Below are 69,813 nucleotides of genomic sequence, written 5' to 3'. Positions count from 1 at the left end.
ATTGCTTTGAGTTTCTTGATTTTGTTTTTTCTTCAGTTTCTTGAAAAGTGGACAGGTGCTGGATGTTCTAGCTTTTCTGGTTTGGTGGGGGTTTTTTGTTTGTTTTTTCTGTAGGCTGTTTCTGAGCTCCTGTTGTCAGTGCACGCGCTAAAGGTAACACCAGGTGTTCTTGCTTTAAAACTTTGCGGGCGTATGTGTGAGATCAGTAAAGGCAAACGGTCTCCTTGTACCGATTTCCCGAGTGGATGATGCTTTAGCTCAGCAGATGTGTTTATTTTAAATTGGTTCTGCTGGTGGGTAGAGCATGTCTATTTGTTCAACCCTGAAATCACTTTACTTCTGGTGGGAATCTTCTTTTGCCACTGGAACCTAAATCTAAGTAGTGTGTCGTGCACATGCTTCCCTGGAGTGCCGGCATAGCCAGAACTGCTGAAGTATCTAGTCTGGCCCCATTTTATGTCTTTTGTCAGAAACTGTAATCTGTAGCGGGTAAGCCCGGGATCAGAGAACTCTGAGGAGCCTGAATGATTTTAGTAGGTACCACGTCCTCAATTACAAGCAGAGATAAGCAGTAATGCTGGTGGGTGGGTGAGGAGGGGTAACGCATCGGGCCTTGTGATGTGGTTTTGTTGACTGTATCTCTTAGTTACAGGATATTCTAGCTGAGGCTGCATTTGTACCTCTTAAAGGAGAATCTACTGCTTTGCTGCAAAAGCACGTTCCCAGTGGTGGGACAGTTTCTAAAGCTGTGCGAGATGGATTAGTACGCTTGATTTCTGGGAATATGCACGCTATTTTAACAGCTCATCTGTTATACACAGGATACACTGCAGAAACCTTCGCTATGCAAATCCTCTGCAGGAAATTAAAATAAAAATGGAAATTCTTGTCTGTTGTAATTTGTAGTGTGCTTTTAAAACGTCAGTTGCTTTCCTCGTAATTACTCATTTTTATTGTAGCCACTGATGCAGTTTAAAATTGTAGAGGGGAAAAAAAGATTGTAGAAGATACAGGAAGGGAGTGTGTGTGAGAAAGATGAGAGAGAGAGAGTGATATTGAGATTCATTTTCTTGGCACCGTCCTTGTGAATCTGTTTTGCATATAGCTAAGGAAATCAGCTTATCACTTCAGGTAAGATTAGCTTCCAAAATAGTGTAATACTAAGCTTCTGTTGCCTCACAAGGAGAGACTTTGACTGCTGAACTGGAAATAGCGCCTGGGTTAAAAGAAGCATCTCGGTCTGTGAGCAGCTGCCCTGGGGACGCGCTGGTCAGTCAGCTAAAGGGCTGCCTGGGCCCAGCTGAGTTTCATCCCGAATCCCTTGGACAGGTGCAGAAGTTGAGTCTTCTCTGCCAAGTGCAGTTGGCCTCTGTTTTTAATTTACCAATGCTCAGCTTCTGTTTTATTGTTCCAGGTGTTGCCTCCAGTGTGATTCTGCAACCTCAGGCTTATGTAACTTCCCAAGTAAATAAATAAATAAACAAATCTAATAAGAAGTACAGTTTTCAAAAATAATAAACTGAATTTATTCTTCTAGGACACTGATTCTTAAGCGACCAGAAACATACACTCAAGTAAGGAGTAACATTGTACTTTTACTATAGCACTGTGAATAGTTTTACCTGGAACACAGAGCCTTAAACTTTGGAGCTTAAGCCTGAGTCATATAAGAACTTCCCAAGTGAGATGCATCTTAGTGAAAATCCTTCTTGCATATGTGTCAGCAGCATCAGCCTTCTTAACGTCTCTTTCTCCATACAGTAAACATACTTGTTTGAGACTATTACAGTCTCAGAGGCTGAACGTTTTTGTTCCCTTTATTGAGCCCTGCAAACACCTGAATGTCAGGTGAAGGTCAGATTAAATGCTTATTAGACAAAATTCTATTACTGCAGGATAATGGAACAACAAATGTATAAATCGTTTGTCTCTATTCAGGGCTTAATTTTGAAAATAACTTATGGTGCTTAATATGTGAAGGGCACAAATTCTGTGTACAAAACCCCCTCTCTTTTTCCCCATCACTTTTATGGCATAATAGTGCAAAGTGTGCAGAAATCACATCTGTCTCATCAAAGGTATCTTTTTCCCCTGTCTAAAAAAGATCAGATTTTAAGTCAGATGTGATCTATGGTGCTCTCCACCTGTTGCCATCCTATAAAATACGTGATTTGAATGAGAACTTAAGATCTTGCATCCTCTACTGGAGAGACCTTGACTTGTTTTTTTTATATATATATATATATATATAAATAAAAATATATCTATTGTGTAAAGGTGACCTACTCCTTTTGTAGTTCTGGTTTGAGTTTCAGTCATCAGAGCCATCAGGACTGTAAGTTTAATTGCTTGGAAACCTTATCTCCCAGACACATTCTCTGTTGACTTTCTGTTGGTTTTGCCCTACCAAAATTGTAGTATTTCTTTCAAGGCTTGACAACACTAGGGTTTTTTTTTTATTATTATTTTTTATGAATGGCTCTCTAAAATGTCCCTAGAGAATGGGGAGACTTCACTTCTGTTCCTAAATTTGTCACTACACAGCATATATGTTACTTCCCTATCTCTGATAGTAAAAAGCTGTATTTAAAAATTGTTTCACAGAGCTTTACTTTAAAAAAAAACAAACAAAAAAAAACCCCAAAACAAACAAAAAAAAACTCCACCACAACAAAACCCCACAGTTTTAGCTGCAGGTGTATCCAATGGGTGTAGTGGAGGGTGAATGGCCAAGAGAAGCTGCCAAATAAATGGAAATAATGCAAAAAGGACAATTTCACGAGGTATGAAGCATTATTTTATGTCAGGTGAGATGTATTACAGTATGTTATGCACACTAAATTAAACCAATTTTAACTATCTGCATTAAATCTATGGAATTTTGTTTTGCTTATGATGTCTTGTAGATAACATTTTATGAGTGTCCTACTTCTTTTGAGCTAAAGGGACTGGAAGAAGTTTTGTTATGCATAAGCTACCGGTGGAATACAGTTCATATTTATTTGTGTTTTGCTAACCAAACCTATCTGAAGTTTGTGGTGTCAAAACAGATTTGATGGAAGACTGCATATACCACGGCAGTGGTTGTGTGCTTCCCTCATCTTGGCTTGTGCAGTGACTTTTTCCATCTGTTCTTCATCCTGTGAAAAGTGAGGGGACGCTTGCTGTGTGCAAGCTGCTTATCGCGTTAGGACAGAAGTTAAAGCTAGCGGTCATGTGAGTGGGGTAGATTAGGGTCTGCTTAATGACAGTGGTAAAACTACTTCTAAACTATAAAGGAGTGAGTTAAGTCTGTTGCGTAGCTTAAAGGGTTATTGTTGGGTTAAAAAAAACCATTGTTTGAAAATTAATCCAGCATTATGTTGGTAACTTTATTTCTTTTTCACTTAAAAAGGAAAAAAAAAATGCAACTTTAGCATACGAGACAGTACGCAGCAAAGAGATCAAAGTGGTCACGTGGTGTGGAAACTAGTTTTCATGGGACTGGAGATAAGGGGTGGGGAGAACAGAAAAGCTGTTGAGGAGGCTTTCAAGAGACAATTGAGTATTGAAGAAGTCAGAGGAATAACCTGAAGCTTTTTTTCATGGAGGCATGAGATGTCACAGGAAAGGTTGCATTGTCCTGGAGAGAATGAGGTTATGAGGTGTCTGGGGAGTGCCAGGAAACTGATAGGAAGGAAGATGAGGTGCTATTAAGTCTTAAGTAAACATACCTGGGAAATGACTGCTAATAAAGTGGCTTTCAGTGGAATAGCAAAGGGGAAAATTAGACTGGAGATGAAGGGAGGAAATGAAGCATGGCTTTTGTATGAAGTAATAATACGTAGCCTTGGACCACAGGCAACAGTACTGATCACATATTGTGCTTCTGACAAAATCATATTTTGCTCCTCTCTTGGCCTCAGTTAGAAATATTTTGCTCTTGTCCAAATTAGAGAATGCAAAGAATTAAGTAAGTAATAATGGAGAGCAACCTCAGCAATTCTTTACCTGCAAGCCAAGCTTTGGGATTACTGATGAGGTTCTGTAGGTTTTTGGCAACAGGTTTAGAAAGAGGAGAGAAGGGGGTGGGGGGGAACACTAACAGGAAAGCAAAAAGCCAGTAAGAATATTTCTCCCTAAGCAGGCAAAAGGGATGCGGGAGCATGATTTGTGGAGGGGGAGGAAAGGGAAGGCAGAGATGCAATAGTGGGTGATTAAATTAAAGGAGATGGAGCTGGCTTGAATTTAGAGGATGGCACACGTTTTTGAGCATGTGGGTCAAGGAGGATGAAAAGTAGAATGGGAGTGGCCAGCAAAATAAACTTGGGGGGTGAGAAGAGGAATCTAGTGGAACACGATGAGTTCAGTGAGGAGTACTGTGCTGAGCTTTGGAAGGTGAAAGTGAAAAAAGGAGAGGAAAAAAAATTTTAATATCAGGGGTTAGAGGTAGAAGGAGTGATAAATATAGGTCAGTTTTATAGTTCCTGGCAGGTAGTAAACATAAGCTGGAGTGAAAGATGGCTGCAAAGGATGGAATATTTTTGGAAAAGATGAGGAAAGAGAAAAAGCAATATGGACACCCAAGAGCATAGGAGAGCAATGAAGGCAGCTGAGAAGACAGAAGAACTAAAGTACCCAATTGACCTGCAAGACGGGAAGAAAAGTGAAAGAAGTGAGAGTTTGTGAGGAACAGGAGATTGCCCAGTTGGGTCCTATTAAAATAAAGCATTTGAATAAAGAACCATATGGAATCATTTTAAAACTTGAGTTTTAAAAATTTCAGAGCCATTTTTTTGTAGCTTGGAGTAAACTCTGATGACTTTTTATGTGAAATATCTCATTTTCAGTGATCCTTTTGCTGCACACCATGAATATATGCGGCAGATGATGAGAAGCTTTTCTGATCCTTTTGGACGAGATCCATTTCTCAGTATAACAGATGGTGGGGAGAGAACAGTAGATCGAAGAGGACGCCAGGACTCTCAGGTTGCTGTAAGAGGAAATCGCAGAGTAAGTAGTTTCTTAATCTCTAAGGATTGCTACATGGAATTTACATTTACTGGTAATATAGATGGCTTCACATTTCCATTTCTGTTAAATTTGGCCCATTGGAAACGGGGGCCTGGCTCAACTATTGCAACCTTGGTCAGATTGTTTCATCACTGAATAAAATGTGAATACTTTCTCTCTTAGTTCCTTAATAGCCTGCTACTTAACACTGACAAGCTTCTGTTAGGACTAATAACAAGCCTGTATTTTATTGAACATTGAATATACAATATTTAATGAAACAAATTTATCGAAAGCTTAGTTTAATAAATATTATGTATGAAACGTTTCTATTATAGAGGCATTAAAAATGTCCAAAGACAGAGCCTTCTCTGAACACTTATTTCCTTTTTATGCTATCTTTACTGAGAAAGATACCTTGATATGTTTATGCCTTCACTCTGCACTTCTGTGTCTAGTGATTTATGTTAGTTTGATTTAACACAAACCTGTTTCAAACACCTAAATAGTATCTACACAGTATATTAAACTCTGTTTCAACTTTGCAACTGTGAATAAAGGCTTCACATTCTGTATTTGGTCTGATTCTTAATATTTTCTCTAGATAGAAGACTGTAAGAATTAAAGATCAGGGAAACTGATAGGAAACCTAGTATTTCTGTAAATTACCACCTGAAACTGAGAAGTTGACAATGACCTATGTTTTACATGAAGTATCTTTCCAGCTCTTAGGGCATGCAGGACAATTATATCTTATGCTTCTTTATCTATCTTATTTAGAAAGGATATATGTTTGAAGTTGGTTCTTTTCCCTCCGCCAGGCTAAATATTTTGCAGCTGGGTGATCTCTTACTATAACAAATCACACTTGATTTTTAAAAAACAGTTGGAGACAAAACAGATTACAAGGGCTTGTGGAACTCAGCCAGCTTTGGTGGTGGTTGTTCAAGCCTAGATAGTTAGAGCTTAATAAACATAGCTGAAACACAGACTGTCACCTACAAGTCAAAAGGGTAACTGTCAGATTCTTTCCTCCCTGCTCATACGTTGCTGGTTAGTTTCAAATATAGATGTTGCTGTGTCTAATTAGGGCATGATCTTCCCTCTACTGAAGCAGATTCTTAGTCTTGGTTCAGTAGATGCATAAAACCAGATCTGACTTCTTTTTCCTTTAGAAAAAGAATATGTTAAACCTTACCCTAATATCTTGGGGGGGGTTGTATCCCTTGCTCTTGGCCGTAAGGGGCAAATGTGAGGCATAGAAGACTTTTATATGTGGTTACAGGGAGGAGTTAAAGGTGCAAGAGTGCTGTGTTATTCTGATAAGCACAAAAGAATTCCACACCTGCTAAAATCGTTCCAGTATCTTTTAATCTTCCTCATGTTTCACTTAAGAGTTGTCAGATGTCACAGAAGACTCATTATTTGAGAAGACTGATTCTTTGAGCACAGAAGACTGATTATTTGAGCCTTGTCAAACTACTTTTACGGGTTTCCCTCCAGACGTTATTGAAACGCTTAATTAGATTTTTATGTAGGAAAAGATGGATATCTTTACTACCATGCAAAATACACTGTTAAAATTACCCATACTGATTACTGATACTGTAATTTTTTGCTTAAGTAAACTATAGCATGACTAAAACTGCTTTACAAGGAACAGAATTTGTTGCAACACCTCAGTGTGCATCAATATAACATTCAAATTTGAAAACGCTTTTCCTTTCTCAAACAGGTTTGCAGTGTCAGATTTTAGCCTTTTGGAGGGAGGGAAGGAGGAGGAAAGGATATGAGGAGGAGGATGAGGAATGGGGTAAAACAAGAGATACTGTCATTCGGTTTTGTTTGGATATCTGATCATCATGTGTCTTAGGCAACTATTATAAACTCTATTTTAGAATACATACTCAGAGCTGTTAAAACTTTTTATGACCAACAATTTTATTCTTTCTGATGATATCCTTTTGCACTTGGTGTATTCTTTTCTGCCACTACATATTAGACAGAACTGCAATCAGAGTTCATACAGGTATTCAAGAATTGGCTAATTCCTTCCTTTCGTACTTAGAATTATTGTAAAGTGTTTGGTACTTCTGTCTAACCAATGTTTCTTTAGGAAGGCTTTTATATATCTCTCTCCAGTCTTAGTTTCCTGGAAACATCAATGTGTTTTCCAGCATCTCATAGCCCTGTCATATAGGGATATTCAATATCAGTTGGTCAAACAGGAACTGTATTTGCTGGTGTTTATAGCTACATCTATTTATACAACTGCAGAAGAATACGATTTGCTCATGGGGGATTTGTCTTCATGTGGTTCTGTATATGATGATAGATTTACCTAGAATTACTTTGCAATGACCTTTAAAACTGCTGACAAGTTAGACTTCATTTTGTTTATCACAAGGGATGTATGGATATTTTACAGAAATAATTATTTTTACATTAATCTCTTGTAATACAGAAAGAGTTTGTGAACAGGTCAGCTGCATCACTTAATTTTTTTAAACTCTAAAATTGTATGCTGGCCTTCTGAAATTTAATTACAGAAATTCACATTAAAGGGACTATTGATTTGTTGATTTTAATCAGCTTTCAGTGATGGGGTTCTGTTGCATAAGTAGAATGAAGTGTTTTCAGAGAAGTGGGTGATGTCTGAAGCACCATGACATGTTTTAAATAATTTTGGTACAAAGGTTTCTATGGTATACAAATGTTTTTCAACTTCAGCTTTAAGTGCTTCTAGTACATACATATGAGTATGACTTATTAAGTGTGGTGACAGCTATCGCTTTCCAGTATCATTAGTATAAATATATTACTTCTGTGTACCCAGAGACTACTTCATATTATATTGTTGTAGCACGCTATAAATTACCAAGGTCCAGTTGAGTGACTGTCTTTATTTGATTGGAAATGTTTAATATATCCTGCTGTATATGAAAGTGCACTATGAAAGTGCTGTACATGAAAGTTACTTCTGTGTTTGATAACAAGTGAAATAACTAAAAGGCGCTGGTCCTTTTTCTTCCAGGCAACGAGCTGCTCCCTCATGCCCTTTGCAGGCTTTGGTAGAGTGGTTAGTATCCCAGGAGCAATAATCCTTGTAGCTCTTGCTAGTACGTGTATACTGTCTGCATAACTAAAGCATGGACAAAGGCTAGTCTCGGTGTGCTTGCAAACTGCTCTTGTTGGTGTTTAGATATATGGAACGATATAATTCAAGAAAGAGTTCTTTTTTTAATTTTTTTTTTTCTCCTTATAAATAAAAATGCTGGGGTAAACTAAATATGTTGATATCAAAATTCAAGAAGTTATTACTTACCAGCTGGCTTTTCTACTCGGCGATGTATCTGTTGGTGCTTGATTTCTGATGGATATGCATGAAATAATCTCTGCAGAGAGACTCCAAACTTTAAGTACTGTCTGTACACAGATGCTAATGGCTTGGAGTGGGTTTGTGTCTGTGTTCCTGTAAGACCCATAGCACTGGTCACAGCTAAGGCAGGCCAGCTTCTGGAGACAGAATTTCCATTGGAACTGGGCTTGGAATGGTTTTCAGCTGTGGTTTGTTGTGGGGTCTGGAATATCCATAAAAAGTACGGGAGGAAAAGCAAGTTTATTGTTATGACCCTCATGGAACTTTTTCCTTCCTTTGGAAGGCTTTAAAGAGTCCTCAGATTGAAAACTGGTAGCTTATATTGTGGAGCAGGTGAAAATAAATATGGGTCTTTGAATTTGCAGATCTAAAAGTATTACTTGTTCAGTTATGTCTTCCAGAGGCACAAACTGGCAACTTGCTGTGTGCAAAAAGTGTATTAGCTAATGAAAGGGGGTTTTGCTATTAGCTGCACAGGCTATGGTTTTATTCCCCTCACCCCAGTTTATGGCATGTAATTCCATAGTTACAGCTGATTACTATGTAATGTCATTGGTCAGCATTGAGATTCCTAACTGTAGAAGGCAGTTTTCTGGAGTTACTGACACTTGCAATGATTTGATGCCCTAAATCATCTACAGTTACTGCCCAGAGGTTTTGATAGCCCTTAAGGATTCAGTTTTCTTGCTACTCAAGAAAAAAATTGAAGATTTTTCTGTACCTGAATTTTACTTAGTTTTGTGCTTAAACTGCAAATTTTATTTTTTAACTTCTAAATACATAGCTATTTAAATTTATTTAAATTTAATTCTATATATAAATTCAGTAGTTGGAGGAATGTAGGGTGTTTGCTGTTGTAATTGGCATCCTGGTATTTCGTGACACCTCAGCAGTGCAAAGGGCTGCTGTGTGCAGCCCGGCAGCCTGCCTTTTCCCAAAGCTGCTGGGTTTTGCAGAGCCCTCAGGAGCTGTTTTCCTCGCTCTTCTCACAGCCTCCTATCTGTCTGTGGACCAGAGCGTGGTGGTGGTGGTGGCACAGCGGCTCTCCTGGGAATACATGTGTCTAGAAACTCACCAGCCAACATGTGGTGTTTGCTCTTAACTAGCGCACTCCAACCAGAGCTGCTCCTGTCAGAAACCAGGCAGCCCAGTAAGGAGTTTGAACAGGTCCTGAGGAGAAGTTCATAGTAGGAGATGAAAGGCATGGTGAAAATCATCTTTATCATCACCACCTGCTGTGCTGGAGATGAGCCCAGAGGACGATGCTCATTTGGGACAGCATTGCTGTCTTCCAGATGGTCACTTAAAGTTCACCCTTTTCCTACTTTGTCTCCCTGTCTCTATATTCTTTTCAATATTTTTTTTTCTTGCAAAGGAAGCTTTCATCAGTATATGCCATCAGCTACAGATTTTGTTAATAAAATTGTGTGCATGTCAACCTGTCTTAGTATCCGTCTTTTGTGCAACAGTGGATCTTCTGCTTTCATGTAAAAATAACGAATGTTTTGTTGAATACATTTATAGCATGAAGAAATTAAGTTGCCATTAAAATACCAAGTTATGGTTCTTCGATTTTTCCACACAGCCCTTTTATGAGTAATGTAAGCTATTTCTGCAAAAGGACCGCTGTGTCTGCTGGGATGCCTTTTCAGTGTGATTCCGTATGCATTAAGGGATTTGTGTAATAGAGATAATTTTATGTTCAATAGATCATAAACTATGAAGGATCGTATAGTACTTCTTATAGCATAAGATAGTTAGGTTAGAAGGTATATGAAAATAGTTCTTGTAAATTGGCCACAATATGAGCTTATTTTGATATTTTAGCGTCAAATCTTTCACTTCTTTCTTTCCAGTATCTCCAACTTAACGATCAAGGTCCCCATGTTAGCTTTCCATTTTTCATTTGAAAAGATGCATTTTGGCTTGTCTATGTCTGTGAATTGCAGTCTGTGGAAAACCTTTTTTGATGGTCTGATTTGCATTAAAAATGCATGTAATAAAAACAGCCTCAGAACTTGGAAGAGTCAAGACTTCATTTTAATTTTCATGTCTTTTCTTTTAGCAGGATGTGGATTTTGGGGAACCCTTTTTCGCAATGGACAGGATGATGTCAAATATGAGAAACAGTATGCTGGAAATGCAAAGAAAATTTGTAAGTTTTTAAAAACGCGTTCTAAAATTAATTGTACTGGAGAATGACAGTTGTTTAAAATATTACTTAGTCTTGCCAGGAAGACTAAGGTGGCTACTAGTCTCAAGCAGATAGTAAGATTTTTGTTATTTTTTTTTTCCCCAGACTATATCATGGTTATAATTCTCTATGCTGTCACTGATTATTTCCTAACAACAGTACTTTAAATGTATTCTTGATTCTCTAGGAGTTAGAAGTGCTGTAAGTTATCTGATCTCTGGCTGACACCTGAAGTGAAGGAGTAGTTTCAAGTGTTACTGTGTGCTGAAAACTAACAAAAACCCACGAACACCTAAATGTCACCCTGCGTATAGAGACTCCTCTGATTTTATTTTCAGTGCTGCTTCTTTCTTCACAGTCTTTGAAGATATCTATTAAGTGTTGCTGAGTGTATTTACTGGGTTTTATTGGCCTTGTAAAACAGCTTGTAGCCATTGTTGCTCAAGTCCTATTTCACCTGAACTCTTTACACACCTTATTATATACTCTATGTGGCAAGACTGATATTATAGGTTGTATCTTCGTTACTAAACTAAACTGTGCCAGGGCAAACGTTCGAGCGGTTGCTTATTGCTGCCCATGCTTTTTATCTGTTGCCATGCTTCCTGGCATGGGGAGACCTGTGGCCAGACAAGGCGAGGGCAAGAGCGAGGGCATATCAAATGCCAAAGTGTGTTCCCAACAGGCCATATCTACAGTGCCAGGACAGAGGGTTAATTTTTCAGAGGGATATTCTCTTTCATAATAAGATAGTTTCAGAATGTAAGTACCTATTATCCACAAGTTTTAACTTTTCTTAATAAGAAGCCTACATTGCTTGTAGGATGACCTGTCCATCCATCCAGATACACACACGTTCAGCTCCTCCTCTGTGATGACCTACTCCAAAGTAGGGGATGAACCACCGAAAGTTTTCCAAGCTTCAGCTCAGACACGCACCGCTCCAGGAGGTGTAAGTAGTGCTGAGATGCAGCAAAAAGGTGGTATATAATTACTGGAATGCAAGTTCATCTATACTAAACCAGAGTTTCCTTCAGGTTTTTTTTTTTACTGGAGAAAGTTACTCTTATAATTTAGAAAAATACATGTCTGTTTAAATATTGCTCTATATTAAAGGCTTCTTAAGCTCAAGAGCTGTTTTCTTCCTTGTAATTTGTATACTTCTAAGTATACATCTAAATAAATTGTATGCCTATCAAAGACTGGAAAAAATTGAGTGCCAGAACAGCTGATTGATTCTTCATGGTGGTCTTGATGTCTTTCTCTGCTGTAATTAATCCTCTTCTCCTACATTTAAAATTCTGTCTAAAATATAAGAGAGCAAGAGGCAGTCTATTTATGCAAAACGTGGCTTCAAATCATCCCCTTTACTCAGGCACTTTTAAATGCTTACGTAACGCTTCAGATGGAGATGCCCTTTCATTGACTTCCTTGCAGCTGTTGCATCTAATTCTGCTAAGAAATTTGAATTTGAATTTGAACCCTGAAGCGAGGTTCGTGAAAGACTATATGCGAGCAGTAAAGGCCGTTGAGCGTGATTGGCTGTGGGTTATGTTCAAGCTCAAGCAGACACTCAGTTATCAAAAAGGTTCTAATAATAATACCTATGAACACAGTGATAAGTGGTTGCCTGGGTTTCAAGCCAGTCAACACGACAAGCTAGTAATTAGTTGTCCCTTCATGCTGAGAATACTGGCATTGGCTGTTACTCATTCTGTTGTCAAGGAGAATGTTGAAGACTTGTCTGCATGTAGTATATTTAGACTAGGCTTATTTTTCCCCAACAATTAATATCCAGTTATGTATGTTACTTAAGGAGCTTTAGGTGTTTAATCTTCCTGTCTGTTGGCAGAAAGAAAATAGACTTGATCTGTACTTTATTGGTAATTTTCAGACAACGCAGTAAATGAGACAAACTTTTTCAAAAGAAAGATTTAAAACCTTTGGGGAAGAAAATTGGATATTTTTTTTTTTAAACTTCTTTTTTTGGTTGGAAGGACACTTAACTTCCCTTTTTTGTACAGGTTAAGGAGACAAGAAAAGCACTCAGGGATTCTGAAAGTGGACTGGAAAAAATGGCTATTGGTCATCATATTCATGATCGTGCTCATGTCATTAAAAAATCAAAGAACAGCAAGACTGGTGATGAAGAAATGAACCAAGAATTCATCAACCTGGATGAAAGTATGTCTTTTTATGCATTTCTCTTATGGGTTTTTGCACTGTTGTTTCTCGTACTAATTTTGAAGTTCCAGCTTGAGACATCTTAAAAGGGACTGTTTTCCAGACAGTCTGGAAGTCTGCAAATCAAGTTTCCGTAGCTGAGATAAATTTGGACAACCTAAGTTAAAGTAACCAGTTAGACTTGAACATGTTGTGTTATAATGCATTTGGTACTGTTTGTTTGTACAATAGCTGCTCGTATTTGAAAGTACTTTTAATGATATTTTATGGTTTCAAACAAACTTTTTATAGAATTTCACCACTTGCTGTGTGTGTGTTTGTGGCTAACATAAAATACATATTTAAGAAATGTGTGGTTAAAATGGGTAAATACTTCTACAGCACAGTGACTTTCAGGTTGGGTTTTTTTTTATTTTTATCTTCTGAACATAAGCCTACTGGCAGTGAGCTTTTAGTTGTTTTTTACAGATGCCCTAGAAATAGTTTGTGGGTCATGGGGAGAGTCATAGACCAGAAGTTTAAAAAATGCTGGTCAAAAAAACTACTTTTGATTTCATGTTTTCTCCTATCTTGCTTGCATTTATGAAAAATAAAACAAAACTTAAACTGTTTTTCAGCTGAGGCCCAGACCTTTGATGAAGAGTGGCAGAAAGAGATTATGAAGTTCAAGCCATCTAGAACTAGAGGCAATTTAGAAGCTCCAAAGTACAGAAGTATTCACCATGTACCCAAGGAAAACGGATCAAAAAGGTAAAAATAGTTACGGAATAAGGATATACTAGTAACAGAATGAAAATTCAATTCCGAAGCAATCTGTTTATGAATAAACAATGCTAACTGGCAATCTGAGGAGAAACAGAATCACAGAATGGTTTGGGTTGGAAGGAACCTTTTAAAGACCATCAGGTTCCAACCCCCCGCCATGGGCAGGGACACCTCCCACTACACCAGGTTGCCCAAAGCCCCATCCAGCCTGGCCTTGAACACCTCCAGGGATGGGGCATCCACAGCTTCTCTGGGCAGCCTGGGCCAGTGTCTCACCACCCTCACAGTCAAGAATTTCTTCCTGAAATGGCACGTTTTATTCTTCTTTTTCTCATGATGCCACAATAAACAGTGTAAGACAGTATTTTGTTAACTAAATTTTGAAGAAATTCAAGGTTTTGACTTTGAAAATTACTTAATGAATTGATAGGCTTAAAATGGTGTTTTTTCTAGTGAAATATGCTAGTGCTCTTAACTCAGCTATGTACAAGTGGTGTACAAATACCATACAGTGGTTGTGATTTTTGTTGTTATTTGTTTCAGAGAGAAACCACTTGCACTTGTGGGTTCCAGGGAGCCCAGAGCTGCTTTGGAGAATCTCAGTGTGAAAGGAACACACGTACCCATCAAAAGCAGCAAAAAATAAATTGCTTCCACTCTCCATTTGAATGGAGTTTCTTCAGAGGAGATAATGGTGCTGCATTGCTTATGTTCGTATAAGTATACACGTATATATGACCAATCTCTGTTTTTTGTTCTAGTTAAGTATTAGTGTGCCTTGCTACTCTGATCTTTTGACAACTGAATGTGCTTTAAAACTTCAGATCCTTGGTTAAACCATCTAGTTTCAGTAAATTAAAAAACTGATGACTTTCCACTTAAAAGCACTTTAATGGATTATCACTAATTCTGTGGTGTTGTTTTGTTTTTTTCTAAATGAAAAAAAGCTTTGATTTGCAAGATTTTTCTACTACAACTGCACCAGTCTCAGACTTTTTATTAAGCCTGGTAATGAAACTACTTTTTCGCACACTCTAACTTGCACAGACAGTAAGTTCTCTTTTTATTTTGTGTGGCTGAAGTAATTATTAATTTTCTAGGCTTTACAGCAATTAATAGCAATTTGAATACACTATAGCCCCTACATATATATATCTCTCTTTAAAATCATATGGTAAATTGCTATAGAATTCACAGATTCGCCTTGTTTTAATATGAAGAAAAGTGAGGGATACTAAAATGAGAAATACTTCAAGTAAGTTTTTGTTTATCGGCATTCTTATGTTTGTAAGCTGTGCTTGCATCTCTTACTTTCTGTGCCGGGACTGTCAGTTGGTATGTTTCCTTTGGAGATGGCCCATTATTTTTCATTCTTGAAGATTCTCTGTGGTAGCTTTTTAATTATTCTGTAATAATACCACTGTACCCGAAGAAACTCAGCTGTAACTATTAGTTATTAGTCAGAAAAATGTGGGAAAAATTGGTTGAGCGGACAGTAGTTTAACTGGATAAGGAATGATTACGCCATTTCTCCTGCTCTAAAAAGCTGAAAGAGCCCTCCATACAGGAAACGGTTTCCCCCCTCAGCTGAGATGTGTTTGTAAATCTGACGCTTGATCTCCCTTGACCTTGTTGTTGTTATTGTTTGGGTAAAGACTCTGCTGTTCTAGGGGAAAGCCAACTGTGTTGACTGAGAACAGAAAATGTCTTTGTTTTCCAAGTGTTAAGTTTGTGTGTGCTGTTTTGTAATGCAGAATTGATGCCCATGTTGTCGCATAAATAACTTCTGTAGACTTTAAGATTATAGCATTAGCACCGTAGCATATATTTCAAGGCTAAAACCTTCTAGCGTAGCCTTAAAGGCACTATTTATATGATAAAAGAAAATAGGTTTAGTAAGTTAAGATTAATATTAATTTGGTCAAAAAGGAAATGGCCTTTAAATCCTATCTTTCTGCAGATTCCACAGATTATTTAATGCTGTGTTTATTAATGTGCAAAAATAATCAAAAGTACTTTTGTTGAAGTCTGACAAGGGAAAGACAATTGTTTATTTGCTTGTTTAATGCAATGGTCTATTCCCATTACTGGAGCAAATCCTAGTGGCAGTAAGTTAATGTTGTTAATGTTAATGCTGAACCATCCATGGGCAGTTGAGGAGTGGGTGGTAAGGGGGTAGCAACCTCTGACAGAAGGACAGGCTGAAATGGGGGGATGTCACAGTCCAGCTTGCCAGAACCCTGCACCTAAAGGATGATTTTAGTCCTTAAAAAGTAAAGAGTACAGCTCCAGGGCCTGATCTTCCATACACTGAAGACAACATGGATTTTGCAATAAACGTCATTGAGAATATAAGGCTGTGGAGGCCTTTTCCAGGAATGTCACTTGAACTTCCCTGTAATAAACAGCAGAAAAGTTTTTCATTTGGCAACTTCAAAAGAAATTTTTGATTTGAGAGACACTGTTATTTAACAGAAAATAGTATTCATCTGACAACCGACACTTTTGTCTATGCTTTACTAAGATTAAAAAACATGATGCATATAGGTAATCAATAAAACAAGTACATAGAGGAAAGAGGCTAATATTCATTAGAGATTACTCTGTTATGCAAAACAAAGTTCTAAAATGTAATGCAAAAGAAATTGTTCTATGTAGAAGCATCTGAAACTGTAATTCTTTAATAAAGTTATTTATTATTTATGGCTATTGTTTGGCTTACTCTGTACCACAGAAGGACTTGTGTGTTACTTATTTTGGGCTGCTTTGAAACGTTCCTAAATGGGACGCCAATAGCAACACAGTAAGGGAAAGTAAGGCCCCTCAGTTTCCAAAAAGAAAACATGCATCTACCCCCCCCACACACAAAAAAAAAACGTTTGCTAGAAGGAAGTGGATAGGGCTGGGACTTAGGGCTGGGACTTGGGTCTGGCGATGGCCTGGCTGTTTCTCTGCTTCAGAACTGCTCTTGGAGTCTTCTCTGGTACGAAAACCCACCTGTTCTGGTGTAATTTGAACAGTGGGGGATTTTATTTTTTTTTTTTTCTCTATTTGAGAATGTAGGTTGACATTGTAGCTTCCTTGAGCTATGGCATGAACCTTAGCCTGCCAGCTCTTCAACAGCTATTGTGCGCATGCTCTTGATAACAAATGCAAGAATTTCTTCTTTCATCGTGGCGTCTACTAGAGGGAAGTCACCCACAGTAACTGCATCACAGAGCTGGGTTATTCTGTTTGCATATCTGTAATGCTGACTTTAATGAAACTTCCTTGCTATATTCACACAATGTTCAAAGCGTTATAATTTGCTCCACACAGCATCATCCTACATACCATGAGATTGCGTTTTTCCTTTTCCATGCAGTGCTGCCATAGGGCTGTTCTTTTGACAGGGAACCCAGCTCTGGATTTGATCCCTCAGACTGCCTCCGAGTCACTTTTTTGGTACAATCGGCTCATCTTGCTCTGCAATTACAGCTCTGCTCTGATGATTCAACCCCCGGTATGGATACGGGTGGGGGGATGAAGGGATGAGGGTGTTCTTTACCCTCAAGTGAAGCTGGACGCGAGCCAGCGATGTGCGCTCACATCCGGGGCTGCGTGGCCAGCAGGGCGAGGGAGGGGATTCTGCCCCTCTGCCCTGCTCTGGTGAGACCCCCACCTGCAGTGCTGCATCCAGCTCTGGGGTCCACAACATCAGAAGGACATGGGCCTGTTGGAGTGGGTTCAGAGGAGATGATTCAAGGGCTGGAGCACCTCTGCTGTGAGGACAGGCTGAGAGAGTTGGGGTTGTTCAGCCTGGAGAAGAGAAGGCTCCGGGGAGACCTTAGAGCCCCTTCCAGTCCCTAAAGGGGCTACAGGAGAGATGGGGAGGGACTCTTGATCAGGGAGTGGAGTGATAGGATGAGGGGTAATGGTTTCAAACTGGAAGAGGGGAGATTGAGATTAGATATTAGGAAGAAACTCTGGACTGTGAGGGCGGTGAGACACTGGCCCAGGTTGCCCAGAGAAGCTGTGGCTGCCCCATCCCTGGAGACGTTCAAGGCCAGGCTGGATGGGGCTTTGGGCAACCTGGTCTGGTGGGAGGTATCCCTGCCCATGGCAGGGAGTTGGAAATAGGTGGACTTTAAAGGTTCCTTCCAACCCAAACCATTCTGTGATTCTATGTCTTCAAATGTTGTCACCGGTGAGCTTCAGCAGCATAAACCCTAATCACTTTGTCAAGGTCACTAATTAAAACACTAATGACCTCGCTCCCAAGAAATCCTTAGGCCCCAGTCTAGTAGGAACCTTCCCCCTCTCCTCTATCGCGATCCCATATCGGTGTTTCCCAGCTCTCCCCGCTCCCTCTCGGTTCTCCCTCCTGCCCCGGACCTGGTACGGGCACCGCCCGCCGGCCGGGCCCCGCTCCGCATGCGCGGTGCCCCGGAAGCGGCGGCGGGGCTGACCGGTGCGGCGGCGGGCGGGCGGGAGCCAGCCATGCTGCGAGTGCTACGGGCCGGCCTGGTGCGGCCGCGGCTGCGGCAGCAGCGACACCAGCAGCAGGTACCGGCCGCCGCCATTTCGCGAGGGGCGGCCGCGGGGCGGGGCAGCGCTGGGGCCCTGGGGAGGAGACCGCGGGGGACGCGGCCCTGAGGGGCCCGGCGAAGCCTGTGAGGGCCGAGCTCATCCCGGCCGTGGGGCCGAGGTGACCGCGGGGACGCCGGACGTAAGATGTCGGGCTCCCCCGTCCCCGGTGCGGCGGGAGGGAGGTGAAGAGCCGGGAGGAGGGGACGGTGGCAGGGAGGGGACAGAACCCTCCGAAAGCACCGCGGGAAAACGTGCGGCCGCTCGGTGGAATGAACTGGAGGCAAAACGGGGAATACTGGGAACATACAGCGGGATTGGAAGGTGGGACTTGGCGTGGAAGGGTTGCTTCGTGAGGGGCAGGGCTTTGAGGTGACCCTGTGGGAGCTTTAATTTTTAAGGTTTCCATTTGCTTTAAATGACCGATTTGCCATAGATTGACTGGAAGGTTATTTGTCGGCACAGCGTGCTAGGTTTGATCTGCTCCCAGCTAAAACAGCGGTTTTCTCCTGCCTTTCAGTTTCTCCTGAACTCCTGCAGGCACTGCTCCTCGGGAGTCCTTCCCAATGAGAGGATCCGCAACATCGGCATCTCGGCCCACATCGATTCGGGGAAAACGACGTTAACGGAGCGAATCCTCTTCTATACGGGCAGGATAGCCCAAATGCACGAGGTGGGTTTTTTGGAGGAGTCCAGAGCAGAGCTGCTCTTCATGGGCTGAGCATGCTGAGAGCCATCACGATGCTGCTGTGACTCCTTTGAATGCAGGGTGTAGTGTGTGGGGTGAGGGAGCCATGCTTGGCACCCAGTGAGGCTTTTCTGGCCAGGCTGGAGAAGGAATCCTAAAAATCTGGTGGTTTCCCCCATAACCCTTTAAAAATAGGTGAATGGCAAGGGAATAGAAGGTAATCCCTCCTATACTGCAGCGTTCTTCCTATTTCAGAGCACCTCAAATCTTCTTTCAAGACTTACTTCTCCCTTGCTGTCTCCATGGTAAATATACAATGGAAGATAGATGTTTCCTTTGAGGTAGTCAAAGATGACTCTCAGAAACAGTGAACACAGGGATGCAATTTTTAGCTACAAGTATGTTAGCTTGTTAAATTCACAGTGAAGCATAATTTGCCTCAGAATTCTGATAACCTTTTTCAGGAATGATCCCCGGGAGAGGAAAATACATTAAAGTTGCAGCTGCAAAAAAAAATCAAATTTGTTTGTAGTTCAAGAATTACAAGCGATTCTGCCATGTCGGCTTTTCTTCACTGCATGAAGGATAATGCGCAGTATATAAAGCATCACTCTTGCACATGCAAAATTCGTAGTAAACTCCCTTGGGCTAATTTTTTTTCTTTTTATTTTCTTTTTTCCTAAGGTGAAAGGTAAGGATGGAGTTGGAGCCGTCATGGATTCAATGGAGCTCGAGCGACAGCGTGGAATCACAATTCAGTCTGCAGCAACATACACCATGTGGAAAGACACCAACATCAACATCATAGATACGCCAGGTAACAACAATTCTGAACATGTTAAGATTGCTGTTCCTTCATGCATACAAAGAGCACGGTGCTGTCTTTGTCTTCGTTAGTCACTCAAGCTGAGCTAATAGGATTCTGTAGCCAAAGACTGGTTCTTGTGGCTGTTTCTCATTTCTACATTAATGAAGCTCATTACCTTTTATCACCTATGAATAACGGGGGGTTTTTATGTTACTCAGGACACGTGGACTTCACAATTGAAGTGGAGAGGTCTTTGAGAGTGCTCGATGGAGCTATTCTGGTTCTCTGTGCTGTTGGAGGAGTTCAGTGCCAGACAATAACTGTGAACAGGCAAATGAAACGTTATGGTGTGCCGTTTTTAACATTCATCAATAAACTGGACAGATTGGGCTCTAGTCCAACCAGAGCTGTACAGCAATTGAGGTATTTATCACTTAAAATTATTTGTAAAATCATTCTGAACTATTCACATAGCAGATTAATACTAAGAATATTGAAAAGCATTCTCTTGTGGGGTCTGTAGTCGCAGTTTTGGAGGATAATACCTGACTTGAGGGTAAATCTTAATCTGGTCTATAACAAGTCTCCATTTTCTCAGGCAAAACAAGCGTTAGTGTCAGCCCAGGCTTGCTGTGACTGAGAGTTGTGGGTTTGATATTTATTTTGTTGATGGAACTATATTTGTAGCCACTTTGAAAACAGCCTTTTCATTTCCCCTAGGTCCTGGTAGGAAATGTGCTGTAGCCCACAGCAGGGAGATGACAAAGGGCTGGACGGTTTCTAGTTTGGATACCAGCAGTCCTGCTTGCTCCACACCTGCAGTCTTTCTGTGGCTAATTTAATCTGTGAGATAAATGCATTAAGGGAGAAGCAGCTCCCATAATCAAATAATTAATCTGAAACCAGTTTGCACTGCCTTCTTTCCCATGAAAGTTCGCTGTGTCTGTTGGGATACAGAGGGCTGGCAGTCGCTCAGGTTAAAATCCAGCTAGGCATTTTTCGTTGGCATTGGTAGATTTTTGGCAGTGTCTAAAGAACAAAAGATAGTGATATTGTCGGAATGGTGTGTTGTTCAAAGACCATCTGGAGCACATATATAGAAATGACTTTCCTCTTGAACTAATTTTTTATTTGCTCACTTTTTCAGATCCAAGTTAAAACACAATGCGGCTTTTGTTCAGATTCCAATGGGACTGGAGGGAAACTTTAAAGGAGTTATAGATCTTATTGAAGAAAGAGCTATATATTTTGATGGTGCACTTGGGTAAGTTTTGAAACTTAAATATTTCTTACCTGGAGCTACTCTTTGTATGAGTGATGCTGCCTGTAGTTTCTCTTCAGAGGTGAAAAACCCTGCTTTTTGGGAAGTTAGGGATGTGGCTTGTGCTAGGGCTGAGGTACCACCCTTCAGCTTTCCAGGTTACAGCAAAATGATTCTGCGGGGTCAGGCTTAGTGATGGGTAGCTGCAGCATGAATTATTGGCTGCCTGCAGTGGTGCGAAGGGGTGGTAGCCATGCTTGCCACCCTGAGAAATAGGAGACTTGCTTCATAACAGGAACTGATAGTGTATTATTTTTGGTGTGAGCTTACCGGGATGAAGATAAGATGTGAGTGAGGTTGCTGAGCAGGTTATCCTGCATCCTTTCAAACTCCTGCCATGAGTGGGAAGAAACCCTCCTGCTAAAGCACCAAAGATAATACATTGATACTCTTAGGTGATTTTTCTTTCGATATCCATGTCAACAGTGAATTCTTCCTGGTCAGGCTGGTCATGACAATGGTTAGTGATTGAAAGGTTGATTCGTGTGGTATTTCTTCAGAGTGGTAATGTTATTTATGTGTGTGTAGCCAGACCCTTCGGTATGATGAAATTCCAGCTGAGTTCAGAGCTGAGGCTGCAGAGAGACGTCGGGAGTTGATCGAATGTGTTGCTAACTCGGATGATCAACTTGCGGAGCTGTTTTTGGAAGAAAAGATTCCTACAGCTGCCGAGTTAAAGGTAACTTTATTGTGGTTCTTCTTCCTGTGGCACCGTTATCTCACTCTTTTGTGTCCCTATCCCCCTTCTCCCTCCGTCCCCCAATAAAAATTTCTGGAAGTCTTCAAGAAATTTTGTTTGCTTGAGTTCTCTGGTATGAGTGCCACCTTCCACAGGTGGACTCCCGCTTCACTCCCTGTTGAGGGCCCATTCCAAATTTGTTTTTTGTTTGCATGGGAAAGGCTGAGCTCTTGTGTGCCCTTTAGGTACCAGCAAATGGCTCAAAGGTACATCTAGTCATTTTTGGCATTCTGGTGCTTTGCCGTGCTACAGCTTGATGGGTATGGCTTGCTTCATGTCCCTCAGCAAGTCAGTTGTTGAGATGCTGTAAGTTGTCTTTGTGCCTAGGAAATTCTACCCTACTTTGTATTTGCATTGGTTACATCTATCTAAAGTGAGAAGAGCGATACACTAGAAGGGAACTGGAATGACTTGACGTGGAGACTCCAGAGGAGGTGAATCCAGGTCAAAATACAAGTTTCCAAAAAGAAGAGAGCTGCATTTCTTGAAAGAGGGGAAAAAATGATACATGATTAATTTTATGAAATGCTTCAGGTATGAAATGGCAAACATGCCAGCATAAAGGGATGCTTACAGAAGTAATGATAACGCCGTTTTCCCAACACCAGATGGCCTTAGACTGAAAGTTACTTGTTCTCGTGACGGTTTGATGTCAGTGGTCCTTCAAGCATGTGTCCACGTAATAAAAGGTGGTAGGGAGGCCCAGGAAGATCAGTTGCAGTTGTACAGTCTTTGTGCAAGTCCTGCCACTGTTCACTCCAGGATGAGATGCACTTGTGCAGCTCCATGGAGGACGGACTGGAGACTAACTTGAATTACTTCTTTTGGACTGTTCTGTGTCAGACTTGGCAATCTGTACGTACTGTAGCAGGCTGCTACGTGGGATGGCAGTCCCTTCTTTAAGGATGGTGGTTGACTAATGATTCCTCTTGAGTTACTGCAGCATTAGCTATAGCCAGGACAGGTGCAGAAACTTGGCTGTCCTGGTGTGAGCATAACAGATCCTGTGCCGCACGTGGACCTGCTTCTGCTGTGCCGTGAGTGTAAGGGTAATCTGAGGACACGTGAACTTTAGAGAAGAAGTGCTAAGCTGGTTTACATTTACCACACAGCCTCATGGAGTAGGGTTGTAACTCAAGACAAGGATGTGTAGCTGTTGACACACAGCAGCCTGCTGGGCTTTGTGTCTTGGCAGATGGTGGTGTGAGGGAACCACGCTGTATGGTTTGTAGGCCTGGTCTCAATGTGGTTGGGTTTTGCCCTTAGTGCACGCTCGGTGCAAGGATTTGTGTGATGCATCTTGCTGTTTGCCACCACCTCTTGCTAGCATTGGAAGTTAACTTGAGCAGTAATCTTCTAGTGCCTGCTGTTATTATAAAAAAAATTGAAACTGCTGCAGGAGACCAGTTGCTTAATGTGATTAAATAAAAAGTGAGGTCTGAAGAGCCCGTTACAGTAGGAGAGGCCTTGTAGGCAGACTGTTTTTTTGAAGAGAGGTGCTGTTGGAGCTAGAACAGTTTGTCTTTGAGTGGTGGTGTTGCATGGAGTCTCCCTGGGTCCTGGAGCCTGCCTGACACGGCACTTGAAGCCTCCTTTTGCTTTTCTTTGCCTGCAGCTGGGTGGTTCAGCTGGTAGCTGAAGAAGACAAGTGGAATTGAGACGTAAATGTCATGAGCAGGAGCTGTTTCTCTGAGTGGAGCCTGCTAGGTTAGCTGAGTTAGAGCCAGGTGTGATCACTGAGGTTCCTCCTTTAAACATAGATTTGGTATTTAAGTCCTCTTCTAAGTACTTGGCCTGTTAGCGGTGCCTGGTTGCCCCTGTGCTATAGCCCTTTCCCTGTTAGGGTTTGCAGTCCTCGCTTTCCTGGAAGTTGCCCCACTGTCTGTTGGGATATAGAGGACTGGCAGTCCCTCGAAGCTATTGCATGTTGCAAGTCCCCTTAAGATTTATTTATTTGATTCTTCATGGCCTCTAAATTTTGATGTTTTAACTTTGTTACAGACCTTGGGTTTGGATTTTTTTAAAAAAAATTGGTTTGGCTGTGTGGGTGTTTCACTGGTGATTGATGTCCCTAGGAAGAGTATGCAGGAATCTGTATATCCCAACTTGGCTTGACACATAAAAACACAAGAGTTTTTTCGGATGCACCAAACAAATGTATCTCTTATTGATAATCAGGTGGTTAGTTATTCCAGTATATCCAGTATATATTCCAGTATCAAATATTATTTTATGACACCTGAGCTATTCCTGTTACAAAGCAGCCCTTCTCGCTTTGATGAAGATGGAAATGTAATACAATTTTAGAGACCTGTAAGGGTCTGTCTTTCACCTGGCAGAAGGAGTGGTACCGATGTGAGTACACTGTGCTGCTGTAAGAGGTGAGAGATTTTTAGCAGGAAGCTGTTTTTGATGGCTCCTGCTGGGAGGGAAGTCTGTTACCGAGATAAATTTGTCTATTCAGCATGCCTCTGCTTCCCACTTCTGAAAGCCAATTAATTACAGCTCTAATGGCTATAGTATTGCAGATGCAGGTTAATTTGTACTAATATGTCCCTGAAGATGGATTTTCTTTCAGTGGCCAGCAGCCAAGTTTCCACTGAAAATGTCTTTTTGTGGAAATGGTGCTAAGTATCACTCCTGGATGCCACAGTCACAGCATATGATGTTTGCTGAAGATCAGCTGCTTAAACATCACCTAATTTGCTGCTCTCCATAATGCCGCACTCAAGGAACTGAAGTGTCCCAGGTACTCAGTGGGGCACTCAGTGACAATAATCTGTATGTGACCATAAAATTACTCTTTTCCCCAAGATAATTGTTAATGAGGATAAATTGCAGTCACGTTGCTCCTTGTATTATTTTTGTGAAGTCATTACATCAACAAATTTAAGGAACCACTGTTCTCTCTGCTAATTATGAAAACAGCTTAACCTTCTGTGCTCTGAATAACTCCCAAATTAGATGATGTGGTTAACTATCTTGGCTATTGAGGATTTGTTTCTTTTAGTTTATCAAAGAAGACAGGAGCTGTTTTCGGTTGGAGTGAGGGCCTCAGTAAGCATAGGGAGATGGCATCCTCTAGTGGCAGGGAGAGGTGGGACTGAGGTGTAATCTTGGCTTCAGTAATTAATTGCAGGGTGGGGAGGGCGGCAGATAGCTTCTGTCCACCTTTATGGAAGACAGCTGTGATCCCTGTTGTGGAAGCTGTTGGTGCTTAATTATGCTTTGTAACATTGTGTGATGCTTGGGTGAAAGGCACTGAATAAACATGGGATTACTGTGCAGTTAGTTTAATTTGCTGTTTGCTAGGACAGCCTGAGAAGATTCCTAGGACAATTGGTGCAACTTCAGCAGGTCTGTAGATGAATGCAAGTAGGTTCTTCAATTGTGATTTTAAAACATTAGTCATGAAAAAATGGTGATTCATTGAGTATGGTACTTACCCAAATATCCCTTCCCTAACTAACTTCTTCTTTCAGAACAGTTTTCCGTAGTTTAAAGATATCAAAGCATCTCATCTTACGCTCACAAATTTAAATATGTATTTTTTCCTCAACATGACTAAATAGTGGGAATGAGACACATAAAACAGAAAGGAAAAACACTAATTTTACTAGCAGAGAATCAAGAAACTTACTTCTAAGTATTCCGGAGTTATCATTATAATTATCTTAGGCGTTTTCATTTTTAAGTTGAATTTAAGATGAGGGAAAAATAATCTCACGCTTCTCTAGAATTCTGGTGAGCAAGTTTTATGGGAAGCTCTTGTGCAGGGGGTTGTACAGGAGACTGGGAGCAGCTACTTTGATCCAGGAGTAGAGTTGACCAGCAAAGAGAGAGAATGGAGGCTGCTGCTTGGTTGGTGATGTGTCAGGCACCTAAAGTTGTTGCAGGAGGAGAGTAACGCACTGACATTTTCCAGCTTGCAATCAGAAGAGCAACACTGAAGAAGTCTTTTACCCCTGTACTGGTGGGAAGTGCTTTAAAGAACAAAGGAGTACAGCCGCTGCTGGATGCTGTCCTGGAATACCTCCCCAATCCTTCCGAGGTTGAGAACTACGCTATTCTTAACCAGGGGTAAGTGTATTCTTGAGCATACAAAGTGGTCTTGAAATCAGGTTCCAAAGCAGTGTAAGATGTAGCAGGAAACATTCCTAACAAAATACATAATTTTGCACAAACTTCCAAAACAAAGCAAACTCATTTGAGGGTTACTGTTTATAGTGGTATTTTTAATGCGTATCAAATGTTAAATTTGAAAAGTTATTATATGATGAGAGAGTTTTTTAGAAACTAATGGTAACCCTTAAAACCATTCCTACAGTAGAGGAGAGAACACATCTGAAATGTTTTATTCTTTGGACATGTTTGTTGCTGTATATGTGCCTTGACAATTAAGAAGCAGGAAACCCAACATTAGAGCCGGTAAATAGCCTTTACCATTCCAGTCATGTCTTAGGGGTGGCCATCAAGTCTTTTTAATGTATTTCAGTTTTTTAGACAATATAATGATAGCTGAATAGAAATTATGCTAATAAATATAGTTTATGACTTTTTTGCCAAGTGACTACCTGACTCTTGAGTCCTCACTGCTCCTCTGCCTCCCACTGCCTCTAACATCTGCCTGCTGGGGTAGACTAAAACTTCTCACATGGCTCAGGAGCATTGTCAGAAGAGTTCCTGCAATATCTCTAAACCTGGACTTGCTCATGAGATGTGTCTGAGTGTATGATTAATTGCTTTCATGGCAAAGTAGTTGGATGATATGAAGGACTAGTGATACTTGTCATAGTTTCAAGCTCCTTTTTGGGATCTGCAGTTTCTCTGGGATACCTTCTGAGCATATGGGAGCATCATGAAGTCTTTGTTACAAACCTGTGAAGCTGAAGGCCCTTGGGACTTTTTAAGGTTGGGCGTATGTTTAGAGGAGGCTGCCATGTTTCATTCATAACATAAACTCCCTCTCCATCCCTATTTTTAAGGGAGTCTGAGGAAAAATCCAAGTTCCTATTGAACTCTGCTCGAGACGATTCCCAGCCTTTTATAGGCCTCGCGTTTAAACTGGAGGTAAGCTGTTACTGTTTCCCTTTCTAATCCAGCAAAACCAGTAGAGAAGCAGGGCATTTCCTGCAAGAGTTGTTGGTGTATGCAAGTCCTACTTGCACTGAGCTGATGGCTTGCCATTGATGTCTGGGAAATACCTTTCGTTTTGGGGGAAAAGTACACATTTAAAGCTTTGTATTTTCAGTGTATCTTTTTATGCATGTGAAGGCTTTTTTACTTGGTGACTGTGTATATGGTAAAAGCTAAACTGAAAGTTTCTAGAGAATGGATGCCCAGGACATTACCTAACTGACTTTATTCAATTGCTTGCAAGTTTCCCATGCTACCAATATCTGAATTACACAGAGGGACTGCAAAAGTTATATTTGCATTGTGTTAACCCCGAAGGAGAAAGGAAGGTATCCAAATTTGTTATTAGATTTGAGTACAAACCAGAGCGGGTCCAAACAGATGGTACTACCAAAGCTCAAACGGAACAAATTTTAAAATCAGTTTTTTTAAGTTCAATTTAAATTTAACTTAATCAAAAAAAAAAAAGTGGTTTCAACCATAAAATCCACAAATGTATAAAAAACCACAGAGTTCTAACCAAATTGTTTGCTACCTAGAGAGTAGCAGTTCAGATTTTCCTATGGAAAGTGGCTGGTCAAATTGCCAGTTAACCTCTGCCTCTATTGGGAAGGTTTAGGACTGGTAAAATTGGAGAAATAAAGAAAATTGCCAGGAGATACCGAGTTCCATTCCAGAGTCAAGGGAAAGCTGAGACTGTTAAAAAAAAGTCTACTGTTAAAAAAAAAATGCAGTAGACATATAAATGTCTACTATACATATCTACTGTATAAATTCGAAACAGAAACATTGCATCAGTCAGTGCAGATCATGCTTTGAATAGTAGCGATCTTGACTCCCAGAAGGTTTATATCTGATTTTTAATGATTTTTGATTCCAGGCTGGCCGCTTTGGGCAGTTAACTTATGTTCGAGTTTATCAGGGGATGCTGAAGAAATCTGATTACATCTATAACACCAGGACTGGGAAGAGAGTGCGTGTACAAAGACTTGTCCGTATGCATTCAGACAACATGGAGGTGAGTGTGAGAGGTACAGTCCACACGCATTGCCTTTTGAACCACTCTTACTAAACAAGCTTCTCGCTTTTCAACTATCTCTGAACGATCTGATATGTCAAATTTCTGCTTTTGTTGTTAATTCGTACTTGCCTGTAGCACTCTAGAGCCCTACAAGAAACTGGAATGATCTCTAGTATATTATTTCCACTGAAGTGGAAGAATCTTTGCCCAAGAAGCATTATAAAATGGCTTTGAGGTGATAGCTAAAGAGCGCCAGCTGTGATATTATCCCCATATTCCATACTTCTGGGAGAGGGGAAATAAGATTAGCAAAACGTACAAAAAGGTTTTCTTCTGTGTGATTACTGAATACAATTGTTAAACTAAAAATTGATTCTGAAACTTTTGCAAATCCTACACTTTCCTGTTTAAGATTCCTGAACTCTACAGCTGGGTCAGGTCTGAAACATAGTATGTTGCTTTCTTCACATCCTTACCCTAGAACAAGCAGGTATCTAAGCTATGCTGTCCTTTTTCTGCTTTGAATAAAGAGATAAAAGATGTACAGAGCATTTTATCAAGGCTGGAATTTTCGAAGGAACTTGACTTCAAGCTTTTAAATACAGTATTTATATAGCTTCTTAAAACCAGGTGTAATTTGTAATATATCTTACAGTGTTATCTAAATAGTAAACTTTTCTTTCTCAAGGATGTAAATGAAGTTTATGCAGGAGACATATGCGCGCTGTTTGGAATTGATTGTGCGAGTGGGGATACGTTCACTGATAAAACCAGTACGGACATTTCCATGGTGAGTACGCCTTTTGTCTGTATGCCTCGTGCCTTGGAATTTACCAGGATTTTCTTGTAAAAGTTTGTAAGCACTTGTTCAGTTTAAATATATTTTGTATATTCAACTGCAAATATTTTTTGTGTTTATTTGTTATACCTCAAGGAGCCTGACTATATAGAAGTATGGTATGTGCAAGAGAGAGATATGCCTATTTACTATGCTTGACATCAAATATTACTTAAGTATTAGCAAACTGTTCTGGACTGTTAGAAGCGGATGCTGTTACCCAAAATTACTAAGTTATATATTTGTATGTGTCTTTAAATACATCGGTTTTATTTGTATATATATTTACAAAACCTGATAGGAAGCAGAGTCTTGTAATTAGTATGAAATCCAGAGATCAACTCCCATGTAGAAAACAGGGTTGGGAATACTGTGGTTGGCAGCACGTATGCATTATGTTACAGCCTTGTGGTAATCCTCAGGAGAGTCACCTAATTTTGTTAGGCTATAATATTTGTTACAAGGTAGGTAAGTAAAACAGTCATTCCTGTTTGTAACCCAGAATCCTTGTGACCAAACTTGTCTGGAAAAAATGCATCACCAGGTGTAGTGGAACTCAATTGTATGATCTGCTCCTTTATGGTTGTTGCAGGAATCAATTCACATCCCTGATCCCGTCATTTCAGTAGCCATGAAGCCTTCCAACAAGGTAGGAGCCTATAAATCAACTGCTTTCTGACTGAGTTACCTTTCCTCTGCTGCTTTATTATTTTATGTGGGTTAGCAGTTAAATATGGAACCACAGACTAAAATGAGCCCTGTTTTAAAAGGTTCTATCCAAAGTACTTAAGAGCACGTCATTTGGATCACTCAGCGTGTGCCTGTGTTAGATGGTATCACTTCGCCATAAGGATTCATGTCTTTGACCTGTGTAAATGCAGACTTGAAGTAACTGGAGGGATAAATAAATACAGTTATAAATGTATGGCTGTGTTTCACCAAATAACCTCATGACAGTAGAAAAGCAGTTGATAGAAAAATTTGAGGCCTTTTTGTTGTGTGACTTCTGGATGCTGAGTTAATGTCGTCTTGTGTATGTGACTTTTTCAGAATGACTTTGACAAATTTTCAAAAGGTCTGAGCCGCTTTACAAGGGAAGATCCTACCTTTAGAACCCATTTTGATGACGAGAGCAAAGAGACCATCGTTTCTGGAATGGGGGAACTGCACTTGGAAATCTATGCCCAGGTAATTTGGAAAGCAGATTCCATGGGTTCTGCTTTTGCCTGTTTTCCCACCCAAAAATTCTCCTTCCTTTCTGGCTGAGACCAAAATCTGTCTGCAAATGGGGTAACTGATGCCAGCCTTTATGCCACATTTTGTAATTGGGTGCCTAAGCACACATCAAATTGACAAGATGTCTGGAGTTGCTCAACTCCACTTGCTTTTGTGTAAATCAGGGTTATCGTGTGACAATAATTTTGAGATCTTCCTAGCAGAAAGCGCCATGGCATTAACGTGAACAATGCTGGCTGCTCAGGGAAGAGCTTAACTTCTCAGTCAACTCTTGAAGATTGTTTCTCTCCAGTGGTTCTGTTTTGAAGGCTTGTAAGCTATTTAAATGAAACTTCTGCCTGGAATATTTTTACTTTTTGGTTTAAATCCATAAAAAATGTTGTATTAAGCACTATGCTTTGCTTTAGCAGACTTTGCTTATAACGAATTTTACTGTTACCCATTTCCTACAGGAAAGAGAAATATTCTATTTCTGTGTTTTTAAATGTATCATTCCATAATAAGAGAGGAAGCAGGAGGAAACAGTTACTGACAGTGATTTATTTGTTTCTTTAAAGTTGATGCTTATACTTTATTTTAGTCTAAGACAATAGATGTATCTGAAATGTTGACAGAATGAAGAAAATATGGCTTTTGTTTTGGAAAACTTAAACTTGACTAAAACAATTATTGCTGTTCCCTTTTCCTATATCTAAAGCTATAGCCCCTAAACAAGGATGACTGCAGAATGACAGGGAATCACTTGTAACATTTAAAAAAAAAAAAAAAAAAAACAACAGAAGACCCCCTACCAGGACCCCAAAAACCAATCCAATCCCAAACCAAGAGTTAACCCTGATTGAGTTTCTCATTTCAAAAAGACCCATAAATAAAATAATTTCCAATGTATTGTTCAAATGGAAGAACTCTGTATTTCATTCTGGTTTGGGTTTGTTTTTTTTTTTTCCTGCAGCGAATGGAAAGAGAATACGGTTGCCCTTGCACCATGGGAAAGCCTAAAGTTGCCTTTAGGGAGAACATCTCCAAACCTGTACCGTAAGTATTTGTTCTGGCAACAGAGGTTTTTAAAACTTATTTTGATGCAGAATTTGATTATGTAGCAGACAAAGTGCCTTTTGGATTATCAGATCAAAGCATGATGTACAGGAAATGTTTAACTGAGGAAGGACTTTTCTTTTTGTACCTTGATTGCATATTCACCCTCACTAATTTATCTGCCCTGCCTTCAAATGCTTATTGTAGCATTTGAGCTTCTTCCATTGCGGTATCAGGTGGTCCATTATTCTGATGCGTGTTTTGGCTGACGGCTGTCCTGTGTTACTTGAACACCATGCTGTGGGTGCCAGAGAACTGTGACTTGCCAGGGAATGATCTCCTGTGGGTAGAAAATACAACTGTAGAAAGTGAGAAGGTATTTTCTGTGAACAATACTGAACAGGAATTGACTGCTGTATTACAGCCATAACTGGGGTGATTGTAAGTAGGTTGATCAAGCACCACTAATGGTGCAGGGCAAGCACTGTAACGTGCCGTCCTGCTGAGCTCTCCAAATATCTGAAGTTCTCTTGCAAGATTTTTTTCAGCCTGTGCTGTGCTCCACGCTGCTGCAAATACATTTTTCTTTCATCTACGCAAGTTTTGCAGCTCAAGCATGTCTATGTTGGGACCCCTCTTACTACTGTTAGTGCTGTTTATATTTTGGGACGTCTGCCCTTAACCAAACAGAGCACAATGAAAAATCTATGCTTTTGTTCCACAATTAGTTAGCTACTACTTCTCAGGAATTTTTCTTCATAGAAAACTTGGGAAGTAAAACCACTATAGATGCCACAACTGAACCGAGAGTGCAGTGGGGTGGGAAGCACTGGAGCTAGAAGTGGGAGCGAGATCTCTGATTGTTACCAGTGGATGATTTATTACAGGAGGTTGCATAATTGAGAACTTTTTTCAAATTTTCATTGTTTTTCCTATGAAAACACTTGCTCAGATCAGCAAAATTATGATCAAGAACAACACAGAATGTAAGTACTGTTCTGGGAACCAAAGTTTCTGCTCTTCTGGGAGCTACTGGGGTAAATGATTCCTCTGTGTACTGGTTCACTGCTGTCCTCTAGCGTAGAAACACTCTGCAGCTCCAGCTGGAATGCAGCTAAGCAGTCCAGGATGCTGGCAGCTGCTTCTTCCCTTTATCCCTGGCCAGTTTGGCAACAGTATCTCCCAAGGGGAGAGAGCTGTGAATCACCAGCGTCCTGAACCTCTGCCACTCCTAAGAAGGGCCCAGGAATAGCTGAAAATTACCATCTGCTGACACAAGGTGGAGACCTGGTGTCTCCTGCCTGCACAGGGGCAGAAGCCCAGAATGCTGTGGCAGATAGTCATCGTTGCCCTGACCTCACCCCGTTTGCTAACTGACCTGCCAGGCAGCAGATCTGTGACCGCCCCACCATCTGCATGTCTGAGTTGGAGGTTGGCAGTCTTAAAACAAGAAAAGGCTTTTTAGAAATAAGACTCTACCTGGGACACCATTTCGTGAAGCAGAATCATGTAGTCAAATTCAAGATATTCATCACTTCTTTTCTGGAAAGACAAGATGAAAAGGGCTGAATCTGGGGCTTCCCCCTATCTTAAAAGTAATGAATCAGCTTTCTGGCAGCTTGTGCTAACAAATAAAGCAGATGGAGTTTAGTCACTATAACAAAACAAAGAGATACCGTTTTGTATTTCTGTAAACTCCAAAGTTGCATTTGAGAGACTCAATGCGAAATTTAAAACTGTGTTAATTCCTCCCTTAAAGAATATAGATATATCTCAACTTCAGGAACTCATTTGGGAACGGAACACCTGATTCTACGACGTGTCAATTTAACCCAAAAATTGGCAATAGGATAAGGACAGACTTGGAACACACTCCAGAAGCCTTACGGTGGATAACAGGTTATCAGTGATTGTGTGAGTGACAGAATACCCACTGGCCTTTGGAGTGTATTCTTTACCTATCTATTCTTCAGGGAAAAGAAAAGGAACAAATTACTATAGAGATGAAAGCTGGTTTAGTTTAATAGTCTTCTGTCTCCCTTATCTTTAAATTCATCTGGTTTGTAAGAGTTTTAAAATGTTGCTTGTGCAGGGCCCTGCAGCATCTGTGAACTGCTTTCAGATAGCCATCAGAGGGAGCGAAACATTAACAGACTTTGCTTCTAGAGTGAGTTTCTGCCTTTCCTTCATACCCAGAACTTCATGGGACTTCACTGGCTGTTCTGAGTGGCAAAACATTCAGGCTCTGAAAGTCTGTTCTAAAGACTCCTGATAAATGGGGTTTTCTAAATATGAAGTCCTGCTTCTTTATCCTAGCTTACATACTAAATTTCCTTCAATTTCAAGTCGACCATCCCTTTAGGAGTTATTCTTAACTCACAGTACATTTTCTCCAAATAGAACAGAGAAGAACTGGGAGAATCTACAGAATTCTATTAATTAAAAAAAAAAACAACCCAAAACCAAAACTTTGCTCTGATAATAATTCTTCTGAAAGCAAGTTGCTTTATCAGTTAAGCCTGTTCCAGGCAAGAAGTGTGCAAGGCTTGTTGATGGTGGCAGCTAATGACTCAATTAATTTGAATAGCGAGATTTTCCAGTCATTTTTACTTCTTAGCTTAGGGCAAGATCTATTCAAGATAAACACATCACCTGTAATCACTCAGAAATAAGTGAAAATAGAAAACATTTTGTCCTGAAGTATTCTGTTCCCTTTCTGTCTTGTGACACATCTTTCTGAATTCAATTTTCTTATCATAAACTTAATTGATACTTGTTCCCTCCCGCCCAAGAAAAAATACTAAAAATCAGTAAAAGTAAGTTTGGGAAGAACAAAGTAAAAAAGCTAATGGAGAGAGTGGAATTAGATCAATATTTTCTTTCTTGATTAGCATTTTGAGGTGAAGTAGCAAATGGCTGGAGACTGCAGTACTGCAAACAAAAGCAACGCAGATTGCGTTTCATTGAATTTGAGGTGCAGCCCATTGCTATTTGTCCAGACATGGCTATCGCAGGGATGTCAAGCAGTATTGCTGTGACTGATTGCTAGATCATGGTGTAGATCAAGAGATAAAGGACAATATTCCAGTGTGTGTTATGCAGATGCAAGAAGAATACTGTCAGCTGGGCTTACGCTACAGATGAAAGGCAGGAAAGTAATATAAAACCATAATTAACATGATGACCTCCAAGTGGAAGAGTCAATTTTCTTAACTAAATAAGCGTAGAATACTGCTATTGCCAAGAAGACACAGCTTCTATAAGCAAAATTTATGAAGAGAAGGAGTGATGTAAATAGACACTCAAGCTTTTGTGATTTGCTAGAGGAAAGGAGTAGGTGGAATAAAACCCAAACACTGTCTTTAAAATGAACCAGACCAAGAAAATCGGACACAATTGAGGTTTCTTGCTTAAGAACTTAGTTTCAGATGTACTCTTATATGTGCCACAGCTGCTCTTAAATGCTCTTTTTGTTGCAGGGCATTGTTGGTAACTTACCACTTGCTTCACATGTTTAATTTGGGCAAGATGGAACTTAGTGTTTTCGGTTGAGTTCTGCCATATCACATAGCCAGAGGCGACCCATGCGAGCCGGCGGATGGGCTCCATTTCTGGGGGCACATTGCCGTGGCTGTCTGGCAAACAAAAGGAATAATGTATATGAAGCAAGAATCATGGAGTTGCAGTCATTAACAGAACCTCATCACCTAATAGTAGGGTTTGGTGCTAAATGTCACTCGCTTATGTTCCTTGCTGTGTCAGAGACCTTCCATATAATCTTGGAGTAGCAGCTACATCACCACTGTGTCTTTTCATCCCACTTCTTTCTCTTATATATTATGAGGTCTTCAAGGCAGGGCAGACCCTCGTACTACAGTCAGGGTGTCTGATGTACAGCCACAACCAGTGAGCAGGATGCTGGTGAAGGGAGAGGTAACAGTAGCAGGAAGTTTTCAAGAACAGTCACATGCAAATCACGTATAGGTTCTGATTTCAGAAATGAGGAATACATTTAGTTGTGTTGTGATCAACACACCACTCTGAATAAGAGGAAGTGAAGCAGCGTGTGTTCAAAGCAGGGCTAATGGCCTTATCCCCTCGGCCCTGGCTTGTTTGGAAGGGGATCCCATATGGGTCATGGACCGCCACCAGTCGAGCTCAGGTTTGCCTCTGGCCAGGGAGGACATTGTCTCAAAAACTTCCTTCTCGCCCAGACCCCTTCTTTGTACCTGGTATGTTTTCTGCCACGAGCTCTTTTTCCAGGGTCCTGATTCGATTGTAGAATACGTTATCTGCTTCCTCTGTGTTCTTAAGTTCTCCTTCAAGTGTGAACTGCACATCTGGAGCAATGCTTTTGTTGCCCAGATGATAAAGAACCTCAGCAGTGCAGTTAATAGTACTGTCCTGTTACAGAGTTAATTATGTGCATTAATATTTGATTAATTACATGTATAAGATTGGTAATTTGCACTTCTAAAATGTATTTTTTTTCTTTATGTAGTTGTCATTTTCTCTGAGTCTGTCCCATAGAGATTTGTGATTCTTTAAGCCAAGGTTAAATTCATAGTATTCCTGTGACTCTACCATAAGGGCAGTTTTCTCTCTGCAGTGACAGAAAGGGCAACGTTGGTGGTGCAGAATGTCACTTGTGCTATTCAGTTGGAGTAATGGGTTCAAATAATTTCAATTTGAAATTGAATGACACTGAAATGCCCTTGTCATCCCTCAAGCATTTTCTTGTGTGATAGTGGTAGGTACCAGATGTTCAGGGCTTTTGTGGTGTAGAAAATGGGGCTTCCTTTTTTGGTAAAGTTAAGCCTCTTGGTTTGATTGTTTTAACCTGATTTGCAGTATAGAAAAATCTGAACCGTGGTACCAAGTATTATTAACCGTTGTGCCCACTGGCTTCAGGTATGATCAGCAGCATAAAGCGATGGCTTTTTATTACACGTCAGTAGTGCCAACTTCTGCCCACAGAATGTATTAATTAAATAAATCTGAACTCACTTTATCAACGACATCTTCTAACACCAGTTCCAGATAGTACTTATGCCCAACATCATCGATGTCCTAAATAAGGAAAACATTAAGAACATTCATTTTGTAAAATACTGAATTATTTTGCATTGTGGAAAAGTAGTGGAGTTATTGTGAAGCATGCTGCAGCACTGCCATTCTCTGCGGGGCCTGGGCAGAGCCTGGGATATTCTTTTATTTCTTCCTGCTGTGTTAAGATCATTCATTTATTATGCACCTGGTGCAGCATTTGATTAGTACCTCCTTGTCCATTCCTAGTCTTGTATACTACTTAATTGCCATATTTGGGCTCCCTGTATGATTCTGTCCAATAATTGGCTGCTTGGTTAAATACTGAGATAAGAGTCTTAATTGGGTTCCTTGTAGTAAGGCCATTTTGCAGTTCATTGTGAATTATATCATGTCAGATATATATATATTTTTTTTGATATCTACAATAATGACTTCAGCAAGCAGGTTAGTTTTGCCATAACCCCTGTTGTAGGACGTTTACCAGCAATTCCAGGGCAGGACAGGTAGTCACAAGAAGAGCATCCTCCTCTGGAGGGAAGGGATCCCATCCAGAGGGACCTGAATAGGCTTGAGACATGGGCCCACGTGAACCTCATGAAGTTCAACAAGGCCAAGTGCAAGGTCCTGCACGTGGGTCGGGGCAATCCCAAGCACAGATCCAGGCTGGGCAGAGAATGGATTGAGAGCAGCCCTGAGGAGAAGGACCTGGGGGCGTTGGTTGATGAGAAGCTCGACATGAGCCAGCAATGTGCGATGGCAGCCCAGAAAGCCAACTGCATCCTGGGCTGCATCCCCAGCAGAGTGGCCAGCAGGGTGAGGGAGGGGATTCTGCCCCTCTGCAGAGCTCTGGTGAGACCCCCTGCAGTGCTGTGTCCAGCTCTGGGGTCCCCAATATAAGAAGGACATGGACCTGTTGGAGCGGATCCAGAGGAGGCCACGAAGATGCTCAGAGCGCTGGAGCACCTCTGCTGTGAGGACAGGCTGAGAGAGTTGGGGTTGTTCAGCCTGGAGAAGAGAAGGCTCTGGGGAGACCTTAGAGCCCCTTCCAGTCCCTAAAGGGGCTACAGGAGAGATGGGACGAGGGGAAATGGTTTTAAACTGGAAGATGGGAGATTTAGATTAGGTATTAGGAAGAAATTCTTTGCTGTGTGCGTGGTGAGACCCTGGCCCAGGTTGCCCAGAGAAGCTGTGGCTGCCCCGTGCCTGGAGGTGTTCAAGGCCAGGCTGGATGGGGCTTTGAGGAACCTGGTCTGGTGGGAGGTGTCCCTGCCCATGGCAGGGCGTGGGACTGGATGGTCTTTAAGGTCCCTTCCAACCCAAACGGTTCTGTGATTCTATGAATTCCTGCCAATTTCTCCCTCCAAGGAGACGAGCTCGCCCTTGGCCGAGCAGATAACCAGACACCAGCCCTGGTCACCCCCCCGCCCCGGGCACTCACCTGCCTGCGGGCACCGCGGAGGCTCCGCAGCGCCAGCCCGCGCCCGGGACTGCCCCGCCGGTAGCAGACATAGCCGGTGGCCAGCGTTGCCGCCCGGCTGGCGAGGCCGTGGCTCGGCTGCAGCTCCATGCCGGCGGGACCCGCTTCCTCTTCCCCCAGGAAGCGGCCGGGGCGGGGCGGGGCGCGGCCGGCCGGGAGGAGCGGGGCCGGAGCCGCCTCCTTCCGTCTCGTCTCGTCTCGTCTCGCCCCGTCCCGTCCCGTCCGGAGCTGCCGGGCGGAGGGCGCTGCGGAGATGGACCGTGACTTAAGCGGTTGGCCCACCGCCAAGGAGCCCTGCGTTACCCCCAGCTTGGAGCTCGGCCACCCCAGCCGGGTGGGACAGGGGGCAGATTTTTCGGAGAAACCTCAGATCCCTCCAGTTTCACTTAAAAAGTATTTAACAGTTCATATTTACGATTTTTCCCCCTGATTATCCCCTTGTTCAGCGCCTGCACTGAACAACAAAGTACTTTGTAGGTGGAAACTGTGGCTATGTGTGGAAACAACAATAAATACTGCTATTCAGTCAACAACAAGCAGAAGCCTGAAGGTAAGCAGGCTTTATTAGCCTTGCTCACCACACACAGAAGTAGCTTGGTTTTGCGGTTGTTTTTTGAGAGATTTAACTCTTCACAATCTCTCAGCATCGCACTTGCAAGATGAAGAACCATGGTGCTCCCTCTTTGGGCATTATGTATCTGCAGCTGCTTTTTCTGCCGCTGTCGTGGCATTTAGCCGTTTTGGTTACACGTAACCAAACAGAACGAAGCAAAATGCAGAATGTGAACTTTTTCCTTAGAAAACTGCGGTTAGAGCATGGTTTGTGTAATAAGTAACATGTTATTCTTGGGGGGGGATTTGTTTGTTCTTAGATTTGAATTTACTCACAAGAAGCAGACAGGTGGAGCAGGCCAGTACGGCAAAGTTATAGGCGTTCTTGAGCCCCTGGATCCGGAGGACTACACAAAACTAGAATTTGAAGACAGAACCGTTGGCACAAATATTCCAAAGCAATTCGTGCCCGCTGTTGAGAAGGTACGAAGTGTTTTGTGTGTGCGTATGATAGAAAACATACCAATTCTTGTTGTTTTCCTGCTCTGCCGTCCACTCTTGCTGTGACTGTCTTGCCCCAGGCAAGGAGGCTTACACTTACGTCAGTGGAAGCCATCAAATTTGTTTGGCTTTGCTTAATGCTTTACATTCTGAGGTTTCCACTTAATTTGCAAACTGCCGTTTGTTTTCTTTGGCGGTGTGTGCTTGCTCTATTTCCATAGCAGTGCAGCGGTCTAAAAAATAGGCTTTCCTCTACTTTTTTTTTTTTCCTACAGTCAAACAAGCCTCCTCCTGTTGAATCTGCTTTTTAATGGCCCCAGTCTGCTTTTGATTGTGGCCACGCGATTCTCATCTCTAACCCCAAAATATGTAACATTGTTGTGACTTCTCTGAGGCCAGTTATGGAGAAAACTGTAATTAAGCTGGATTTCCTGCATGAATTGCCAAATATTCTTTCTTTTTTATCTCTTCTTTTGGCCTTCTCTGTGCCTGTCTCTCTGTAACTGTGTAATTTATCACATACTACTTTTAAGTAATACCTAGCAATCTTTGGATTCCTATAATTCTGGATCAACCTAAAATAACTCCTTCATTATTTCATGACGCAACACTTAAAAAGATTTTTGCCAAATCCTGGAGAGAGCATGCATTCTTAAAACAATCTTGTTCTTCACCCAAGTGGTTAGAGTAATTCTTTCCACAGGGAGCATTCGTTCAGTTTTTGGTCATACAGCCCCTTTACAAAGCAACATCCTGAGTACATTTCTTTTTCTTGTCCTTTGCTTGTTACATGATCTCTGTTTTTAAAAAATACCAGTATCAAACTGAGGTGCCAAAGAATGATAGTACAAAATTTTCACACACTTGGGAATGAAAAGTTTTGCCCACTGTTATTTTCTTCCAGCATCTTATCAAGCAAGAAGGTCCATTGGGTTAGATATGGCATTGTTGGTTTTTTGTAATTGTTGTTTTGTCTTTTAAGTTTAATGTCTTTTATATGCTGTTGTTAATGCAGCTCTTTTTTAAGCTTCACTTTGGTCTACAAACTGCTAACTTTGAGATGTTATTTGACAGGGATTCCGAGACGCGTGTGAAAAAGGTCCAGTGTCAGGGCACAGGATATCTGGAGTCCGGTTTGTCCTAGACGATGGTGCCCATCACATGGTGGACTCTAATGAAATCTCTTTCATCAGAGCAGGGGAAGGAGCCCTGAAGCAAGGTATTAAGCTAGTCGTTAGATTGCGTAATCCTGCTGCCTTCTTTACCGTTGGAGCTAAATTTAACAAACCCTGTTCTATAGATTCGTTTGTTGCCTGGTGCATCCAGATATATATTCAAAGATTGGTTGGTTGCGTAGAGCAGAATATATGCAAGAGTTTGTAGAAATTTTGAGGGAGGCACAATAATCCCTTTAGTTGTATGAAATAAATGCTCTTTTCTAGAATAAAGAAACACCAACAGCTTCATCCTTACATGAGTATGAAAAGAACAGTTTATCAAACTGCTTCCCTGTATTATGGTCTTGGGAATAAAAGGCAGAAGAGCTGGAATTCCACACAGCCGATTATTGTTTTCCCCCACTGATGTAAGAAACACTTGGCATTAATCGTTAAATGTTTCTTTGCTATGCATAGGGGTGTCTTGAATTATACCAGGTTTGTTCTTTGATGTTTGATTATTTAATTAAGGTGGTTTTTCTCCAGCTATGGAAAACACCACTGTGCGTATACTCGAACCCGTTATGGCGGTGGAGGTGATGGCACCCACTGAATTCCAAGGAGCGGTGATAGCGGGAATTAATCGCCGTCATGGAGTGATCACAGGACAAGATGGCACAGAGGGTTACTTTACTCTCTATGCAGAGGTTTGTGGTGTTCACTGGTTCCTGACCTTTTCTTCTCCTGCCTTGCCTTTCGACTCGATTACTGTTTTACTTATCGACTAATATGTGTAAACCTGTAGCCAGGTTTTTCAGTGGATAAACACGTTAGTTTTTCAGTGGTTAAGCATAACATTAATTTTCAGTATCAGTGAATGTATTATAAATCTCTCTTGCTCCAGAGAAGCTGACTTACTAACCTAAAATCACACGGTGGTAGAAAAAGGAACAGAACTCAGGTTTCTTGAGTCGGGTTGGCAGTGCTGCCTCAGAGGGAAAGAAACCCGTGCGGCGACACAGGTGTACAGAATTCAGGGGGAAGATCTTTTTGTCAGCTGTCTTCCTTCAGCTGTCACCTGCATTAATTGTAATAATTGTAGATAAATGCCAATGACTTGTCTTCAATGTCCATTCTTTTATGTCACCTCTGAAAACGTATTTGTTCTCATGTCAGGTCATATAGAAGTGTACATCTAACAGTGGTGGTGTAGGGTCAATTGTCTCGGCAAAGCCTTAGCTGATGCACACGGTGTCACTTCTGCTTTATGAATTGTGTCTAGAGCTGCAGTCTTGAGGTATTTCAAATGTTACCATCTCTTGCCTGGTGATGCCTGAATTTGTGATACTCTGGTATCTGCTGCATTCACTCTGAGATTTTTGGGATTTTCTGCCAAAAACACGTTGTGAATATAAATTAGTTGAAGTAAGAGATGCTTCACTAAAATAGGTAATTAGATCAGTACTTTTTACAAAGAGCACCAGATTTCAACGACTCTTTATATCATAATTGATATTAATTGGACGATAACCCAAAGTTGGTGGAAAAATACCTTTTCACAGAATATTATGCTTGGATTTTAGGTGCCACTGAATGATATGTTCGGTTACGCCACTGAGCTGAGGTCTTGCACAGAGGTGAGTACTCTTGGAGCTTTTTGCTGGAATGTGTTTATTTCTGTAAATGAAGTGTGCGAATTTGCATCATCATATACATAGTATAAACAGCAGTAAAAGTGATAAAAGTCAAAACAAATGCAGAATAGGAAAATAACCTTAGAGCTTTTAATGTTACTTCAACTGCCTTTTAATTAACATAGCTATCATTAGTTGTGTCATTTCTGGCCAAAAAATTCTTTCATACTTTGAGGAAAAGATTCAAGTTTGCAAGTAATACAAAGTGATAGTTATCAGTAAAGGTATTAAATTCACAGGCTGGAAAAGTTGAGGCATCAAGTTGTAAATGTCTGCAAGTAGAAGAGATTTTTGAGCACAGCAGTGCTCACGTTATTAAGATGTCCTTTTTAATGATACTAAAATGCTCACTGCATTTGAATCAGGTGAGTTTGTGTGTTATTTCACAGATTAGGGCATGTCCTACTGTTAAATCGGTTTACGTGTTTAGCATCCTCACTTTCACTATTCTTCTTCCAAATTTACAGGGAAAGGGTGAATACACAATGGAATACTGTAAATATCAACCATGTTCGCCCAGCACTCAAGAAGAAATTATTAACAAATACCTCGAAGCAACAGGACGACTTCCTGCAAAAAAGGGCAAAGCCAAGAGCTGACTTTTTTCCTCTTGAGTACATTGAACGGTTTTTCACAACCTTCTCTAAAAGCTGGGTTGCCCAAGCGATAGGAGCAATCAAGGCTGCCTGGATAAGCGCAGGCTGCAGTGGGACTTGGGCTTGTAATTTCATCATAATATCCTTTGTGGTATTCTCGGAAGCCACCAGGAGATTACAACGGAATTGTTCACATGTCAATGCTGCTCATTAACAAAATATATAAATGTTAAAACACTGATAATAATTTGTCTTGAAATTTGTCTTAATCCGTTTGTATTAAAATAATTTTATTTTTTTACTTGATACATCATTATTTTGTAATTAGGCTAGTTGCTGTTTCTCTGGTTTTGAATTTTTAAAATTTTTAAGGATTTTAGTTTAGGAGACTCAACTAAACTAACTGTGAACTGCTGGACAGGCACAGGGGGTGAATGGTCACCCAGTACTGAGCAGTTTTCACATACCTGCTCCAAGCACAGATTCTTTAGCTCCTGCGCTTGGAGCATCCAGTCCAGGGGGGGAATGTCAGCTTTCCCTCCTCATCCTTCAGGAACAGCACTAGGAGCCCCCAAACTCCTAATGAACTGGATGAAGTCATCTGTCACTGCAACCTGCTTGTCACCACATCTGCTTTGAAAAGAGTGGATAATAGTATATGTAGAAGTTAACTCTTTCCAAAGGTATGAAATAAATCCAAAGGATTTATTTTATGTCCTTGCTTTCTTGGCTTGTTGTTAAAAAATAAAAAAAAAGATTCCTTTTCCCAGAATCTTACAATTAGGATGGTGCTCTGCTTGGGAATCGGTTGAGTAGATCCGGCTCACTCATAGAGCAGAGGTAAAACAAGGGTGTTACAATTATGTGAGAAAGAGAAGATATTATCATCAATATTTTTTCTTAATTGCTACCAGAAGATCTACACTGAATTTTCTTGGCGTGCTCTTTCTTCCTGACCTACTCAGCTTTAACAGCATTTTTGCAAACTTCCAGTAAACAGAGAATGAAGTTCCAGTTCAAAACCAGCTACATTCCTGGCACAGGGCTGCGGTTGATTTTTACCAGATGCCAACAGAACTGCAATGGCCGGGCTTCTTTTCCTCGGCCCTCACAGAACGTCGGTGAAAATTATTTTAACCTTGAAAAAAGTAGAGTGTCAGAGATTTGCCAGGGGCATGTAAATGCTAACTAAACACCGGCAGAATGCGGTGTATGATATGATGTTGCTCTGGGCCAAACCCTTCTTGATTCCCTTATGTTCAGAGCTTTACTTCTGTGAAAATACCCAGCTGGAACTCGTTTCTGTCGGTTCTCACGTCCAGTTTCTCACAGCCCTGCAGGTTCTCTGACATTTGGAGATTTTTCTTAAGCAAATACAACATATTTACCAAAATTCAAAGATGTCTCATAAAAGCAGTAGGAATGCAAGAAATAAACACGGTGGTTATTATTTTAAATAAGTGGGGCGGTTATTGTTTTATTTGTATTTTGTGTTATGTTTATAAGCTTTTATATTATGCTTATTAGAGGCCAGCCACCACGTGGATTTCTGGCTAGTGGGTTCTGCCAGATGCGTGCTGGTTCTCCACAAACCTAACGCAGCCGATGCGAGCGCAGCCTCGGGCAGCTCAGTGCAGGGACAGCTGAGGCACAGCGGGGGCTGCTCAACGTCAGCGCGAGGGAGAAGATCTGCAGGTGGGGGGGAAGACTCATGAATAGTGGGGGACAGTGGAAGAAGGACAAAAGAACCATGTAGAGCCTAATTTTGGGGCACCCTGGATTTAGTTTCTTTTGTGTGTGAACGGTCTGAAGTTGCGGCAGGGGAGGTTTAGATTAGATAGTAGGAAGAATTACCTTACTGAGAGAGTGGTCGGGCACTGGAACAGCCTGCCCAGGGAGGTGGTGGAGTCACCATCCCTGCAGGTACTTAAGAAACGTGTTAGTTGTGGCACTTTAGGGCATGCTGTAGTGGCCGAGATTGTGGGAGTCTTTTGTGTGTGTGTGGTTGGACTCGGTGATCTCAGAGGTCCTTTCCAACCATTAAGATTCTGTGATTCTGTGTTTTTTTTTCTTTAATCAGATTTTACATAGCATTTGTATTGTATCTGACTTAGTTGAACTCCTTCCCAGCAGCAAAGATGGAAGAGAACTATTCCTCTTGTCTATCCAGCCTCTTACAGACAGGCTCTGCATATGTTTTTTTAGCCTAAAGAATTCACTGTGAACCCGTCCGAGACTCGACTCGGATAATGTCTACATTGAGTTAACCAAGAATTTTGCTTGAGTAAAAACTGCATGATTTTAGGTTCCGATCCACTGACTGAAATCTTGGCCCTAAAGAAGTTGGTGGAAATTTTGTCTTTGAATTTCAACAGGTCTGCTACTTGTCCAGAAGTTATTGTGCGGTTTCTGAACTGATGTTAAGTTTGTGTTGCTTATTAGTAGTCAAAGTTACACTGATCTGGCAAGATGGAAGCGCCTGATTCTCTCTGCAGGGTCTGGAGAGCAGTGACAAAAATAAGGTAAGGAAACTAAACTTGTGATTAAGAGCATTGCTAAAGTAGAGCCCCAAAGTGCAAAATCCATGCCATTTTCTTGTTTTAATTCTAAAAAAAAATAATTTCATCACCAATTTCTTTAAGAAGTCTTGCCATTATAAGTTCTAATTTCATGCTTTTGATGATGAGAGGTTTTACCAGCACAAAAGAAAACACCACAAGTATATGAAATGCTGTGTCACTGAATTTATTGTGATGCCTATTATTTGCTGATATAAATGCTTCAGTGGGGGGTTAACAGATCACCCAGCCTCAATATCCCCCAGTTAAAGCTTTCATGTTAAACACCTTAATCATCGTTACCGATTACAGATCAATGATAGCGCAATATACCATGAGTTTTGAAGAACACAACCATCCCAGAAGGCAGAGTCCATCGCCTGTTTTCTTGAGGAAGGTGTACTTACTGATAATGGAGTTAATTTAACCTGCCAGAAATCTTGCTAATGGGGGGTGAGGGGTTGGGGGTGGGGGAGAGGGGAAGTACAAACTCTAGAGAGTTTGGCACAATCTTGGCAGACAAAGGCAGGACAGTGGGTCTGCTGTAAACCCAAATGGAGAATTTGGTGTGAAAGGAAAAGAAGGTGTTCTTGCAGTAAGACTTTGTTGTATTTAGGACAGGTAGAAGCCATGGCAGTCATTAACACAAGAGCTGTTCGATGGGGTGTTTTGGCAGCGGGCTGTTCCCCCACCAAACCCAACTGTAGACACCCATCTGCACAGAGCCTTCCTGTCTTTGCAGCTCGCTCTGGTTTTGTTCAAAGTCACAGCAAGAACTGCAAATAGACTGAGACAACATCCTCCGTTTCCCTCTGGCAAACACTGTTTTGCGGTGTTCTGGATTGGCTGGTGACAGATGTGGGGGGGACAACAAAACACGTGTTCCTTACATCAATATTTTCTGTTGCCTTCACAAATATGGGAGAAGAAACTTATTTTTATGTGATCTCACACTGCAGGGAGCAGCGGTGCGGCGACGGGACCAGCGCCGGGCAGATGCTGGTTACTGGCCACTGCAGGGCCTTGTGGGGAGACGTCTCGCTGCCTACGCTCATCCACAGCCTTGTGAAGGCCAGACACTGGGAGAAGGAAAGTTGGGAAGAAGATGGAAAGTCACAGCAGCAGCATGAAAGGAAACCCAACCTCAACAAATAACGGTATTTGTTTTATTTGAGATGTAAGTTAAAAATCAGCCTTTATCTATCCCAAAAAATAGAATAAAAAAAAATTGGTAGACAAATACTTCTTACGGACAGATTAATACTTTTCTCAAGATTTGTGTCCAAATATATTAACTTTGTTTACAAGCTATCTTACTCTAAGTAAACAGTAAGTTAATGACATAAAATCAACTTGTGTATGTTTATCTGTGTATATATGTAGTAGCAAAGTTTTTAGGTAGAACTGTATAACATGAGACTTACAGTTTAAGAAATCAGAGGAATTAATTTTGGAACAAAACAGACTAGTGAAAGCATTCAAATTCGCTGTTCGACTTGTATAGAAAAATTATCACGACTCCAGGTCTATTAATGCAAGGATTTTCTCATTTAATACATATACGTAAAGGTGACAATCTCTTTTAAAAATTTGCTCCCCTTTCAGGTAAAATCTCAGCAGCTGATCCAGATTCCATTCCAGATCCATCTTTGAGCCCCTGATCGTCTGAAGCACAGAAGTATTTCACTTTCAGAGGGTGACCAGGAAGCCAAGTGAGGCGCATGTGACATGAGATAATTTCCTGGAGAACAGATTTAAAAACACACATCTTTTATCATCTTTATACTGCTCCTCTGTTGATGAAAGGAGGTATTATACACATATGCTTTCTTACCTGTGTTGGAATTTCATGGAGTAGGACAGTGTAGTCAAACTCAGTAAAATCATCTTTCCTTATCTGGGCATGTATCAAAAAGAAAAAAAAATTATCAAGAACACAAGTTATATTGTTGAAGTTTAGAGCCTGCTCCGATTTAGTTAACTGTATTTAGCTTGCTTAGGGAGGGAGACGATTAGGGCTGGAGATGGCTGTGGTCACTGGCTGGAGCGAGACAGGTTTTGTGTGCAGAGAGACAGGGAATTAGGAGCACTTCCTGCATAAAAACTTGGAAGGCACAACTGCAGCGTGGCTCTGCAGCCTGACTGCTCTCTGACGTGAAACTAAGCTGACTCAGATGCTAATTATTTTGAGAATCTTACCTGACTATTTATCTCTTCTTCAGAGAAATCTCATTCTAAATAACGAGGGAGTAAAAACCAAACGCAGTCTATGGATCGCAAATGACTGATGGAAACGAAGCTCTGGGAACCCCTATTCTATGCACTGCAGGTGTAATGTTCCCCAGAATGCGCACATAAGGTGCTAGGCTGATGCAAACAAGGAAAACCAAATTTTGTCCAAATGAGTAAAATTCTTCCACCAAAACCTGGACAAAATACTTGTCCCGAGGTGGAGATACTTGTATGGAGAAGCCACCTGGATTTTGGAAGAATCATGCCCATTACAGAGAGCGTGAGCTGTTGATGGTTGTTTTGTTCTCTGACGTGTAATTTCCACCTCACTTACCCACTGCTTCACAGACTTGACTTGTGCCATGAAGTAACCCAAGTTCTCTGTTGACTTTTCCCACATGATGTAACTGCTGCCAGCGACAGCCAAAGCCCACACTGGCTCCAGGGCAGGTTCAATATTGCCATAGCTGTCTGCAAGGGAGAAAGAATAATACAAAAATGACTAATTCTGGCTGTTCAGCAGAAAAATGATAAACCACAGAGCACTGGCACAGCACTATTCCTGGGAAGCTACTTTCCCTTCTGATGTGTCACAGTCTTTAACAGGGAGGAGAGTGATGCTAAACCTGCAGGCACAGGAAAAGCATGAAAGCGTGATGGAACTGAAATTGCCAAGAGACACCATTTGCAGCGTCCCCACAAGGAGGTGAGAAACCCAATATCCACGATAATGGAGGCCCTTACCCAGCTAGGAGGAAGAGAGGGAGTGGGGCACTCTGTTTCTACTCTGTTAGTCATCCCTTGTGAATTTCCACCCGCAGCTGGGGAATGTGTCTGGGTTAAGGCAGTTGTTATTACTTGGGGACGTTTTACTTGAATATAAAACTGCATAGGCTTGTTTTTAAATCCAAAACACCTTCACAACATTGTGTTGACTACTGTTGTCACTAAACACCGCAGGGTTTTTTCTCCCCAAGAATCGCTGGCAAACCGGAATTGTTTTGATAGCTCTACGGTTTTAGGGTGCTACTGTAAATATATGTATCTCCTTTTTAAAATCTGTGTACATTTGCTTGTGTTCTTGAAAGTGCCCAGATTCTTTGAGATAAAATGAAATACAATTGATTATTTGGAGGAATATACCTGGAATATTGTTTCCAGTTATTGGTTTGGTTTGGTGCCTAATTTTTTGGTAAAGTCTATTGTCCTCTTCCTCGATTTGCTTCTGGTCCTTGGTATTCATGCACTTGATATTGACAACAGGCGCAGACTTTGTCTTGGGATACAGCACTGTAGCGGAGCATGTCCCGGAATTTTCCTGTAAAGGTTAGGATTTAAAACTATAATTTTAATCAAGATTTTATTTACCAGCAACACATTCTTTAAAAAGCTCTTGGTATTAACATGTGGAGTACATAGATGTCTTTGTGAGACGCTTTGTACAAAACTGTACAGGGGTCAAGATACTCTTTAGATGGATATAAGTGTTTTTCCAGAAAAGTAGATATGTTAAAACCACAAGGCTAACGTGATTTAACAGAAGTTTTTAATTAAAGTGTAGCATCTTAGAAATATATCTCAAAAGTTCTCAAAAATAACATTAATTGATAACAGGGAATTTCATTGTATGATACTTCAGCCTTAGAACAAAAATAATCTAATACTTCATATTAAATTCTGAAAATAACCTGAATTTCATAAAATGCCTGTGTAATGGAAAAGCAGATGCTTACAGTAAAATTGCTGATGACAATGTGTGACAGAATGAATGGGGGGAGGAGAGCTATAATTAAGAAGAACACACAACTGTCAACTCTTTATTCTCATTTTGGTGTGCGGACACAGCAGGCGCTACAGTTGGATAATGAGGACCATACTGTCACACTGAGCTTGGGCCATCGCAAAGTTTCACTCAGGCGCTTGGTTGCCTGATGTGACTTAAAGGAAACCATCTCTTCAGGCAGTGAGCGAAGCAGGTACCTACGGGTGCTCTGGCCACTGGGTCCCCAACGGAGGCAGAGGACTCACAAGGTGAGATACTCAGGTGATGCTAAGAACAAACCATGCCCCATGCGGGACAGGCAGGTAGAAGCATAAAGGTAAGTCTTCCCATTATGAAAAATCAATTTACAAAAGCACTTAAATGTACCCTGTTTTGGAGATGTTGAAGTTCATTTAATGCACACTGTCAGGAGAAACACGGAGGACCATAAACTCACCCCGCTTTTGTAGTCTTTGGTAGTGAACCGCAGGTAATACTTGGGATCAGAGTCTGGGATGTTCTGGAAGAGAGGAGGAGTCAGCTGTCAGTGTAAATGTAGCCTTACGTACTGTAACTTGAGTGCTGAGGAGGAAAACGAGGGTGCCACGGCTCCCTCATGGCCATGTAGCATCAGGAGGTTGGTGAGATGAGATGCTCTGAGATGACCCTTAACACCACCAATAAATAACCTTTATATTAAGGGATGTTTTAAAGCCCTTCCTCACAGAATGCAGCTTAAAGTCCTTCACAGGAAAGATTGGTACCGAGTAACTTTAAAAATAATAAAATTATGAATCGGCTTCTGAGGAGGTATTTTTTGCACAGGCTGTCGGAGTGCCCTTGAATATATAAATGAATCAAATCTTGCTGACTGGTTCACAGCTGAACAGGAATTACACAGGCTAATTTAATCTTGGGGATGCTAACCTTTCTAGTTTTTTTCTCTTGTGACTGGAAAGAGACTAATTTTGCCTCACAGCATGTCAGAGCAGGATTCTGACCTGTCTGCTTTGTTTTGCCCTGAAAATTCCAGTCATGAAGCTGCCCAATCAGCTGAGATTCTGCTTGTTAAGAAAAAATAAAAGAATACTCTTTGGTGATGGGAGCAGCCAGTAGCACCTCTTAGAGTCATAGAATGGTTAGAGTTGGAAAGGACCTTAAAGATCATCAAGTTCCAACCCCCTTGCCATGGGCAGGGACACCTCCCACTAGACCAGGTTGCTCGAAGCCCCATCCAGCCTGGCCTTGAACACCTCCAGGGATGGGGCAGCCACAGCTTCTCTGGGCAAATTATTTTTGGTGTGGGATACCACAGACTGTCCTGGTCCCAAGCATGCTGAAACAGAAACTAGCATTTAATGTCAGCCATGAAAAATACTAATTACCTTGAAACAAGATCAATGTCTCATTGAACAGTGTAAGAGCAGAGTCTAATAAACAGTATTTGCATTATCTGTTCTTTACTTCATTAGTCAGGCTCTTATTTCCCTACCAAATTTTATAGTCACTTTTGAAACACTTATATTTAATTTTGAGTGGGGAGTCCAAGTAACAAATAGTGTGGAAAATGTTCTATTTATTCAACCAATTGCTTGTAAAGTGACATTTTGTGTCTTTTAACTGCTAGGTACATTTCCAAGTCTTTCTTTTGGTTAAATCAGCCAGAAATAAATGCAGTAAGTCTTTTTGTATGCTACACTGTGATTTATAAGACAAGCTTTTGATATACAAGCCGGGTCACTTCTGTGTCTGAAAGTTTGTTCCTTTTGCCTATATTACTTGGTTTAAGAGGCATTCTCTCTTCTCTTAAACCTCTTCTTGTGTCTCGTTGCTCCTAGTGTAGGATATATTGGTACACAGGGGCATGTGTGAGATAACACTTTGAAAGGCACCTTGCATTCTCCAGTAAAATGCATTTTCTAGTATCTTTAAGTCCAATTACCGTATTCCAGCAACTGTACTGATTTGTTAGTCTTATTTGTTTTTAAATACAGTACTTTTCAGATGAACAGGAGGGGCATTGTGGCTGTTTGCACAATTTCAAAGATTAGAACCCAAAGCAAACGTGCACATTTTATTTATCTAAATTTGGGCACCGTTGTGTTCCCATTATGCCTTCTTCCAGGAATTTGTGGAGATGAAAGAAGGGTCTAATCTCTCATCACAATCACTGTAGTTAAGTCTACCCAAGAGGTATTATCTGTTATTTCTGACATTATTTATTTGATCACATTTGGGTATTTTTTAAGTACAGTGACCTTGGCTTATTTCTTTTCTTGTCCTCAGTACTGCTGATGAGAGAACCTGAAATAAAGTCAGTTGGACTACAACACTTCTGAAGCCAGAGAAACTCAACTCAGATTTAACGGATGAGAGTGGATGGGTTTTCCTGCTGAACCTTTTCCTGAAAGGGCACAGCAGCCTGACTGCACACTCCCAGTTACAACATCAGGCTCTTAAAGACTGTAACAGAAGCTCTTTTATAGTTAAGCCAGATCTTTTCCATCCAGCATATTCAGTCATTTAAAATACATTCAACTTTTCTTCCAGTATTATTTGTAATTGCATTGGTGTCACCTGTTCTCTCTGCTAAAGAAAAAAAAAAAGTCATTTTTATAGCTGTGGTCACTTTGAGAATAGTTTGTAATTAGATTCTGACAAAATATCTCAGCAGGTTCATTGATTATTGAGCACTAATGAAGAAAACAAAATAAATTGGGACTTCTTATAAACTTAGTATCCAATTCTTCTCAATAGGAGGATATAAAAAAGCTTAATGAGTAATGACTTGGTAAATACTCACTTTAAAAAGAATACATAATTCTGTGCTTATGTGGTTTTTGAAGGAGGTACTCTCTCTTCATTTGCAAGAACTCCACCATAGCAGTACTACATCCCTACAAAGCTTTCAAGTGGCACTACACAGCTAAAATACACATTTGATACTGGGTACATATACCACACACCTTCTCTGATTTTACTAGGGAGAGTGAGAAGATATGCTTGGCACGAAATAATGTTTTTACAAAAGTATTTCTAGTTTCTAAGAAAAACATCACTTTTTTTTCCACTGTTATTTTCCACTATCATCCCAAAATGCACCACTGTAAACTATAACAAGTTTGAGTTAAGTAAGAGCTCAGAAATACTTGACATCACACAACGATGGCTGGCTGAAGGCAGCCAAAGATAAAAGCATCCAAGAGAGAAGAAAACAAGTGAGTAATTCATTTTTCTACTGAATATCTGAGTCACGGGATTGTTTTATTTCCGGGCTCAAAATTAATGCAACTTTCATGACAGATTTTTTAGTATTGCATAAAGGCCAGAATAGCAATATAAGAGCAGTTCATTCCAGGTCCCAAAGGAGGTGGTTCCACAGCTGGTTTACACTGCTCTAACTCCCCAGTGGCACAGAAAGGGGTGATCCCTCTCTCACCCCTTTGCTGCAGGTTTCCATCTCTTCATCTCTGTGTTTCCCCACCAGCATTTCTTCTCTGGGACCAGTTTTCAGTCGCTGGATCAGAGGGCTGGCCTGATCACTAAGCATGGAGAAGCTGGCACTGCTGAGAGAGGACCAAGAGATGTGTCCTTACCTAGAGGGATCTTACCTAGAGGGATCCCACCTCACCGCCCTGCCACTGCCACCACAAAACAGCTCAGGTGGCCTGTGGCTTCTGGAGGGGTCGGATCCACAAGCAGCCAGGTGAGCTCTCGGGCTGCCCCAGGCAGGAGGGAAAAACCAGCAGAGGTGGCTATTTTCTCTACCTCTCTGTATCTGGTTTTCCCTAGACAACTTACCTACCTTTCCACACCCTAACATGGGATCCTGACTGTTGGAAACAAGTAGAAATATTTTCACTGACTTCTAATATTAGGACCATAGTCCTGATATCACACTGTTTTGTGTCAAGATGAGCTTGTGAAGAGAAATATCCGTCTGTAAAATTGTATTCTGTAGTCCAATTTAAGCAAATGTTGCAGTTTAGCCAAGAGGTTACCTAATTTTACCTCCACGCTTCATCTCCTGGTTCACCTACCTACGGCTCAGTTATGATTCCCAGGACAGCTTGGTGTGGAAGACTCCTACGTCAGTGTTTTGAAAGTTTCTCTCTGGAATTCTAGCATCTTCAGCTGGAACACACTAATGATTCTCTCCTCAAAAAATGTATTTTTAAAGTGCAGCTGTCAACAATTCCATGAGATGCATGCTGCCGTTTCCTAGACAATACTCACTAAAGTTAAGAAAAAACCCACATCAATGAGAAGGGACAACAAAAAGCAAACTGCAGCCAATGGCAAGGTAGGAATTATTATATGTTTGGTGCCTCACTGCTATTTGTTGCTAGGAGAGAAAAGCACTGAAGTCTCATTTTACCTGAACTTGAAAAATCCTCCCCATCTAACAGAGTTACCGTACTGGTGACTATCTCCAGTCCTGTTTCTAATTACCACAGTTTAACTGGCTAGTGGGCTAATAATGTTAGTTTTGAAATACAATGCTCATTATTAAATTCCATAATAAAATTATCTTATTTTAGACCCAGTAATATACTAACCAACAGGAAACTAGCCTGCTATAAAAAGAATATTTAAAAAACAAAATAAAACAAACAACAAAAAACGCAACCAAACAAAAAACCCCAAACGTCCAACATTTCTTTCTCTAGAATTCACATAATATAGCACATTCCTTCCAGCAAATTTTTTTTTTTTTTTTACAGTGGAGAACAGGAAAGAAGGAAGTGACCCTATCTAGTACATTTTTCCTCGTGTTTTCACAGAACATGCAAAGAAAAAGGGGAAATAAACTGCGGAAGGGGATTACAGCAAGCTCCTACAGCATCAAGTACTGTGTGGAAATAAGGCATTTCACTTCTATAATGAACCAATGGGGTTTGTTTTCCTATATTAAGAGGCAGGTGGCTGATAGCAGGTGGAAAAAAAAAAAATCCCTTTCACTCCCCACAACCAAAACTACCTTGCAGATACTCTGTTACCCTGGGGTTGGAAAGACGATCTGCACCAACCTCTTACTTCTGATAACGTCTCTCTACAAGACCAGTGCACTGCTTCCAGTAGCACACGCTGCTCCCAGAGGCCATGCTGTAGTTCTTAAAAGAGGCACAAGCATTTGCATATGTAAATATATACATATTCACAATACCTAGTAAATACAGAAGGTGCACTTGTAGGTTTCAAGAAAAGCATCAAATATCATAGTAAATTTCTGTCATAGATGTCTGCAGGGATTCCATAGGAAGAGTGAAATGCCACACCGCCACATCCATCCTCAGCCCAGATTACACTATATGTTTACTGAGGTGTTTGGGAACGATGATGAGACCGGAGAGTTACCTAAAGGCTACGGTCTCAGCTAAATCTATAGCAGGACATCGTGTTTGCAGACAGGGAGCACGACCAATGCTACCTTTCAGCCTTGTGTTATGCAAAGTAATAGCCAAATTCCAAGTAGTTATGCAGTAATTTGTGTTTTGTCAAATTTAATCAGAAATTCTTCTGGTCTGTTATACATTGTGTGCAACTCAAACAGGCTTCAAGTTGGTTTGGAACCACTGTCAACTGGGATATATGTGGAAGATGGAGGCTCAACTTCAGTGATGCAAGGACTGCAATAGTACATCATAAGCACTTTAGGCTGGCTTGGAACTTCTTTCTTGAAAGGGAAGATTTTACACTACAGACTGTTATTGTAAATTTTAAGAGTGAGGGCCTGGATTGAACAAGCCATGCAGATGCTGAAGGACAAATGTAAGATCTCCTGTCTTCCTTTTCAAATGCTAGAGCTGTGAAAAGGATCCGGTAGAATCCAGTGCTGCATTTGGCACTTCAGACTGGGAATCCAAGATAACCAGCCCTCGCTTCAAGGGGATGCCTAGCGCTAGCCTAGAGGGAAGGACTAGGATGAGAAGGGCTGGTTTTAAATCCCGTCCGCTGTGACAGCTTAGACCTTCCTCAGCTCTGCAGGAACGCGGTGCTTTTCTTCCAGCATCTACAGCCTTGAAGAAACGTTACCCAGAAGTTTTTGCCTGTTCTCTTACTTTCAGAAACAGAAAGCTGTGGAAAACCCCAACCACCCTGTGGCCAAAGGAAGAAAACCCCTTGCCAGGGTACACTGGGCACATTGCTCCTATCTAGGACTCTCACCCTTTTCCGTCACCTCAGTTTGACACATCTTTCGGAGGATACAGGCATGTTTTCTGATGGCAACTGCATCATCTTCAGTTGAGCTCTTGGTGTCCAGAAATAAAAAGCCAAAGTCCTTTCCATCCCTATTCACGCAAAGTAGATTGTTGCTCCAGCAGCGAGTCTGCTGAACATGTTATCAAACTTATTTCTATTGTGTGCCCGCCAAGTGCCTCGGTTTCCTCTTTCCCTCATCTGCACTAAGGTGCTTTTGATTCCAGGTTGGGGCCCTTGGAGCAACCTCAACCAACATATGGCCTGCTGGCCTTGGATTTGGGGGATATTTAATTTGTTAGTAAGTTAATGACCTTTCGAGGTGGATCTTCACTTCCCCCTGAGGGGACCTGGTGCCTCGATCCCCTTGAGGGAAGGGGTAATGGGACAGCGGTGCCCTGAGTCCCCTGAGGGAAGGGGTGGCTGAACAGCAGTGGCATGAGGGGACCTGGGTGCCCTGAACCCCCTGAAGGAAGGGGTGGCCAGACAGGAATGCCCTGAGAGGAACCAGTGCACCAAGCCTCCTAAGGGAAGGGGGTGGCCGCAGAGCAGCGCCCTGGGGGGACCCGGTGCCCTGATCCCCTGAGGGAAGGGGGTGGCCGGAGAGCAGCGCCCTGGGGGGACCCGGTGCCCTGATCCCCTGAGGGAAGGGGGTGGCCGGAGAGCAGCGCCCTGGGGGGACCCGGTGCCCTGATCCCCTGAGGGAAGGGGCGACAGGACAGCAGCGCCCTGGGGGACGGGGGAAGGTGCCCGATGCGGGGCGGCGCTACCCTTAGGGCGGCTCAGCCCCGCACCGCCGCCCCGTTCTCTCATTATGACAATTACCATTAGTGCTCACTTTAAAGACCGCGCGCGCCCGCCCGCCTGGGGAGCCCCCCCCTTCCCGCACCGCCCTCCCCCTACCTTCAGCGTGGCCTTGCGGACCTGCCCCAGCTCCTGCAGCGCCCCGGGGGAGGCCGCCTGGAAGTTGAGGTAGTGCAGGGCCACCCGCGCCGCCCCCGCGGCCAGGCGGCTGCCGGGGTCCAGCTCCCGCTCGGCCCCCGGCGCCGCGGCCGCCGGCACCAGCAGCGGGCTGAGGAGGAGGAGGAGGAAGAGGAGGAAGAGGAGGAAGGCGTCGGGCGGCGCGGCGCGGAGCCCCCGCATGGTGCCGAGAAGCGATAGGTGACCCAGACGGCTCCGCACTGAAGGGGGGGTTCCGCGGAGTGGCGGTACTAATAGCGGCGGGGGGCGCGGTCCGCTACCTCCCTCCGCCCCCTGCCGCCCTCCCTCCCCCCGCTCCCAGTGCCGCCCCGCTCCCGAAGAAACGGTTGGCTAAAATTAGGTTCAGGACACAAGCGGGACTCGCTGCCTTGCTCAGCGGTGCCTCTTCGCAGTGTTAAAAGGCTGCTGTCTTCCTAGTTATTTTTTAATGACCCACTCCCGCTACCCGGGCAAACGGGCCTCGATGCGTTCAGCCGGGAGCCTGGCTAGAGAACAAGTCATAGGAGGAGAGGCTGAGGGAACTGGGCATGTTTGGTTTGGAGAAGAGGAGGCTGAGGGGGGACCTCATTGCCCTCTACAACTACCTGAACGGAGGTTGTAGAGAGGAGGGTGTTGGCCTCTTCTCCCAAGGGAATAATGACGGGACCAGAGGAAATGGTCTGAAGTTGGGGCAGGGGAGGTTTAGATTAGATATTAGGAAGAAGTACTTTACTGAGAAAGTGGTCAGGCACTGGAACAGCCTGCCCAGGGAGGTGGTGGAGTCGCCATCCCTGGAGGTGTTTAAGGAACGTGTAGACATGGCACTTCAGGGCATGCTCTAGTGCCTGAGATGGTTGGGTTGTGGCTGTTTGTGGGTGGGGTGGGGTTGTGGGGGTTTGGTTTGGTTTTGGTGTTTGGTGGTCTGGGATTTTTAGGTTGGTTTTTTTTTTTGGTGGTTTTTTTTGCTTTGGTTTGGTTTGGGGTTTTTTGTTTGTTTGTTTGTTTGTTTTGGTTTGATTGTTTTCCTGTTTGTTTGGGGTTTTTTTTGTTTGTTTGTTTGTTTTGTTGGTTGGACTCGATGATCTCAAAGGTCCCATCCAACCAAAAATATTCTGTGATTCTGTGATTCTGTCTTTATCCTCCCGCGCGTGTGTGTTGGGGCTTTCTCCTGGGCTGGGACGTCAGAGGAGGAAATCAGAGCTCTGGTTAAAGACTCAAACTGCTTCTCATGGAGCATTAAGTCGCCTTTACGACTGTGACGCTTTTTCACAGAACTTGAAAGTCAGTATTTTTTAGGCTTCCATAAGGGCAGGAGAGAATTATTACAAAAAAACCCAAAAGCCTGATAACATTCTGTATTACACAGTTTTTCTGTGCCGCCCAACTAATTTCATTGCCCTGTCTTTGTTGGTGATTATGATTTTCCTTCCTGAAGTACTTTCAATAAATAATAGTTTGTATCATCACGTTCTCTTGCATGCTGTTTTCTTTCTTTCTGCTGGAGTAGCAGATGCAAATGTAATTCCTCCCTTTTTTCTTAACTTCCCAGAAACCCCTTGCTCTTTCTCTTTTGTCCTTTCTGCAGCTTTCTTTATTCCTTTTTGTTGCTTGTTGACAAATTCTTTGTTACAGATTCTTTGTAACAAAGTCTGAAGTACCTCAAGAGAAATGCGCCACGTTTTGGGTGAAAATGTAAGACGAAGAGAGCCCTATCGGGTCAGGCCAAGAGCTCATCTAGCCCAGTGGGCCTTGGCAGCGCCTGTGCTCCTATCCAAGCCTAATGATTGATGATGGTTCTAGACAGAATGACAAATGTGTTCTTTCCCCATCTCTTTCTTTGCCATTATTTAGCTTCCTGTCTTCATCCCCAGAGACTCTGTGTAACCTGTGTGGCAGTTTCCTCCAGGACTTGTATTAGAAAAATAAAATAATTTGTTCTCTGGTACCAATCGTACTGGAAGATGGTGAAGTTCAGTAAATTCAGATAATTTCAGTAAGTTCAGCATCCAAGAGAAAGTGTGCAGCTATACAGTTCACGTTTTTGTGCCTTCAGTCTTCATTGACAGTGTCAATAACTTATGCAGCAAATTAAGTTTCTTTTATCTAATTTAGGGGCCAAACTTCTCATCTGCACCTGAGTTATATCCCATATAGATTTAATTTGACATCTCTCCCAGTTTCACAATGCGCTGCTTTACTTAACATCGTATCTGGAGTCACACATCTGCTTATTAGAGGGTAATGGCATTTTTCTAATATTTTGGGGGGGAAGCGTTTATAAAATGTTGCAGAGGGAGCAGGCTAATTTTTTTCCTTATTGGAACACTTGCCATGCTTGTCTCCAATATTTTCTCTTCAGCTGGAAGAAACCAAGATCCAGTCTTGTCTCATTTATCCTCCCTGCGATGACAGCGCCGGTGTTCCTTTTAAAACGAAATAGAAAAGCGTGATTCTCCTTAGCTGACGCTTGGAGTTCTGAGCAGCACCAGGCTTTCCTGATGCTGCCGCTTCGCTTGCCGCGCTCCGTTTCTCTCAGCAGGGCTCCGGCGGTAGGACGGGAGGCTGAGGACGTCACAGGAGCAGAGGAAGTGCAGGCCACGGAAAGGGCGAGCCGCGAGGTGAAGCAGGGATCGCTGGTGAGAAAAGCTTCGGTGCAGGGTGCGTAACGGAGTCGGGGTGCGGGGGAGAGGAGGCGAGGACTGCGAGGGGCCAGCTTCTCCCACTCACGACATTAGTGCACTCATGTGCTGCAGCTGGACCTGGTCAAGGAAAGAAGTTAAAACCACCCTGCACAGAAGTTTCATGCTCATGGTTTTGCTGCCTTAGGTTCTGTGGGCGTTCAGAGGTGTAAAGAGAGATAAGAGCTTAAAAAGAGGTAAGAGTCTAAAAAGAAGTAAGAGCTTAAAGAGAATTAAGAACTTGTAGATCTGGTTCTTTGTCACTCGTGCTGGAAAAGCCTGATGCTTGAATGTTGAGGCTTTGACCCTATCCATAACTTTCTAGGTTCATCCTTTTCCCTTTTATGTTCTCCTCCTTTTCCTGCTTCCTTGGTCAGCACCGCTGTCAGTGATACGCCTGTTTCCTTCCTCCCCAGTGCAACAAAAAGACTGAGTAACCGAGACCCAAGGGTCAGTACAACAAGGACAGAGAACCTATATCACAAAGCAAGGACAAGAAGGAGCTTCCATGGCAACTTCGGAAATTGCTGTAGAGATTATGTTGCTATAATTTGCTGTTGATCAAATGTGACTCTGAATTTATGAAGAAGCTTTTTGACTTGGGAAAACAAAAGTTCAGCTGCTGAACAGGTCCAGGTCAGGGCTGGGAGGATGCTCCTAAATATGTACAAACACAGGCATCTGCTGCTTCCACAACACTTAGAAAATATCTTTATTTTAAACCCTGGTTTTACGTGCCCCTTAAAAGCTGAAAGTGCATCTCCTAACGGCCAGGCCTCAAGCTAGGCTCTGCTCATTTGCTTCAGAGTTTGGTGGCAGTAAAAATGAAGCTGTACAGCATGTAGTATCTGAACGCAAGGAACCGGAGTGATCGAACTCGAAGTGACACATGTGTTCTAGTTAGCTGGAATGTAGTGCATGTAGGTTTTGTCCTTCTAGAGTATCTTTTTACCTCTCATCCCAGTTAAGTTGGTCGGGGTTCAAACGGGCCAGTGGTGGAAGTTACATGTTAAGAAGCCCCTCTCACTCTTCCCTTCTCTGTTCCTCTTTAACAGACTGTACGTTATGGCAAATTTCCCAACGTTAATATTGAGCAGTGGTTTGCATCACGCTTATGTCACATCTGACTTGGACCCTTTAGAAATGGAAATTAGGGTTGTTTCAGGCAGCTGGTCTAAAAAGCATTCTGAGGTTTTAATTTTCTTACCATTTTTTTTTTTTTCATACATCAAATGCTTGTTTAGAGGCCAGTTATTTCTAATTTGTTTCATATTTGAAGACTATTTCTATATCCTTTGTCAGCATTTTACAACGGACTTCACTGGCTTGTAATCACTAGCAGATGAGGGTAATATAGTACAATGAATTTGGAGAAACTTCAGTTTATTTTGTTTTGCAACTTTTCCAGTTCAAACTTCAGCATCTTGCTGTAGTTAAAAACAAGCTCTGTTACTTGATTTTAAGTGAATTATGGCTTTTTTTCCCCTGCCATCAATAATTATGACTTGATTTTATTCACAATAATGAATCACAAGAGCTTATTTTCTGCGTAATTAGTCTCCAAATTTTTTGCTGGATAAATCAAGCTTTGAATGGGCGATCTAATGCATTGCTGGGCTGAGCTTGCCTATGGTTAAGCATAGGTATAAAAATAAGTATATTGTTTTTAGTGGAGCTCTTTTTTTCAGGAAAATTTGGTTTTGAAGGCTTCTGACTATTTTTAAATATTTCTGTTTGTGGACAGGATGTTTTTTTAAAAGACAAATCGGTTCAGTGTCAGCAGCAACAGATGTCCTTCTTGAATATTCAGTGGCAGAATTTTTCCAATGGGTGTTATATATGTGACTCAACACAGACTGCGTTTCTGGTGAGTGTTAGTGCTCAAAATGGTATGATATCTTGCATTTTTTACAAAAGGGCAGGCAATGTTAAAGCCAAATGAAGTCTCTCATGTTTTGAGTGAGTGTACAATAGACAAGTTTCCTAAAAACCCGTGTATCTATCCGTGTCAATTGGCCTATAGGGAAGTTTGCTGTGTGTAGCTGTAATAGTTCCATAGGGAACTAATAGAAAAATAAACAAGAAGAGAGAAAGCAGTTGAAGTGCTTTCTCACTGTGTCATGTGCTACTCACCGTGACATGAATGTCCTTCAAGGCCTTTGACGTGGTCTCCTGTTAAACTTACGGGATTTTTTTTGACCAGAATTGCTAAAGCCAGGAAATGAAGAAAAGTGAAAAGGACTTGAAAGCCATCGCTTACATGCAAGTTAGTTGGGTCAGTACAGGAATAACACTTGACATGTAAGGGACTCCGATATCCGTATCCGTCAAGAAGGTCTAGTAACCAATTCTGGCCAAAACCCTGCAAATAGATTGATTCTATCTGTTTCCATTATTTTGTATATATTTATATTGCTTTTAAAATTCATGCAACATCCTATAAAAGTGAAATAGTCATGAGTAAGCTTCAGAGCTCTCTTTTAACCGCTCCTGTGCTGTTGACAAACTTTTCCAGTGAACTATCCACCAAGTCTTCTGGTCTTGTTGCTTGGATGCTCCTCCAGTTCAGAAGCGATGTTTGATGGTATAAATCATCTTTAATCTCCCATTCTGCTCTCTTTCCCTAAGGTGTTTGAAGCCAAGTGCCATTTCTTTCAATCTATTGCAGCTTTACTTTATCAAATCAATACCTTATATGGTGCCACACATTTAAGTGCAGAAAAAAGCTTTGTGAGCCCAGTGAAACAGAGAAGCACAGAAATTCTCAAGCACGTGATCATTTCTAGGATCCTTTTATGATAATTTCCCAAATGTGAACAGTGTTTGCTGTATAAATGTGCTAGCATCAATTCTAGCGGCACAAAGCACGTGCAATTTGGATCCTCTCTCTTTAATGGTGGTATCGTATGTACCTGGGGAATTCAGCATGAAACCACATTTACCTTGGGGAATAGTCAGAAAGCTTAAGATTTACCGCTATTTTTAGTTTCTTCACCTTTATCAAGTGTACGAGACTGATGCCACACGTGTTGTGGTGCCAGCAGCTCTGGAGTCAGTCTGGCAGAAAAGCAAGAGGCTCAGTGTGTCGGTGTGAAAGGTCTGGAGGGTGTTTCTTGGGATGGACTTTGCTTGGGGGTTTCTGGGCTCGAGAAATGAGACAGGCTTAGAGCAGATGGCTAAATTTAAGAAATAAATAATGGAATCAGAAAAGGTATTTTGCTAGAAAATCGGAATATATATGAAATGACCTAAATCCAAGAAAAGTGAAAGGCCATATATTATAACAAGGGGGAGTAAATCACTGCAGATTATTATCACTGTTTTCAAACATTAAAAGGAAACACAGACTGTTTTGCTGATGTATTTGGATAATTTTCTTTTGCTTATGCAACAGGTATGGAACAGAGAAATCTTAGTTTATAGGCTGGCCCCAGCAAACAAATTCCTTATGTGCCCAGTAAGATATAATCACACAGAGCCAAGAATAAACACAAGCAATAAATAATGCCTATTAATAAACTGAAATCACAATTCTGTCTTGTAAAACTGAAAAATGGATCTTGGACACATGCTCAGGCCTGTCTAAAAATAAAGAGAAATTACATCAGCCATTTAAAGATGAAATTCTGATGGTAATCCACACCTATTTGCGTATTTTGTACCACTGATGGCTGTCACAGAGGAACCCGGCTGTCACAGAGGAACCCAGCGGTCAGGCTGGGCAGAGCTGTGACGTTTGGCTGGAGTCGTTCCTTCCTTTGTACGGCTCTTAAAGCCATAGTGCCACTCCAGAGATGTTCGGACACTGCTCCAGATCTCCAAAAGATGGGTCTAAAATGAAGCCTCTAAAGCGCTGTTTATACTAAATCCCTCCCAACAGATCCAGATGGATCCCAAGTCACGACCCCTCACCTCACACACAAACTATTTTAATTTGTTTGAGGCTAACATTTACTCATGGCTGATAGCAGTAAACATACCCTTGAAATACTGGCGCTTTTTTGACACTGGTTTTATAAAGATCCAATGTATGTCACTGCTAAATCACTATTGCAACAGAACAATAATTTTTGAAGTGTTCAGTTGCACAATGTTTGAACAAGGTATTAAATATTTGCACAACAAGGGAATGACGCCTTAGTTTGTGCTTTAAATAAGGTGGGGACAAATGAGTGAATTCTGACGCTAAATTCCACAACATGGAATCACAAACCGTCTTTCTTGCAAGGTGACGTGTTTGAAAGGATCCAGCAGAAGTAACAGTTGAGAGGAAACACATTTCCCATGTCTTGCTCCCTACATCCTCCGGTTTGTCCCCTCCTTTGTGACCGCTGTACTCTCCGTCCGTTGCAGTGACTGTTTCCAGGGGTCTGCTCTCCCCAGGAGCCGTGGATGCTGACCCGTAAGGTCCCCGGCTCCTATAATCGAAAGGCAAAACACGGGCAGGAGCACAGCTGGGGACAATCCTACGCTGTCACTCCTGAGCAGATTGTTCTGGGCAGACAGACCTAAAAGGTCTAACTTCCTAAGATCCTAACTTATCTACTTTTTAATAATTTCTGACGCCTCTCAGACAAAAGATGAAACACACAAAAATTGATTAGCTAGGGATGTTGTTTAGGCTGGAAAATAGGTAGAACTTGTTGTTAATTCTCTGGTAAGAAGAACTCTTGTTGCAGGGAGACTTTTCAGAGATTAACTGATTTATGTGATTATTAACTGATTATGATTTTGTCTTCACATAATGAATTTTGTGCTTGCTTTTTTCCTAAGATTTGCTCAGAATTAAATACTGTAATCTGTACTTATGTTAGTAGATATATTACCCAATTTTCAGCTCACATCTATGAAATGGTGTGATGACAATTTGCAGGTTGCTAATTTTACTCTTCTGCAGAGTTTCCTGTAACACCAGATGATAGAGTCCTGGAGCAGATTGGCAATAAAGGGAGGTTACTCTTCAGGAGCTTTTGAAACCATCTCACAGAACAAATCAAACCCCATATTATGATTTTTTTTCATTGTGAGGTTCATATTTGGTTATTGTAGATACTACTTAATGTGGCTTAAAAATAAATTGGAACTATATTTTTACACTGAGCATTAGATGAATATGAAATAAAATCATTAGGGCAATTGTCTCTGGTTCTTTAAGTAATTCACACATATATTATCTCCTTTGAATGGTTTGTTTTTACTTCCTAATGAATGGGTTTTTTTCTCAGCACGTCTCTCATTGGTCAATGCAGTTTTCTTATCGCTGCTCCATTTCCTGATCATCTCATTTTCTTGGTTCTGATTAGGAATAGAATCATAGAACCGTTTGGGTTAGAAGTTTTCCAACCCCCCTGCCATGGGCAGGGATGCCTCCCACCAGACCAGGTTCCTCAAAGCCCCATCCAGCCTGGCCTTGAATGTCTCCAGGGATGGGGCAGCCACAGCTTCTCTGGGCAACCTGGGCCAGTGACTCACCACCTGCACAGCAAGGAATTTCCTCTTAATATCTAATCTAAACCTCCCCTCTTTCAGTTTAAAACCTTTCCCCCTTGTCCTATCGCTCCATTCCCTGATAAAGAGTCCCTCCCCATCTTTCCTGGAGCCCCTTTAGGGACTGGAAGGGGCTCTAAGGTCTCCCCAGAGCCTTCTCTTCTCCAGGCTGAACAACCCCAACTCTCTCGGCCTGTCCTCACAGCAGAGGGGCTCCAGCCCTCTGATCATTTTTGAATAACTCCTTCTTTGTCCTTTTCTGCATCACCATGTGTTCCCAGAATTTCTGAGAAAATTATCTTTTTTTTTTTTTTTTTGATTAGTCATACTGTTTTGACAAATATGTACTTCGTTCCTTACGGAACTGTATAAGAACGATTGTGTTTGTTTCTCCACAGTGCATAATTGGGCTTAGTCAGCAGGATGGTGGTGGAGTCAGAATGAAAATCTCTCTGTTAGATCTAAGGATAAAAGAAAATAGGGAGAAAAAACATCTCTTACAAAGCGCAGACTTCAGCATGGCCGATGTGGTACTTTCCATGAGCATTCTAGTCCCTGACACACTGTTTACACTGATAAAAATCCGAGTGACAACCGAAAGCTATGATCTCAGCGGCGGCTTTGATGCTGTAGTAAAGACTGACTAAAAGACTTTCAGTCGTTTAAAGCTCAAGGAAAAACCAGTTTGTGAAGAACAGCGGAGGAGCGCTAAACAGTAGTTTTCAGCGACATTAATTCCAGTTGGAGAGACAACAAGGAGAAAGTTCTTCAGCTTTCCTTGCTGTTAAATTTAAAGTGAGCTTGTGTAACCCGGTGAACCACCGCTGCCGGGAGCTGAATGCTGCACACCGGCATCGCGCCACAGCAGGGATTGAGCTGAACACTTGTGCCATCACCTCCCACTACAGGCCATTGTAAAAATGCTTTTTACCCCTTTGGTCAAAAATACTGAAATAGGCATTGATGTCTAGCATTTTTCCTATTAAGAGCGTCTATGAGAAATAGGGCAAAGGAAAATGGGAAATATTTAATGTCATGTATGGTCTAAAACAGTAGTTGTGGTCTGGGAAAACAAGCATTTGGTATATTCAAATGTTCGATATATTTTATGAGATTTTTTTTTTGAAAACCTACACCCTGGTTTCTAATTTTATATGTCAGCAGATTGGTAGATCAAGATGTAAGAATTTTATGGATTTTTACTGATGGGCACCATGATATTTAATGAGTTTCCCTGGAAACGATTGGCATATTAGTATAGATCAGGAGATGTTTATGCCCAGCTCCACCACTGACTTGTTTTTGGGTTTTTTGCATATCTAGATCTAGACGTAATGGCATTGAAGAATCACTGGGTTTTTCCTGCAATTTTTGGAACACATTACTTTTCACCTGGTGACCAGCCTTTCTAGCGCTGTGTTTGTCATCACTAGCAAAGTGCATCTAACTCATTAGCTAAGCTCCTCCTGAAAGGCAATACAGTGTGATCTGGGAAATTATCCTGCTGTTTCACTAAATCAAAGAGAAATGTCAGGGATTCTGGTTTGATACCCTCCCAAGTCTTTAAGAAACCAGATTAATATTTTATATTTCACAGATGCAAATTTGACATTTTCTGCTGGAAGATCTCTGGTTCTGCTGTCACTAACACATTAGCAATGAAACCTTGGGGTAGGGCAAGGTCTGATCAGGAGTCGTATGCGATGCATCAAACAAAACTCTGCCATTTTCCTTTTACGGCCGAGCTGCTTTTTAATGTCACACTCTCTGTACTGACTCAGTGTTAGCAGGAGATATGCGGTTTGGGTTTTACGATGTAAAACTATGTTCAGGATGGTTTTGCTCATTTTTTCAAAAGAAAAAATGCATTCACAATTGTGGAATTTCATTCTTCCTGATATCATTGTTATTAGGTGTTATTATAATGTGCTGTTGTATCGACAAAACTATTTGTATCGACATCTCAGATGAAATGATTTGCTGCCAGTTTAAAAGCCTGATGCTATAACCTTCTATTAGGTAGGACTGGGCTTCAGATCTGTAATACATTCATGACCAAAACATATATTGCCACATGTATATGAAGCAAAAAAAAATAGAGAGAGAGACAGAGGTGTAACACACGCCATTGAAGTACTGCTGCGAATATTGTGTTTAAGATTTCCTTCCTGAATCCCTGATCACATCCACCCTTTCCTTTTGAAGGAATTTGTAATTGAGGGTAGTATTCCATTCTTGATCTTGTCCAAACAAATCTAGAAGATTTAAGGGAAATTATTGTGTAAAGGAAAAAGAGGGAGAACTTCTACTTTTTTATCTGTAAAACATGACGATTGCGGAGTTTTCCATGCATACAGCTCAAACCCACACTGACGTTTTGTTTTGATTTTTTTTTGAATAGTCCTGGCCGACCTTGCTTCCAAAGGTGAATGTGAAAAACAATAGCAGGGCAGCGAATGCCGAGCGTATTTAAAGCACAATAATGGGAAATGCTGATGACCTCCCATTGCCACCGAGTCCTTTTCCTTCCTCTGGCAAAACCTATGGCTTGTCCCCGCCTTTGCGCTACTGGCCTCTGGTTCTGTGAGCCTCTTCCATAAGGTAATTGTTATCAATATTAAAAACATGTATCTGCTAGTGGTAACATTTTAAGGGTATGATAAATTCTCATCACAACAGGACTAAAACTTTTTAAAATTATGCATAACTTGCTGCTTATGATAGAGACAGGCTAATTTTTAATAATGGATTTCTTCCAGTTTAGTTTCTAATGAATGCTTGGTTAAGTACTATTAGTGTTCACTTTGAATAAAAGCACTGCTTATTGTATACTTGGATTTTTCCTCTTCACATTTTTGGGAAGCGTGAGGTTAGGTTCAAGAGGTCTGTTATTCATTGGCTTCTTACAATAATAGATGAATTTCAATTTTAATAACTGGACTTTTGTACTGACCTGAGTTAAAGTGCTTTCCAAAGTAACCTCATGTAGCCCAGTCATGATTTAAATTGAGAAGCTGAATGCAAGTTCCTTTATTGCTCTGGTTTCTGCATATTCTGCTCTGCCATAGTCTAGAGGCTTTCTTCAGGTTATACACGTATTTTTAACTGTTACAACTTTACCACAATGCACAAACTGCAGACAGAGATGGAGAAAAACAGAGTACTTTCATAGTAGCTGAGGATTTTCAGCCATCAGCGCTTGGCCCTGTGCAATTGCAAGTTTGCACAAAGAAAGCCCAGGCAAGGCAAAACATGTTCATGGACAGAGAGGAGAAGGCGGGGGATTTCATAAAGCGCTGGTGAGAGCAACGTCGTTTTGGCTAGTAATACAGCACTGGAGACAGCAAAAGCTGGGAGGATGGTACTTTTAACCCATGTTTCCTCATGGGCGTAAACGCAATCCCCATTTTTCACTGCGAACATTTGTCAGTACAGAAACCTACAGATTTAACCTCGAATTACTCATGCAGAGCTTTGATTCAGCCTTCTAGGTGGAGCCCAATGTAATTATGCGGTTTTGTAGTATTAAATTGGTGAAGTGTGACCTTGTTAAAAAAAAAAAAAAAAAAGTCTCTGTTGTGCAAGTGCCTCATTGTGAACAGTGGCACTGCTCAGGGCTCTGGTCGTAGTGACAGGGCAAACTGTCAAATCTGCACGTGTTTTACCGTAACTGAGGAATTAGGAATAAAAACGCACAAAGAAACTTGCTACATACAAAGGTAGAAGGAAATGCCTCTAGCTGGTTTTCACAAGTGATGTTATGAACTAGGCACCCTTACTAACTCCTGGTGTAGACAGAAAATATTTTTCTGTATGCAATTTTGCAATTGTGAAGAGAATCAAAATCTACTGGAATAGATTAGTTTATGCTGAGATTACACAGATGTTATGATTTAGGTATTTATTTCTAATAAATTTTTTTTCTAGCTTTCTGGATTCTAATAAGCAACTTTGCATACTTGCAGGGAATGCAGGATTTTAGAAGGAGCAGAGTAAATTTGACTTAGGCATAAAAACTTGTTTCTTAACAAGACACTTAAATTTGAGGGGGTTTTAATATTAATATTTCGCTTATGAAGGCAGTCTATTGATTGAAAGAGGAAATGCCTGGCAATTCCAGTGAAAGAGTCACAAGCGCTTGCTCTTAAGTCAAACAGATTTTTGGCAGGAATCGTCTAACTGCTGATGGTAAGTGGGGTAGAAAATATTTTCGAAGGTACCTGAAAATAGATGACTGTATCATGATGTGACATCACTGATATTAAAGAAAGTTTTAAATGAGCTAGAGAAGGTAACGGAAATCTGCTCTTAAATTAACAATATATGAGATGGTGGAAGATCAACACCAAAAATCACAAGACGGTGGGATGGGAATGGACCTGGGGAAGTCCTGTAGCCCCTCTCTCACTGATTGGCTCTCCCGAGAATAAAGTTTATTGTTTATCACAGGAAAAAACATGGTTTCCTTAGGATAAAAGTTACAAAAACTTCAACTTACGATATTGCACCTGATCTTGGCCCACAATTTGTGTGAGACTGGTGCGGGCTGCATATGTGTATGTTTGTAGACATATATATGTATATATTGGATACTACAGATATTAATTGTCAAGTCTGTAGGTAGCTACATCTGTCTATATTCTTTGTTAGACATTGTATACTCATACCTGCCAATACAATTCCTCTCTGTTTTGTTCATGAGGTTTCTGCTGTGAGGACGTCGTGTGACAATGTTCTTTTCTAAACGCTCGCTTTCAGTCACGGGGTCATCAGAGAGTTTGAGAAGGGAACAAAATGTTAGATATGAAAGCAAAGGTACAATCTAACTTATGGAGGTATTTATAATCCATCCTGAATATTAGCACATAATACTTTCCACTAGTTCTGTGAAGTGTTAGGAAAATGATTTTTTTTTTTTTTTTTTTTTTTTTCCCTTCAGTTATTTTTGCTGTGTCTCCATCTGCCAGCAAAGAGGGAGCATGAGATTAGGACAGTCTTGTTCAGGACAGCCTTATTCAGGACTGTCTTGCTGACACTTTAAGCAATTCAGGTTTCCCTGATTGATCTGTCTAATTAAATAAAAACACAGAATTGAAAAAATGTTGGATTTTTTTGCATTTTTCTGCAGTAGGCTGCAGTAGACTTTTCTCAGACTAAAACAAAGACGACCTGTTCATGGAGCTGGCGTGTGTCCAGGGTCTGAAGCAGCTTTGCAGTTGTTGATCAGAAAAGGAATTGCAGACATTAACTCCTTGGCTTTACCCCTGTTTTTTCTTGCGTATCCCTTCGCCGAGAGGTGCTGAGAACAACCAGCAGCCCCTCAGGGGGGAGTGCAGGAGCATCTCACAAGCCCCAGGAGCGAGTTGCTGTTTGGGAGCTGGACTTTTGATGAACCTTTGTTGAGCTTTATGGCTTATCCTAAGACAAAGGCATCAACATTAAACTGCCACTTTGGGACCAACATTTAGTGCTAACTCAGAGAAATGGCAAGATTGCATACAAAATAAATCTTGAAGGAGGAGCATATCCTAGTTTAACAATGCCTGGTTGCTAAATCTATTTGCTGAGTACCCGGTGCAAACATAAATGAGAAAAGCATTCCAACAGCACAAAGATAATCTTACAGATTCAACACATTGTGCTGTGTCAGCAAGACCATTTACTGCTGGACGCAGTTTCTTTTCTTACAGCCCCCTCTGCCCAAACTGTGATTAAGCCAGTTACTGTGTACATCAAGAATCAGGGTGGTGCGGTTGTAGGCAGAAACATGGTCAGCAAAGGGTCCCCCTCGGCCCCCAGGGAGCCAATTATGGCATTTGGAACTCGTTGATTTTTCTGACTTCCTTGGAGACAGGTGTTGTGAGCAGTGATTCATCCACCAGTTCTTACCAGTCCCGTGGGACTTTTGGAAGGGTTATTTAAAATTGCTGTGGTTTCTTTTCCATTTCCTGGAAGCACTCGGTGTTTGGGGCAGGTTGCTGGGCTACACGCTGCTGCTGGACATCTT

General features: G+C 41.5%; 4 protein-coding genes across 9 annotated transcripts in view; 2 read left to right on the top strand and 2 right to left on the bottom strand.

Moving 5' to 3' along the window:
* The window catches only part of MLF1 (myeloid leukemia factor 1), a 17,291-nt gene extending 1,046 nt beyond the window's left edge, over nt 1-16,245 (top strand). Inside the window, exons 2-8 of one of the 2 annotated variants that reach the window (XM_074153138.1) lie at nt 4,830-4,992; nt 8,027-8,071; nt 10,437-10,526; nt 11,389-11,517; nt 12,590-12,749; nt 13,367-13,499; nt 14,058-16,245. In XM_074153138.1, the coding sequence (XP_074009239.1) occupies nt 4,830-4,992; nt 8,027-8,071; nt 10,437-10,526; nt 11,389-11,517; nt 12,590-12,749; nt 13,367-13,499; nt 14,058-14,160 (823 nt within the window). In that variant the 3' untranslated portion in view covers nt 14,161-16,245. The remainder of the gene's footprint in view (nt 1-4,829; nt 4,993-8,026; nt 8,072-10,436; nt 10,527-11,388; nt 11,518-12,589; nt 12,750-13,366; nt 13,500-14,057) is intronic. The other variant, XM_074153139.1, reaches the window with a different exon arrangement.
* Nucleotides 16,246-17,959: 1,714 nt separating this feature from the next.
* Nucleotides 17,960-42,233, top strand: GFM1 (G elongation factor mitochondrial 1). Of its 5 annotated transcripts, none has more exons than XM_074153130.1 (18): nt 17,960-18,059; nt 18,601-18,753; nt 19,453-19,585; nt 19,795-19,999; nt 20,724-20,840; nt 21,426-21,576; nt 25,562-25,716; nt 26,622-26,706; nt 27,653-27,790; nt 28,482-28,583; nt 29,224-29,280; nt 29,682-29,819; nt 30,820-30,902; nt 38,301-38,463; nt 39,556-39,700; nt 40,185-40,345; nt 41,222-41,275; nt 41,800-42,233. In XM_074153130.1, the coding sequence occupies exons 1-18, from the start codon at nt 17,994-17,996 to the stop codon at nt 41,929-41,931; spliced, it is 2,238 nt and encodes a 745-aa protein (XP_074009231.1). In that variant the 5' UTR covers nt 17,960-17,993; the 3' UTR covers nt 41,932-42,233. The 5 variants fall into 5 exon arrangements, with proteins under 5 accessions (XP_074009231.1, XP_074009232.1, XP_074009233.1 ...); XM_074153131.1 differs by having other exon boundaries at nt 17,994-18,040; nt 18,594-18,753; XM_074153132.1 differs by lacking the exon at nt 17,960-18,059 and adding an exon at nt 18,111-18,404.
* On the bottom strand, nt 30,388-37,540 carry LXN (latexin). Its single transcript, XM_074153137.1, has 6 exons — nt 37,390-37,540; nt 35,910-35,972; nt 35,132-35,306; nt 34,401-34,537; nt 32,382-32,444; nt 30,388-31,242 (listed from the first exon to the last, which is right to left on the bottom strand). The coding sequence occupies exons 1-6, from the start codon at nt 37,516-37,518 to the stop codon at nt 31,147-31,149; spliced, it is 663 nt and encodes a 220-aa protein (XP_074009238.1). The 5' UTR covers nt 37,519-37,540; the 3' UTR covers nt 30,388-31,146.
* A 2,425-nt stretch (nt 42,234-44,658) lies between the features above and the next one.
* LOC141468478 (ovocalyxin-32-like) lies at nt 44,659-55,858 on the bottom strand. Its single transcript, XM_074153570.1, has 6 exons — nt 55,585-55,858; nt 48,938-49,000; nt 47,862-48,036; nt 47,053-47,189; nt 46,321-46,383; nt 44,659-46,227 (listed from the first exon to the last, which is right to left on the bottom strand). The coding sequence occupies exons 1-6, from the start codon at nt 55,822-55,824 to the stop codon at nt 46,069-46,071; spliced, it is 837 nt and encodes a 278-aa protein (XP_074009671.1). The 5' UTR covers nt 55,825-55,858; the 3' UTR covers nt 44,659-46,068.
* Between the last annotated feature and the right edge of the window lie 13,955 nt (nt 55,859-69,813).

This window comes from Numenius arquata, chromosome 9 (genome assembly GCF_964106895.1).
Source record: "Numenius arquata chromosome 9, bNumArq3.hap1.1, whole genome shotgun sequence".
NCBI classification, from domain to species: Eukaryota; Metazoa; Chordata; class Aves; order Charadriiformes; family Scolopacidae; genus Numenius; species Numenius arquata.
Note: the sequence above shows the minus strand (reverse complement) of the source record. Positions and strands in the feature narration are given on the sequence as shown.

Excerpts from the sequence above, each read along its gene's own strand:
- LXN (XM_074153137.1), bottom strand. The coding sequence starts at position 37,518 with ATGGAGCTGCAGCCGAGCCACGGCCTCGCCAGCCGGGCGGCAACGCTG. Across the intron at positions 35,973-37,389 it reads TCCGCGGTGCCCGCAGGCAG|GACATCGATGATGTTGGGCA; the intron begins GTGAGTGCCCGG and ends TTCCTTATTTAG. Across the intron at positions 35,307-35,909 it reads TAGAAGATGTCGTTGATAAA|GACAGTACTATTAACTGCAC; the intron begins GTGAGTTCAGAT and ends ACTCTGTAACAG.
- GFM1 (XM_074153130.1), top strand. The coding sequence starts at position 17,994 with ATGCTGCGAGTGCTACGGGCCGGCCTGGTGCGGCCGCGGCTGCGGCAG. Across the intron at positions 18,060-18,600 it reads AGCAGCGACACCAGCAGCAG|TTTCTCCTGAACTCCTGCAG; the intron begins GTACCGGCCGCC and ends CCTGCCTTTCAG. Across the intron at positions 27,791-28,481 it reads TGCATTCAGACAACATGGAG|GATGTAAATGAAGTTTATGC; the intron begins GTGAGTGTGAGA and ends TTCTTTCTCAAG.
- LOC141468478 (XM_074153570.1), bottom strand. The coding sequence starts at position 55,824 with ATGCGGGGGCTCCGCGCCGCGCCGCCCGACGCCTTCCTCCTCTTCCTC. Across the intron at positions 49,001-55,584 it reads TCCGCAAGGCCACGCTGAAG|AACATCCCAGACTCTGATCC; the intron begins GTAGGGGGAGGG and ends CCTCTCTTCCAG. Across the intron at positions 47,190-47,861 it reads AACTGGAAACAATATTCCAG|ACAGCTATGGCAATATTGAA; the intron begins GTATATTCCTCC and ends TCTCCCTTGCAG.